Source organism: Myxocyprinus asiaticus, chromosome 2 (assembly GCF_019703515.2).
Source record: "Myxocyprinus asiaticus isolate MX2 ecotype Aquarium Trade chromosome 2, UBuf_Myxa_2, whole genome shotgun sequence".
Lineage (NCBI taxonomy): Eukaryota > Metazoa > Chordata > Actinopteri > Cypriniformes > Catostomidae > Myxocyprinus > Myxocyprinus asiaticus.
In genome coordinates, this window is record NC_059345.1 from 38,819,825 (window position 1) to 38,891,913 (window position 72,089).

A 72,089-nucleotide genomic window follows, 5' to 3' on the forward strand; every position below is an offset into this window, starting at 1 on the left:
TCCTCTTTGAAAAGTTTGTGTAAAGTTTCTAAATTTAGTGAAATGCCACCACGCATGATCATTATCAATCATGTTTTCATGACTGATCATTGCTGTCATTGCTGAGTACCCTAACAATTACTGTTATAACTGTTATAATGTATATTCTGCATAGTATTTTCATTTTTTATAAAGTGTATTTCATCCTCATCATTATTAAATCTTCTTTTTGTGTTTTTAGTTTACAGTTTTACTGTGTGCAGTGCATAGACCTATTATTGTAGTATTACAGTGTCATCCATTGAACTCGTATCAGCCATATCAAGAATTTCATCTCTTCAATTTGGGATATACAGTATGTAGTTCAATACAAACATTAATGTGTTGTGGATAAAAGACTTGAATAATCACACGCACACACACACACACACACACACACACACACACACACATATATATATTTATATATATATATAAAGAGTGTTGTTAATCTTCCTCAAAGCAAGTAATATCTTGGTTATAAATGAGCATGAGCACATTCTTACACTGATTATGCTTAATAAGCCGACAATGTGAGTGGAATGTAAATGCATTAAATGGCTTTCCTTTTATTGATGTAAGATCATAAATGGCTTAACCAATTGACACGGGTAGATTTTTGCCCATTACTCCGATTTCATGTTGCACGTAAACATCTTTATCGCCGTTCTTACCAGCTTATCCAATGTCCGCAAGAGCTGTGCTCTTCACAGTTTGACGTCAAAAGCAGAGAATAACTCGATTATTTCAAATCTCATGTAAACATGACACGTCATGACTTCAGCTCTGCAGGTAAGTAAACACAGGCAAAGTCCAGGTAACCTCAAAACAGGAGATTCATCTGCACAGAAGAGCAGTTCCGAAACACAACTGACATAAAAGGTCCCTCTGCGAGTTATTTACATTTTATGTTTCAACCACAGATGTCGCTAGATAGCCCAAAGTTTCGTAGTGCAGCTTTAAATTCAAGCTACAAAGGGAATTTATATATATATATATATATATATATATATATATATATATATATATATATATATATATATATATAAATCACCTAGTTCATACACAAACCTCAGAAACATTTCAAGTTACAAGACTCACAAGTCTTTACCTGTAAAAACATTTACACAAATTCAAACATGCATCATCATCAAGCATGAAGATAAATTAATTATATAACACATAATTAAACAGCATTTCACATTCTAGATTATACAAATCAGAGCTGTAGAATTGACATCACTCTCAGTAATGTGAGTTAACTGATGTGCTTAAGATGGTAAATTAGAGGCACTTCTAGGCCAGAATCCTTTTGAAGTTTTATGAGAGTGAATGTCAAGCCAGAGGATGACAGCCTGCAGCAATGATGAGTTTAAACGATCAAATATCTGAGGGAAAGAAGTTTACACACAAACATGACCAAGCATGAGGTAGCAGAACACTCCCAACACACAGCAATACAATATCACACATGTGAACAATCTCACTGATACAAACACACACATACTGTAAAACGGGACTGCCTAACAAAACCCTCTAATTTTTCATGTTCATAATCAATACATAGAAACACACCCCTCCAACTTCACCTCCAAGAGATTTTGCATGTGTTTGGTTACGTTACATTTTAGTACAAAATAGATATCACAACACATTAACATTTTCTGCCGAGTTACATGTCATACAGCACTTTGCAATTTGAAGAATTCAACTGATTACAAGAAATGTCTTGCAGAAAAAAACATTTTTTCTTGGAAATCCAACCCATCATGTTTCTAAATGGCCATACAATATGTTGCCAAAATCACTACTCAGCATGACTAAATACTTATAGTAAATCAGGGTACTTAAATTATACACACATCTCTCTTTTTCTCCTTCTCTTTGTCTACTCACACTCTCACATCACCCACCCATCCCACACTATTCTTTTTGTCTATCTCTGTTTATCTATTTATCTCTCTCTAATCTGTCCTGTCATATCCACCATGCTTCAAACTCATTATAAGACATGTGCCTCATTTGACTATTCAAAATTTGACCTTTGCTCTTGTGCTAGTGAAGTGACCTCTGTGAAAGGCCAAGACTCATATTTTCCATTTTTTTTTTCTCTCAGTCAACAGGGTTAGTCAGTTTGGTAAATCATTAGTATAGGAGATTAGAGCAAAGCCACTATTCAACCAACCTGAACACTGAGCTAATGCTCACATTTTTATGAAAAGCTTAAAAGTATTCTTCACCTAGGCAATTTATTACTATGTTAATATGTCATTTATGTTCTGCTCTGCCATCAGTCTGAATGAAGGAACAGCTGAAAAGAGAAAGCTCTCCAAGAGATTAACTAAGCATTAGGTTAAGCCTTGCCTGCTACTCAGGGTTGGGGAGTAACGGAATACATGTAACGGGATTACGTATTTAAAATACAAAATATTAGTAACTGTATTCCACTACAGTTACAATTTAAATCATTGGTAATTAGAATACAGTTACATTCAAAAAGTATTTTGATTACTGAAGAGATTACTTTGCATTTTATTGTCATTTGTTTCATTTAATATTTAATCCTTTCAGATGGAAAACATTTATACATATAAATGATGCGATCCAAAGTGCATTTGAACAGCGGTGAAACACTTTCTTATGATGTGTTACATTCATACGAGCAGACAGAGAAGTAAGTTTGAAGTAAGTTTGGAGCAGAAGAAATAGAAATAAACCTTGTGTAAATTGTCAGCTTTATGCTAAGCTAAAATGCTATTTCTAGCCATTTTACATGCACGTTACCAGGCACGATCGTATTTTTTTTTATAAAGAAAATTCACGTTGGATCATAATTTATTTGATATTAGGGCAAAAATCTTAGTCTTGATGCTAATTTTTGTATTGTTTTCCTGTAAAAATATCTAAAAATCTTTAAAACAAGATCAATTTGATTTATCTTGTTTCAGAAACAACACTGCATAAGATATTTAGGTTTTTCAGAGAATGTATTTTTAACATGTGTATTTTGTCTTACTGTACTGGCAGAGTTTTTATAGTCAAAACAAGTGAAAAAATCTACCAGTGCTGAAGAAGTAATCCAAAGTATTTAGAATACGTTACTGACCTTGAGTAATCTAACGGAATATGTTACAAATGACATTTTACAGCATGTATTCTGTAATCTGTAGTGGAATACATTTCAAAAGTAACCCTCCCAACCCTGCTGCTACTTCACCAACACACAATAGGAACCTCAACTCACATTGTCTTAACAGACAGCAATCATACCAGAGAATAATAATACACCTTAATTACCAACATTTTCTTAATTAGCTAACAGTAAAAACATAATTTAGCAGGGTGTGAGACACCAGTAAACCTCAACTTCTCTTATGGTTTAAATGTAATTATATAAGTTAGAAAATATATATTTTTGAGGAGTTTACTGATTATTGACATCACATATGCTACAAAAACTCTAGGCTTGTAAATACAACTGCAATAAAGATAGAATATTAGTAAATACCAAAAAGCTAAATGCAAAAGCGATAAAGCATTACACTACAAGCGAACACAACAAGAGAGTAATTTATTACTTTATTAATAAAATAAAATTAACTCCAAGCATTGGTCAATATGCTCTTGTATTAAAATTCAATTATCAAAAATTGTATAATTGGGTTGCTGTAAAGTTAAAAATGATTTCTTTTTTTGGAGAAATGTACCAGTAAATGTTTATGAAAGAAACATTTATTACTGACACGAAAGCTGAACCTTTGTATTGCACTAAACTACAGGGTCTCAATTTTGTTTAATATCTAAGTACTTTTTATATATGAAAGCATACAGATCCACATTCAGAACTAATTTCACCACATGGAGTTTGAGGGTATTATTGTAGATGAACAGAACACTGGCATGAATACTTGAGAATAATACTTGAGCACTATATACACCTTATTTTGCAATGCGGAAGTAAGCAAGTGGTTGCATTTCCGGCTGGTGTAAGAAAGTTCTGTTGTCATTAGCTGCAATTGTAACAGCCACCCTCAGCACTAAAAGAGTTCAGCTTTAGGTAAGTATAAGGTAAGTAGAACTGAGGGTGTTTAGGACCAGAGCAGTAGTATAACAGACAAATAATGGTAAGTTGAATTTGCTGTTATTATTTCAGTAAATTTATGTTTGGTAATTAACAGCGTTTTTTCAAAGGCAGGAAAATAAACAAATACAATGCAAATGTATACAATTATACTGAACAATAAACAAAATAAAGAAAATAAAGAATTAAGAAAACCAGGTCTCTTTGTCTCTTTTGTCTTATTGGTTTAAACATTTATAACCATTTTTAAGAGTATTTATTTTCACTCGCTCTAACTGAGTTTAAGTTTAGTTTATCTATTTTACAGCTTTAATGTGTTATTGGTTTAGTGTTGTATTTTTAGTTCCAATTTAGTCTTTAAAGTAGGTTAACGTGGTTGTTCAAGCAGCTCAAAAATTACATTTGTAAATGATAATTTACATTCAATAAATCAACTTTCCAACCTTTTCAATTAGAATATCTCTTCAACACTCAGCAATAGTTTCAACAAAACAAAGACATTGTACACAATTCACATATCAATGGCTTTTTGTTTCTTGTTTTTTTACTTTCTTTTTATTACCTAAATTGTCTGAGTCCAGATGCAAAATGAAACCCTTCTAGATTCAACAGTTCAGTCCTACTGTTGGCTGTATGTAAAATGTACACCGTGGCTGTGTGAACTCGTGGATTGCCTCTGATGTAGGGAAAATGTTGGTGAAAGTTGAGGGGGAATTAATGTCTGTCTGATCCACCTTATGATGAACACAGTAATTCTTCTTTCCAGGCAAAGAAACAGTTCAAGGAATCCTCATCAAATATTGTCCTGTGGGTGGCTCGCCATCTTTTATCAAGAGCAATGGTAGTAGACTAGGTTATAATACCACTTTTACAACTTTTACAGCGAAACGCAACAACACACAATAACTCAAACAAAACAAAATAACCATCAACTCACCTTCAAGATCAAATAACAACCTTTTCTTCAGACTTGTTGGCTGTTTTTATCTTAGATCTCACTTTTTTTAATTTATATTTTATCAGTAATTTTCTCTGTGTCTCTTTTCTTCTCTTCACTTCCCAATTACAGACAACCTGTTCTGTCTCTTGATTGGTCAATACTAGATCTCTCTCTGCACAATTCTTAAATGGGCAGCGGTAAATTTTTCCAATTCACTGAATTACATGCTTTTAATGTATTTCTCTTTTAGCAACTCTATAGCATGTGTAATTTTAGAGTTTTATATTATTTTATTTTTTTAAATTCTTAATTATGCTTTTATAATAAATTACTTAACTGTATTTCCCGTGCTTTTTCCTTTGTTAGGATTCTGTTTAAAACCAGTATCTACACTGGGTTACACCCTCCCCTCTTTACTCTTTGCACATCCCTGTGCATCCAAATAACAAGCTCCTTTGTTATTGGCTTGGGCTGGTCTGTGAAACTATTCTCAACAATGGAATCAGTTCTGGAAGAAGGACTGTACTATGGAGACTTATGGGTTCCCCAACTTAGGGTAAGTTAATGTTCTTGGTTTTTCTCTTAGTCTTGTAGATCTTCTCAATGTATTACTTTCATTTCCGCTCTGTTTCCTCTTGATTTCTCTTTCGCAGGTTTCTTCTGCAGTTATCACAAGAGTACTTTTATACATTAATTCCTTGACTGTGATTTCAGGTAAGTTCTCTTCAGTGACAGGTTCTGCAACTATGGGATCTTCAGCAAGTAAGTAGTCTTGATTGGGTTCATTTTCAGTTTCAGGAAACCCTGACTCAGGTAAGCATTCTGACTGAGAATTTTCTGGAGCCTGATCAGGTACAGTATCAGCTGGGGTGTGCTCCACAGGATTCTCTAGTACAGAGCAGTGTGGAGTAGTATGACCTTGAGGGTCCCATAGTTTCATATACTCTTGTGAATCTGGTAGTATGCAAAGTTGAAGGGTCTTGGTACAGCAGCACTGTGTAATAATCATCATCAGAATCGACAGTTGGCTCCTCTTGTTCTTTATTATCAGGGGTTTTACAAGTTGGTGGACGTTTTCGGGAATTGGGCAGGTCAGTTACCTCATCTCTTAATGGTAAGAACCTACATGGTAGTAAAAGGTCTCTGTGTAATGTTCTCAAGGGGCCATCTTTATTCTCTGGCTTTACAGTGTACACAGGTAGATCACCTGCTCTGCTTACAACATGTACAAGTGATTCCCATTTGTCAGCCAATTTGTGCTTACCCCTCAAGCACACATTTCTGACTAGTACTCAAGCTCCTATGTTTAAGGTAGATTCTGTGACACGTTTGTCAAAGCAAGTCTTGTTCCTTTCTCCAGCTTTGACAGCATTCTTAGTAGCCAAATCATAACACTCTTGCAACCGGGCCTTTAATTTGTCAACATACTGTTAATGTGACTTAAGTTTCTCTCTGTTATAGGAGCATTGAACACTAGATCAATAGGCAATCTCGGTGGTCTCCCAAATATGAATTCATATAGAGTAAATCCAGTAGAGTCGTGTCTCATGCAATTGTAAGCATGGACAAGAGGCTTCACAAATTCATGCCTATGGGTCTTGTCACGTTCTTTCAGAGTGTCAAGCATACTGAGAAGTGTGTAATTGAATTGTTCGACTGGATTTCCTCTGGGATGATAGGGGGTTGTTCTGATCTTATGGATTCCCGGAGTTTCTTAATTGTCTTTGATTCAAAATCCGGCCCCTGGTCACTATGCAATTTCTCAGGAATACCATAGTGAACTACAACATTTTCCCAGAGGGCTTTGACTATAGTACGGGCCTTCTGGTTGGGAGTTGGAATAGCAACAGCATACTTGAAGAAATAAATGATGACTAGATTTGGGAGGCTCTTGCAGGTAAGTTCTTATGGCATACACATCGAGGACATGTCTTGATTTTCTTCTCTATATCTGCAGCCATTCTAGGCCAATAGAACCTCGATCTCACAAGGTCAAGTGTGTGCTCTATGCCTAGATGACCCATTGAATCATGCAATTTCTCCATGACCATGCTCCTCAAAGATTCTGGAAGAACTAATTGGTACTGGGTAAGTTATCTTTCTTGCCTTCTTCGATAGAGTATTCCATTCAGTAACTAATTTTTTCCATTCTCGCGTTAACAAGGAGAATTCAGGAAGTTGATTCCTTGCATCTAACTTAGCTGAGGTCAGTATGTAAGCTAAGGGATTACTATCAGTAAAGAAAAGGAAGTGATTCCCATACAGGCAATCGCTGATCTTTTCAGTTACTGCCCAAAGGGCTAAAAACTCCAATTTGTGAGCTGGGTAGTGAGCCTCACAACTAGAAAAACCTCTACTGGCGTAAGTGATAACTTTCAAATGCCCTTCTTGCTCTTGATATAGGGCAGCTCCTAGATCTGCAGTGCTCACATCAGTATTTAACATATACTATGGTTGTGGTGAGTTTTTCAATAATCATTTCAAATGCATGCTGACAGCTTAAAGACCAGCAGCTTCCAAAAGGCTCTTTGGGGTTGTGGTAATCTTTTTTCATTTTCAGTGTGCAGTTTTTGTGTGGTGGGGGATACCCAGCAATCAAATCGTTCAAGGGCTTTGCAATTTTTGCATAGTCTTGAATAAACCTTCAATAGTACCCTGAAAATCCTAAGAAGGATCGCAGTCCTTTAAAGTTTTTTTGGAACCAGACTGGTTTTCAGTGCTTCTGTTTTCTCAGGGTCTGTTTCAACACCGTTTCTGTATACAATGTTTCTGAGATACTTGTAACGAGATACAGTGTAACATGGTTCGAGTAGGAAGGAGACGGGAGCCAGTTTCACAGTCCATGTGAGTCAACTTTTAATGCAATTGATTTCAGCTTCACAACAAAGTATTGGCTTTTCAGAGTAACAACAAAGTATGGTACAGAATGCACTTTGCTTCTCTGGTCTCTCTCCGTCTGTCTGTCACTCTGGCGGCCTTTTAAAGTGCATCTCTATCATCACTGAAACGAGACACAGCTACCCCCCCCCATTCCTGGAGAGGAAATCAGCCACAACCATCTGTGGCCCCGGCCTGCGGACCACCTTAAATTTGAAGGGCTGAAGTGCCAGGTACCAAAGAGTGATCCACGCATTGGTATCCTTCATGCGGTGGAGCCACTGAAGCGGGGCGTGATCCGAGCAGAGGATGAAGGCCCGCCCCAGCAGTTAATAGCGGAGGGTTAGGATCACCCACTTTATGGTAAGGCATTCTTTTTCAATCGTGCTGTACTTAGTCTCCCTCAAAGAGAGCTTACGACTAATGTACAGTACGGGGCGCTCCACCCCCTCCACATCCTGCGAAAGCATGGCACCCAACCCCCTCTCTGATGCATCTGTCTGTAAAAAAGGGGAGAGAGAAGTTAGGAGCATGTAGAAGTGGCCTGCCACAGAGTGCAGATTTCACCCTTGTAAAAGCCTGGCAAGCCTCCGTCCACTGGACCGGATCTGGCACCCCCTTTTTAGTGAGATCAGTCAAGGGGCTGGTGAAATCAGAAAAATTAGGCACAAACCTTGTGTAATAGCCAGCCAGCCCCATGAACTGCCTCACCTCCTTTTTGGACTAGGGATATGGGCAGGCCGCTATCGCTTCGGTCTTATCAATTTGGGGCCGTACCTGCCCATGACCCAAGTGGAAGCCCAGATACCATACTTCCACCCATCCAATTACGCACTTTTTTGGGTTTGCCGTGAGTCCTGCCCGTCTCAGTGACCTCAGAACGGCTCTTAGATGCTGTATATGCCTCTGACAGTCATTACTATATATAATAATATCGTCCAAGTAGGCAGCGGCATATGCAGCGTGTGGCCGGAGGATCTTATTCATCAGGCGCTGGAACATGGTGGGATCCCCGAACAAACTGAATGGAAGAGTGATGAATTGGTGTGATCCAAATGGTGTGGAAAAGACAGTTTTAATAATGGAGTTAAGGGAATCTGCCAATATCCCTTTTTAAATCCAGTGTCGAAAAAAATTGAGCCGCACCCAACCAATCGAGCAGTTCGTCAATTCGGGGTATTGGGTATGCATCATATTTATACACCACATTGACTTTCCGGTAATCTACACAGAACTGGACTGACCTGTCACTCTTGGGTACAAGAACAACCGGACTGGCCCAATCGCTGTGTGATTTTTCTATTACTCCCATCTCGAGCATTGCCTCTAAATTGTCCCGAATCACTTTTTTCTTTTGTTTGGGCAAGTGGTATGGCCGACTACGCACTACCACTCCTGGTGGGGTCTTGATATGGTGTTGTATGAGTTTAGTACGACCGGGAAGAGGAGGGAACATGTCTGCAAATTCGTTTTGCAACTTGGCCACCTCTGTGAGCTGGGACGGTGAGAGGTGGTCTCCACAAGGGACCGGGGTGAATGGATCGGATTTGAACTTCACCTCCGGACCGAGCTCCGCCCTCTCCGGAACTACTGTCGCCATGGACATGGGGACTGCCTCTCTCCATAATTTAAGGAGGTTGAGGTGGTAAATTTGACGTGCTCCGCCTCTATCCGTTCATTTAACCTCATAATCTAGATCCCAGACTCGCCATGTAACCTCAAAGGGTCCTTGCCACTTGGTGAGTAATTGTGAGCTCGATGTAGGGAGTAATACAAGTACTTTGTCTCCTGGTGCAAATTCCCATAGCTGGGTATTCCTATTATAGAGCCGGCTTTGTATCTCTTGAGCTTGGAGAAAATTTTGTTATGACAACTGTGTGTGTAGCTTTGCTCGAAGATCAAGGACATATTGAATTACATTTTGCTAAGGGAAGGTCCTTACTCCAACACCTCACGTATGACATCAAGCACCCCACAGGGCCCACATCCATACAGGAGCTCGAAGGGGGAAAACCCCGTGGAGGCTTGCGGGACCTCCCTGACTGCGAAAAATAGGGGCTCCAGCCATTTGTCCTAATTTCTAGCGTCCTCGTGCACGTACTTGCAAATCATATTTTTCACGGTTTGATTAAATCGTTCCACCAGCCTGTCAGTTTGCGGGTGATAAACGCTGGTGCGAATCGATTTAATCCCCAGCAATTCATAAAGTTTGCATAGTGTACGTGACATACATGTTGTGCCTTGGTCAGTGAGGATTTCTTTCGGAATCCCCACCCGGGAGATAATTTTGAAGAGTGCCTCCGCTACATTGCGTGCTGAGATGTTGCAAAGAGGCACTGCTTCCGGATATCGCATTGCATAATCCACCAGGACCAGTAAAAACCGATATCCGTGTGCTGACCATTCTAATGGCCTGACGAGGTCCATACCATTTCTTTCAAAAGGGGCCTTGATCAATGGTAATGAGCGCAATGGCGCTTTTGGGGTGGCCGGTGGATTCACCAACTGACATTCACGGCATTCTGCACACCATCTGCGCACATCCCCGTGAATGCCCGACCAATAAAAATGGGCCATTAAACGGTGCTGTGTTGTTTCTTGTCCTAAGTGACCTGCCATAGGATTATGAAAAGTGTTTCCTGACTGCTCCTCGGGACTAATAATTGGGTTGTATTTTCATGGGTCTGAGTGTCCTGCATCATTCAATACAACCGGTCCCTAATAATCAAACAATTTTCGATATGTGAGGGCGACGTCAGGCTGGAGCTGCTGGCCATCGATTACTCACACTTGGTCAAAGGCGTGCCTAAGGGTTTCATCACCTGCTCAGTCGGGGGCAGTCCGTGGCGTGTCGGGGTCCTGAATCCACGTCTCCACCCTCATTATTGGATGCTGGTCTTGGACGCATCTCAGCCCCACGCCACTCTGACAGACTGGCCCAGGCTGCCCAGCAGCACCCATGGCAGTGGAGACATCAACCTGGGAAGGACGACAGAGAGGGGTAGGGGAGGGGGCTGGCGCATAGTGCAGCCCGCAAAGGCGGGGAGCCGGTTTGGGTGGAACCACTCCTCGTTGCCGGGGAGCGGGTATAGGGCGAGAGGGAGGACAGGGAGGGACAAGAGGAGGAGTAGAAGCAAGAGAGAGAGAGAGAGAGAGAGAGAGAGAGAGAGAGAGAGAGAGAGAGAGAGAGAGAGAGTGAGTTGGACTGCTGCTCGCTGGCTTCCGGGTAGGCCGCCATGTGGGCTTCGGCCAGCTGGACGGCGTCATCCACTGACATGGGGCAATGGCACTGGACCCATTCTGCAGTTCCTTGGGGCAGATGAACGGTTAGTTGCTCCAGCACCATCAGGTCGATAACTTCCTCCATGCTGCGCCCTTCCTCGGCCAGCACCCATCTTCGGCAGGCGTCACGGAGCTGCTGGGCAAATGCGAATGGGTGGCTGGTGTTGCTCAGGGTGAGGGAGTGGAATCACTGGTAATGTTGTTCAGGGCTACGGCCAACCCGTTGCAGGACAGCGATCTTCAGCTTGACGTAGTCCAGGTAGTCCTCAGTTGCCAGTTGCTGCGCTGCAACTGCAAACACATCTGGATCGTCTTGGAGGCCCATCTTAGTGAGTAGGAGGTACGGATTCTTTGCTGCCTCCGGGGTTGAGGTGGAGGATCTGCCTGGAGCTAATCAGCTCCATAAGGCCTGCCGATCCTCGGCCTGGGCTTGGAGGAGCTCCTGGAAATTTTGCTTCTGGGCACGGAGGGATTGATGATACGTCTCCTGGGTGCTGGCCAGGGTACGGATGACTTCGTCCAGTGGTGAGGTGTCCATGGCGGTCAGTCTTCTTCACCCGAGTTTCGGCACCAGCGTAACAAGGTTCGAGTAGGAAGGAGATGGAAGCCGGTTTCACAGTCCACGTGAGTTAACTTTTAATGCAATTGATTTCAGCTTCACAACAAAGTATTGGCTTTTCAGCATCACAACAAAGTATTGGCTTTTCAGCATCACAACAAAGTATGGTACAGAATACACTTTGTGTCTCTGGTCTCTCTGTATAATAATTTTATAATTATATATCACACATTTGCACATATACAGTGAAATTCTTTTTTTTTCCACATATCCCAGCTAAGCTGGGGTCAGAGTGCAGGGTCAGCCCTGATATGGCACCACTGGAGCAGATATTGTCAAGGGCCTTGCTCAATGGCCCAACAGTGGTATCTTGGCAGTGCTGGGGCTTGAACCCCCAACTTTCTAATCAGTAACCCAGAGCCTTAACTGCTGAGCCACCACTGCCACCACCACTGCTTTAATCCAAAATCAGCACTCATATTCTTCCAGTGTGTCTGAGAATCCTATTAGGTCATAAAAAAAACAATGACTTCCTTCAGATTGATGTCACTCATGCACTTCTCCATCTAGCTGGAAGGTACTGGGAGCATTGGCGACCCCTTGTGACATCCTATTGAACTCCCAGAACCCCAGCGGGCAGACAAAATCAGTCTTGTCTTTGTCTGATTCCTCCACTTCAATCTGGTAATAACCAGACTTAAGGTCTAATACGGAAAACCTCTTAGAACCTGTGAGGGCGGAGGTTTCCTCCAGATTGGGCAATGCGTATGCATCTTTTATGTTTGAATGTTGAGTTTTCAATAATCAATGCATTGGCGAATATCTCCATTTTTTTTTTTGATGACGACAATAGGTGAGGAGAAAGACAACTCTTACTCCCGGATTACACCTGCATCGAGTAGCTCCTGTAAGTGCTTATGAACAGCATCGAAATCCTGTGGGTGTATTGGACAAGCTCTATGCTTAAAGGGGGTCTCATCTTGTAGCTAAATGCGGTGTTTCACTTTATCTGTTCTGCCAAAGTCAAGATCACGCTGGGCTATTACATCATGCATGGAATGTAACTTTTTGGAAATTAATTATTTCCATTCAGCAGGTATTGGTGAATCACCAAAATCAAACTTGAGTGTTTCGGAAGGCTCAAACTGTTTGCTTTTGGTAGCAGCAAGTTAATTAGAAATCACACTCTGTAAAGAATGCAGCTCTGCAATTATGCTTTTTGCAGCAATGACAGTGTCATGGTCTTTCTCATTTTTTTTAGGATTACAGGAACTTTCTGTAAAGCCCTGGCAGGAAGTGTGACTAGACAGACAGTGCACAGGATACCACCAGGCAAGGACGACATGGAGGGGGGGCTCTATTAAAACACATTTATCTGTATGTCATATACATATGTCATATTCGTATGTCAGACTTTGACCAGGAGGAACCACTTCAGGCTTTTTGCCGGGCAGCTGCACAAATCCAATGATACTGTTAACCTTTTTGCTTGGATTGATGTTGAAGAATTTTCAAGACAGTTTTGAAGCCATATGGTAAGATCTGGTGAACATCAGTGGACTGGGTTTTAGAGTATTTTTCATAGCCCAAATCAATAGTATTTGTGCCTATTAGCACTGGAGACTGAGAACTGCCACAGTTATCTGAGGTAACTAAGGAAAGTGTGGAAATGTAAAGAAGGCTTTTGGACATGTAATGTTGACTTCAATGTAGCCAAGATAAGGAAAAAGTTGACCATTTGCTAACTTCAAACAGATTATCAAGAGGACTGATTTTCAAGTGTGAAAGGTTCTGCTTGTAGTATCAGGGAACGGAGGTTATGAAAGTAACCAGGACATTTTTATATTAGATCTCACTTTTTGCTTGATATTTTATCAGTCATTTTCTCTGCGTCTCTTTTCTTCTCTTCTCTTCCCAATTACAGACTACATGCTGTACTGTATATATACTGAATAAATTCTGTGCTTCAAAGTCTTATGTGTTGTTTAATGAATAATGTTTTAGCGCAAGATCTTGCTGACGAGTCGGTTGTCATCACCATTGAAAAAGAGATCCTTATGGATTTTAAAACCTGATATGTTCTGCATGACCGTGCAATTGAACAGGAAAGGAGGGTGTAACAGCTCACAAACAGAAGGGAAGGAGAACACAGGGAAGCAGGTTTTTCCAGGCTCAGGTAGGGCTTTTAATCGGCCACTTCAATGCTTTACAACTTCACAAACTCGTCAGCTTCACAGGCATGTAGACTTAAACTCATTAGCTTCACAGGCACTAGTAACTTAAACACATCAGCTTCACAAACATAACAGATTAAACGTAGCAGCTTCAGGAGCACCGTGGCCTTCCTTGTGCCAGACTCTCTCACTCTCTGCTGGTGGTGTGGCTGCTTATATGCCGCTCTCCCCATGCTCACTGGAATTAGAGACAGGTGTTACACATAATCTAGCTCAGGTGCAAGTGCCCTTACCTCTCTCTCTCCGGACGGACGCTCGACCACGCCCCCGCTGCCACATATCCCCACCGCCTGACTCAGGCCGGGGAGACATCCGGCCTGTCTACCACTCCCCGCCATTTCTGGAAAGGAAGTTGGTGACAGCTATCTGCGCTCCCGGTCTGTGGACCACCTTGAACTTAAATGGCTGAAGAGCCAGATACCAACGGGTGATCCACGCACTGGTATCCTTCATGTGGTGGAGCCATTGGAGTGGGGTGTGATCCGAGCAGAGGGTGAAGGCCCACCCCAATAGGTAGTACCAGAGAGTGAGGACTGCCCACTTGATGGCGAGACACTCCTTCTCTACAGTGCTATACTTAGTCTCCCTCAGTGAGAGCTTACGGCTAATGTACAGCACCGGGCGCTCCTCCCCCTCCACCACCTGCGAGAGTACGGCCCCCAGCCCTCTGTCTGAAGCGTCCGTCTGCAAGACAAGAGATAAGGAAGAGATAAATCGGGTGAATGTAAAAGCGGCCCCCCGCAAAGTGCGGCTTTAACCTGCATGAACGCCTGTTGACACTGCTCCGTCCACTGGACCGGGTCTGGAGCTCCCTTTTTAGTGAGATCAGTCAGTGGGCTGGTGACATCCGAATAATTAGGCATGAATCTCCTATAATAGCCAGCCAGCCCCAGGAACTGTCTCACCTCCTTTTTGGTCTTGGGCCTCAGGCAGGTCGCAATCACCGCAGTCTTGCCAATTTGGGGATGCACTTGCCCGTGGCCCAAGTGGAACCCCAGATACAGTACCTCCACCCACCCAATCGTGCACTTCTTGAGGTTTGCTGTGAGTCCCGCTTGTGTCAGCGATCTCAGAACCACCCTCAGATGCTGCATGTGCCTCTGCCAATCACTGCTGTAAATGATGATATCATCTAAGTAGGCAGCGGTGTAAGCCGAATGCGGTCTGAGGATTCGGTCCATAAGACACTGAAATGTAGCCGGGGCTCCAAACAAACCGAACGGAAGCGTCACAAATTGGTGTAATCCAAACGGCATGGAGAAAGCTGTTTTTTCATGAGAAATTGGTGTCAAGGGGATCTGCCAATAACCCTTTGTCAAATCCAGTGTCGAATAAAATTGAGCAGTGCCCAACCGATCGAGCAACTCATCAACGCGAGGCATTGGGTATGCGTCAAATTTAGACACCGCATTGACTTTTCTATAGTCCACACAGAACTGTACAGACCCGTCGCTCTTAGGAACTAGAACAACTGGGCTGGACCAATCGCTGTGGGATTCCTCTTTTATCCCCATATCGAGCATTGCATCCAATTCTTCCCGGACAATTTTCTTTTTGTGCTCGGCCAACCAGTAGGGACAGCTATGTACCACCAGCCCTGGCTCGGTCTCGATGTGGTGCTGTATGAGGTTCGTACGACCCGGTAGAGGGGAAAACACGTCTGCAAACTCTTTTTGCAACTTGGCAACCTCTGCGAGTTGAGACAGTGAGAGGTGGTCTCTGCAAGTGACTGGGGTGAAATGATTGTGTTTTGTATTCACCTCTAGCCTGAGCTCCGCCCTCTCTGGGACTACCATAGCCAATGTCACAGGGACCTCCTCCCTCCACAATTTCAGGAGGTTGAGGTGAGATATTTGACGTGCGCCCCCTCAATCGAGATCCCCCACTCATCGTGTGACCTCAAAGGGTCCTTGCCACCTGGCGAGTAATTTGGAGCTCGATGTGGGAAGTAATACGAGTACCTTATCTCCTGGTGCAAATTCCTGCAGCCGAGTTCCCCTGTCGTACATTTGGCTCTGTTGTTCTTGAGCTTGGAGTGAATTCTCCTGTGTTAGTTGCCCCAAAGTGTGGAGTTTTGCTCTAAGATCAAGAACGTATTGAATTTCATTCTGACTGTCCCTCCTCCCAAGCTTCGCGCATAACATCAAGCACGCTGCGTGGGCGCTGCCCATATAGTAGCTCGAATGGGGAAAATCCCGTGGAGGCTTGCAGGACCTCTCGTACTGCGAATAACAGGGGATTGAGCCATTTGTCCCAATTTCTAACATCCTTGTGCACGAACTGACGAATCATATTTTTAAGGGTTTATTAAATCCCTCCACCAGGCCATCTGTTTGTGCATGGTAAACGCTGGTGCGGATTGATTTAATGCCCAATAATTCATAAAGCTCGCGTAGTGTTCATGATAAAAAGGTAGTGCCTTGATCGATAAGGATTTCTTTTGGAATCCCCACCTGGGAGATTATTTTGAAGAGTGCCTCCGCAACACTGCATGCTGAGATGTTGCGCAGAGGCTCTGCTTCCGGATATCACGTTGCATAGTCCACTAGGACCAATACAAAGCAATGTCCGTGTACTGACTGTTCTTATGGCCCAACAAGGTCCAGTCCAATTCTCTCGAAGGGGACCTCAATCAGTGGAAGAGGGTGCAATGGCGCTTTTGGGGTGGCTGGTGGATTCACCAACTGGTATCGCGGCATGCCGCACACCACCTGCGGACATCGTCGCCAATGCCTGGCCAATAAAAACGGGCTATTAGGTGGTTCAGTGTTTTTATTTCCCCTAGATGACCCGCCATGGGATTATAATGAGCCGCCTGGAACACCATTTTCCGACGGCTCTGCGGTATTAAGAGCTGGGTTGTATCTTCCTTTGTTTGAACGTCCTGTGTCACTCTATACAACCGCTCGTTTATAATTGCAAAATAAGGACATGAAAGGGCGACACCCGGCTAGAGTTTTTGACCATCGATCACTCTCACTTGGTCAAAGGCATGCTTGAGGGTTTCGTCTAGCGATTGCTCCAAAGGGAAATCCCCTTCGGGAAATCCCCCGAGGACGGGAGGGGCTGCAGCCTCTCCCCCCTCACGTCATCCTGCCGTGGAGCAGATGAAGATTGCTCTGGCAGGGGAGGCAGAGCCAGGGCTTCGCACATCTCACATCTCAATGCTTTAGTGCAGGATCCATCTGCGCATATTCCCTTTAATATATTTCTGAATTCAGGCCAATTAGTCCCCAAAATCAGCGGATGGGTGAGGCGGGAACTAACCGTGGCCTCCACTCTATGTTTTGTTCCCCAAAATTTAATAACAAGGGTCAGCACAGGGTAGTTGTGAATATTCCCATGCACACACTTCATCCTCACCGTTTTAGCTGTGCCCAAAGCCTCGCGTTGAACCAAGCGTTGGTGGCTAGTGGTTTGATTAAAACTCATGTCCACCAATGCTTGGCGAGTACCCCCCTTGACACTTACCGGTATCTGGTACGCTCCAGCCCGATTGGGGGCAGCATGCGGAGTGTCGGGGATCCGGACCACCGTTCCCAGTTTCATTACAGGGCATTGATCCCAGAAGTGTCCCGGATCCCCGCAACTCCAGCAGACCGGCCCAGGTGCCATACCTGCACTTGCGTCGGCAGACACTTCCACCTGAGGGGGAGAGCGGTGGGGCACTGTCGCTGCTGTGGACGATGCAACACCCCGCGCACGGGGAACTGGCTTCGGTGGCGGGACTCCTCACCTCCGCGGGACAGGAACGGGCTCTGGGGAGAAAGCAGAGTGAGAGAGATGAGGAGAGAGGGAAGAGAACGGGGAAAACACAGGGGGAGGGGAGAGAGAGTGGTAGGGCTCTTCCGCCCTCTGGTACGACACCATATGGTCCTCCGCCAATTGAACAACCTCCTCCAGTGATGCCGGGCGGTGGCACTGGACCCATTCCGCCATTCCTCGCAGTAGCAAATGGACGAGCTGCTCCAATACCACCTGGTCAATTATTCCCTCAATGTCATGATCCCCTGCCAGCAGCCATCTCCGGCAGGTGTCTCGGAGCCATTGGGTGAAGGCAAACGGGTGGCCGGTCGTCTCCAACTTCAACGACCAGAAGAGCTGGCGATGCTGCTCCGGATTGCGGCCAACCCGCTGCAGGATGGTCTTCTTCAGGTCCTTATAAGCCAGAAGGTTCGCCACTGGCAGTTGTTGTGCTGCGAGCTGGGCTTCCCTGGCCAGCTCCATATCTCAGCGGTCCCCTCGAATAAGTCGAGGAAGGCTTCCGGGTTGTCATCGGCCCCCATCTTCAGAAGTGTGGGCTGGGGCATGGGGCTGTGGTTGTCCGGGTAGGCGGCCAGGGCTCTCTCCTGGCTGAGAAGGCTCCAGATCGCATGCCGGTCCTCTGTTTGAGCCCAAAGGATCTCAAAGAACCAGCGATCTTGATCTTGCCGGAGCTCAAGCAGGGATTGTTGGTGGGACTGGTGTAAGCCAGCGAGGGATTTGAGGATCTCTGCCAACTGGGAGGACTCCATGGGGCGTACTTTAAGATCCTGGGTTTCGGCACCAGTGTAACAGCTCATAAACAGAAGGGAAGGAGAACACAGGGAAGCAGGTTTTTCCAGGCTCAGGTAGAACTTTTAATCAGCCACTTCAGTGCTTTACAACTTCACAAACTCGTCAGCTTCACAGGCACATAGACTTAAACTCATTAGCTTCACAGGCACAAGTAACTTAAACACATCAGCTTCACAAACATAACAGATTAAACGTAGCAGCTTCAGGAGCACTGTGGCCTTCCTTGTGCCAGACTCTCTCTCTCTCTCTGCTGGTGGTGTGGCTGCTTATATGCCGCTCTCCCCATGCTCACTGGAATTAGAGACAGGTGTTACACATAATCTAGCTCAGGTGCAAGCACCCTTACCACTTTCTCTCTCTCCGGACGGATGCTTGACCACTCCCCCGCTGCCACAGAGGGCTGATTTTCACTTCAAGCAAAGTGCATTTTGCATTGTTATAGCAAAATCAGGAGTTTTCTAAGTGTAAATTAGGCTGCTTAAACATTTCGTGTCTGATCAAATTTTGAAAAGTAACCGTGTACCCTGATGAAACAATTTATTGCAAGCAAAATTTAAATCGCAAATATTATTAGAGAGCTTTTTCTTGGTATTAGACCTCCTTAGTTCTGGCTTTCGTGCGTGGACGTGCTTTTAAAAATGTCAATTGGTATTATTAGTTGACTGCCACATAATGTACGATTCATTGTGAAACTGCGTTTTCTTAATGGCATGAATCGCACTGAAGGCCTAGACTTAAAATGCACATGCCGTGTATAGCCTACAATTAAATATATACTGTATAGTGACATAGTGCTTTCTATACAATATGTTACAATCGTCACACATCTTACACAGCCGTGGTATTATAAATTTAAATGTTTAATCGCTGATCTCCAGCTTCATCACTGGTTGAATTTGTGATTTTGGTTCTGGTATGTAAACAGCAGTATCACTTTAAGCTTTAGAAATAGAAACAAAAAATTTACTGACTTTTGTTGCATCCCACAGTGCAGCACACAGAAGGTATGTGGAGTTTGGTTGTATACTGTACTGTATATGGCAGCAAGGTCATATAATGATATCACATGAAACAGGTAAATAGAACTGACCTCTTGGCTCAATTCAAAGGTGGTATATTTCAAAGCTGGATGTTTTTATTGTTGCTGGAAAATGAGTAGGTGGTATATTTGAACATTTTGAATGTAATATTTATGATGTATTGATTATTAAAACTACAAGCCATTGAGCATAACATCATATCCTCATTTGTAGAGAAGTCTGAAATAATTTTGTTTGCTCAAAGTCATGTAAACACCCCTTCAAATGGTGAGGGAATGCTGAATAATTGTACATGTGGCGGCGGGGGCGTGGTCGAGCTTTCATTCAGCGGTAAGGGTGCACACATCTGAGTGCTATAATGTCTAACACCTGTTTCTGATTGCAGTAAGCACTGGGGAAAGCGATAAAAAGGGACCCCACCAGAGATGAGGGAGACAGAGCTACCCATCTGAAAGGGACTATCTTGAGTTTAAGCTAAAGAGTGTTTTGCTGAAAAGCCCCTTTGAGCTGTTTATTAAAAGTTATACCTTTGAGTTGAAGCCCAAGTTCCCTGTGTCCTCCTTTCCCTCTCTTCCTTGAACTTTACACTAGTGCCAAAACCAGGAAGAATTGGAGGAAATACTTCGGCATGGAGTCCTCGCAGTTGGCGGAAGTAATTAAGTCCTTCGCCAGTATGCACCATGCACAACATCAGGCCCTGCTTGAGTTATGCCGGACCAGGATCACCGATTCCAGGAAGTGCTCCAAGCTCAAGCAGAGGACCGGCACTACTACACCAGGAGAAAGCCCCAGCCATGACCCCTGACCCAGCAGTCTCCTGGTGTATGATGATCTGAGGAAGACCATCCTGCAGCGGGTTGGTCGCAGCCCAGAGAAATACCGACAACTCTTCCGGTCGATGAATATGGATGGGTGTGGCCGCCTGTTTGCCTTCACTCAACAGTTCCAGGACGCCTGCCGGAAGTGGCTGCTGGCTGAGAACTGCGACGCCGAGGGAGTCATCGATCTCGTGGTGCTGGAGCACCTTATCTGTCATCTACCGAAAGGAATGGCGGAGTGGGTCCACTGCCACTGCCCGACGTCACTGGAGGAGGCCGTCGAATTGGCGGAGGGCCATATGTCGGCATATCAGAGGGCAGAAGAGCCCTCCCATTCTCTCTCACTCCCCTGTGTCCCCCCCACCCACTCTGTCCCTTCACTGCAGCCTATCCCAGTACCCTGGAGGTGTGGAAACCTGCCACTGAAGCCAGCTCCTCATTCGTGGGGGTTTGTCCCACCACAGGTGGCCTCAATGTCTTGTCGCTCTCCCCCTCAGGTGGATGTATATACCCGCCGACACAGGTGCGGGCGTAATGCCTGGGCTGGCCTGCTGGAGTTGTGGGGATCCAGGACACTTCTGGGACCATTGCCAGTGATGGAGCTGGGAACTGTGGTCCAGGTCCCCGACGCTCCACGTGCTTCCCCTGATCGAGCCGGAGTGTACAGAATACCGGTGAGTGTCAAGGGGAGTACACATCAAGCCTTGGCGGATAAGGGCTGTAACCAAACCACTATACACCAATGTTTGGTTCAAGATGAGGCTTTGGGCACAAGTAAAAGGGTGAGGGTGAGGTGTGTGCATGGGGATATTCACAATTATCCTGTAGTGAAATTTCAGGGACAAAAGCATAGAGTGGAGGCGGTGGTTAGTTCCCGCCTCACCCATCCACTAATTTTGGGATCTAATTGGCTGGAATTTAAAAATGTATTAAAGGGAATGCATGTGGATGGGTTCTGCGAAAAAGTTGTTAGATGTGAAATGTGTGATGCCTTGGCAGGGGAGGCAGAGCCGGGCGGTCCTCGTCAGGATGACGTAAGGGAGGGGAGGCTTCGGCCCCTCCCGTCCTAAGAGGATTTTCCGAAAGGGATTTCCCTCTAGAGCAGTCGAGAGACAAAACCCGTAGGCATGCCCTTGACCAAGTGAAAGTTATTGATGGTCAGTGACTCCAACCAAACATCACACTTTCATATCCATATTTTGCTATTATAAAAGAGCAGTTTTGAGTGACGCAGGATGATACAACCCAGCTGTTAATACCGTGGAGCCGTTGGGAAACGTTATTCCAGACAGCTCATTATAATCTAATGGCAGGTCACTTAGGGCAGGAAAAGACACTGAACCGACTAATGGCCCATTTCTATTGACCGGGCATTCACAGGGATGTTCACAGGTGGTGTGTGGCATGCCGTGAATGTCAGCTGGTGAATCCGCCGGCTACCCCAAGAGTGCCATTGCACACCTTTCCTTTAATCGAGGTCCCCTTCGAAAGAATTGGCATGGACCTCGTCTGGCCATTAGAACAGACAGCATGCGGACAACGCTTTGTATTGGATCCGGTGGACTATGCAACACGATATCCGGAAGCAGTGCTTCTGCGCAACATCTCAGCACATAGTGTTGCGGAGGCACTCTTCAGTATAATCTCCCGAGTGGGGATTCCGAAAGAAATCCTCACTGATCAAGGCACTTCATTTATGTCATGAACACTATGCGAACTGTATGAATTATTGGGTATTAAATCAATTTGCACTAGTGTTTACCATCCACAAACAGACGGGTTGGTGGAATGATTTAATAAAACCCTGAAAAATATGATTCGTAAGTTTATGCATGAGGATGCTAGAAATTGGGATAAATGGCTTGAACCCCTGTTATTTACAGTGCGAGAAGTCCCTCAAGCCTCCACAGGGTTTTCCCCATTCATTCTGTATGGGCGGCGGCCACGTGGCCTGCTCGACATCATATGGGAAACTTGGGAGGAGGGACCTTCAAACAGTAAAAATTAAATTCATTTTGTTCTTGATCTTAGAGCAAAACTCCACACTTTGGGTCAACTAATACAGGATAATTTGCTCCAAGCTCAGGAACGTCAAAGCCGACTGTATAACAGGGGTACTCAGCTACGGGAATTTGCACCGGGAGATAAAGTGCTCGTATTACTCCCCACATCGAGCTCTAAATTACTCACCAAGTAACAAGAGCCCTTTGAGGTCACACGACAAGTCAGAGATCTCGATTATGAGGTAAAATGAACAGATAGAGGTGACCATCTCAAATATACCATTTCAACCTTATGAAATTGAGGGAGGCAGTCCCTGTGACATTGGCAATTGTAGTTCCGGAGAGGGCGGAGCTCAGACCAGAGGTGAACGTAAAAGCCAATCATGTCGCCCCGGTCACTTGTGGAGACCACCTCTCAACGTATCAAGTCACAGAGTTTGCCAAGTTGCAGAATTTGCAGATGTGTTTTCTCCTCTGCCGGGTTGTACAAACCTCATCCAGCACCACATCGAGACGGTGCCTGGGGTAGTGGTACATAGCCGTCCCTCCTGACTGCCCGAGCACAAAAAGAAAATAGTTTGGGAAGAATTAGAGGGAATGCTTGATATGGGAGTAATAGAGGAATCCCACAGCGATTGGTCCAGCCCGGTTGTTCTAGTTCCTAAGAGTGATGGGTCTGTACGGTTCTGTGTGGATTATAGGAAAGTCAATGCGGTGTCTAAATTTGATGCATACCCAATGCCTCGTATTGATGAGTTGCTCGATCAGTTGGGCACAACTCGCTTTTATTCAACACTGGATTTGACAAAGGGTTATTGGCAGATCCAATGTAGTATACATTTTTAATGTTGACATTTATAGTTAAAAGTAGTAAAATCTGCTTCTTACTTTACCAAGAGCTTGACAATGCATTATTTTCATGTCTCCATGTACCTCCATTCATATGTTCCTGCATAACCTCCGATGATGCCTTTATTTATTTATTTCCGAGGCCGATATTTCCAAAGTCATGCTGAATGCAGATTTGCATGTAGTTTTACTATACACCGCTAAGAAGATTTGGTGCAATGAAAGTGCACGCTGAGCTCTCTTCTGGTGGTGTAAATTTTGTGGTAGTTGGGTTGCTTTGGTTTGAGACATGGCAGAGTGATTTCAGACTGGAAGCAGTTTTACTGACAATAACTTGACCACTTGATGAGTTCACCTTGTGCCCAGGATATGTTGGGATTATGTACAGTTAACCATGGGTGGCCCAGGATGATTTGGTTCTTTGGGGAGGATATTACATATAATGAAATCCTTTCAGTGTGGAATAGACCAATTCGTATAGTCAGAGGTATGGTTTGTTGTGTGATGCCTGTTCCTATGGGTTCATTGTCGACGGCTGTTATGTTGATGGATGGTGTGCCTGGTAAGGTAGGTATATTGAGTTCAGTGATGAGTTCATGATGGATCAGATTTACAGCTGCCCCGGAATCCACTAATGCTGAAACATAGTTAGGATTTCCATTAAAATCTATTGTTAGTGGTAGTTTGAAGCTTTGTCTAAAAGGAAATGGAGAAATTCCCCTACTCACTTCTTTGCTGGAGGTCTTGGTTTTATTGGGGCATGCAGCACATTGGTGACCTGAATATCCACAGTAAAAACACAGCCTTTCACACCGATGTCGGTGGCGTTCTTCTGATGACAACCTGGTATATCCTATTTGCATGAATTCTGGTGGTTCTGGAATTGAATGATTGACTGATGTGATCGGTGGTGAAGAGGCTTGAGACAAGTACTCTTCACAAGTACTTTAATTCGGGGGTTATTTCGAATTAAATTATCCATCTTGACAGCCATGTTGATATATTGAGATAGGGTATTAGTTTCATCTCTGCATGCCAGTTTCACTTGTGAACTGTGATAAAGCCCCTCACAGAAGACTGATTTCAAAGCAATATCATTCCATCCGCTTAGAGCGGCTAGTGTGCGGAATTGAACAGCGTATTCAGTAGCTGATTGTTCTCCCTGGCTTAAGTGTAACAGTTGTACAGAAACATCCTGTCCCCCCACAGAATATTCAAACACTTCTTTAATTTGTTTCGAAAATAATCAAATGAGGTCTGTACCTGATTGTCCGTGTCCCAGACAGCCAATGCCCAATCCAGTGCTTCTCCAGTAAGTAGAGTCATAGTAAACGAACACTTAGTCCTTTCCAGATGAAAAACCTCAGGCTGATTGGAGAAATATATCTGACATTGGCCCAAAAACGCCTTGCATTTATCAGCTGAACCATCAAATTTGTCTGATAGGGCAACTCTTACCGATTCAGTTCTGGTAGGTGGAAGAGATTGAATATGAGTCAGATGTTCATTAGTGGCACGCAGACTGGCAAGTTGAGTTTGGAATCCTTGTAAGACTTCACTCTGGTAGTTAAAGGCTGCTTGAATCTGTGACACTTCTGCTGGATTCAGATCAGGCGAAGTATTCTGTAACAAACTCAGACTGGTTAGAATCCATTATGCAGAGGAGTTTAATAAACAAAACCAAATCAGGGGTCTCAAACGTGGTCAGTATAACAGGCAGTGGTTGATAACAGGCAAACAATCCAATCAGGCAAACAAGACAGAAAGGGTAATCCAGGAACATAAATCCAATAAACAGGCAGTAAGATCATAACATGAGGCAAAACGAGAATACACAGGTTAAACGCTAAGTAAGACAGGTGAACAGGCAATACTTCGCAATGTGTGTATGGAAGCACATGGCTTTTAAACCTACAAACAGGATGTAACTGGAGAAGGAACGAAGTGGAGTCAATGTTCGGGAGAGGGCTCCCTCTGGTGGTTGGATGAGTGAGTCTCTGGTTGTGGCCTTACATCTACCTATGCAAAAATGTGATGAAACGATGGTAAAAACTACACGGCTCTGAACCAATGTGTTCATGAAAATTATAATTATTGATAATAATATGATGACAAATATAGCAAGTCTGCAATATAAAGCAGAATAAATTAGCATTTATGTATCCCTTAAATAGCTGTAGATGTCTCATAGTGGAAGCGGTCCACATTCAAGTTTGTGAATGGCTGTGCCCTAGTATGTTAAAAATTAAGGTGGATAAAGCTAGTTCTACGATTCTCTGTCACTAGTGAAAGCAATTTCACAATTAAATACTCAAGATATCTCATAAGTGTCACAGCCGGAAATCAAACTTGGGTCTCTGGCGCAAGAATCTTAATTTCTACCACTGAGCCACAGAAGGGAGTTGAACCCAATACTCAGACGCGCTCTTAAAAGAACTCAGAGTTCATTAACAAAAATAGCAAAAAGTACAAAAGCAATTTCTTACTGACAATCACAAAAAAACAGAAAAATCTTTAGTCCAGAAAAGGATCCGAAAGGAGGAAAAAATAATCTCCAAAAAACTAAGGGAAAAGACATCAAAAAACAGCAAAAAATAAACACGGGGAAAGAACAAACCAAAAGGCTTACAAAGTTTAGTACTTGGAACTAGAGCAGACTTACGGCAGTAACTGGCTAGGAACATCAATAACCAAGCAAAGAAACAAAGGAAGTGATCAACTTAAATACACAGTCCAGAACGAGGCACAGGTGAAAACAATAACACATGATAAAATGGCGGGAAACTGAAATGAAACACAATGAGGGCCTCTAGAGGCCAAAATAAAACATTAAAGCAAAAAACTCTGACAATAAGCTAGAATATTTTAACAAATGAACATGCACACTCACTCACACACAATGTATGCATAAGAAGGGTTGGGAGGGTTACTTTTGAAATTTATTCCACTACAGATTACAGAATACATGCTGTCAAATGTAATTTGTAATGTATTCCGTTAGATTACTCAAGGTCAGTAACGTATTCTAAATACTTTGGATTACTTCTTCAGCACTGGTAGATTTTTTAACTTGTTTTGACTATTAAAACTCTGTCAGTACAGTAAGACAAAATACACATGTTAAAAATACATTCTCTGAAAAACCTAAATATCATATGCAGTGTTGTTTCTAAAACAAGATAAATCAAACTGATCTTGTTTTAAGGATTTTTAGATATTTTTACAGGAAAACAATACCAAAATTATTATCAAGAATACTATTTTTGACCTACTATCAAAGGTCTTACTAGAAAAAAAGAAATTATGATCCAATGTGAATTTTCTTGATAAAAAAATATGATCGTGCCTGGTAACGTGCATGTAAAATAGCATTTTAGCTTAGCATAAAGCTGACAATTTACACAAGGTTTATTACTATTTCTTCCGCTCCAAACTTACTTGAAACTTACTACTTTGTCTGCTTGTATGAATGTAACACATCATAAGAAAATGTTTCACCGCTGTTCAAATGCACTTTGAATCGCATCATTTATATGTATAAATGTTTTCCATCTGAAAGGACTAAATATTAAATGAAACAAATTACAATAAAATGCAAAGTAATCTCTTCAGTAATAAAAATATTTTTTGAATGTAACTGTATTCTAATTACCAATGATTTAAATTGTAACTGTAGTGGAACACAGTTACTTATATTTTGTATTTTAAATACGTAATCCCTTTACATGTATTCTGTTACTCCCCAACCCTGAGCATAAGTTAAGTGCACACAAAAGAGTCTTCTGAGTGCTTCACACTAAAACAAGGACATCACCAGAACTGGTTAATAATTGTTATGGAATTTTCCAAATCATAAAGTGACACACACCCTGCCCTGCTCGCAAAGGGCAAAGTTCAAATATAGGAGGGATGCAAGGAGGGTGCATTTTCCTGATGTTTACACAAGGTGCCTCTGAAGGTCAAAAGTCATGAAAAAATAGGTACTGAAATGTTGATCTGTCATCACATTTTCATGTTTTATTTGTGATTCTGTACCTGTTCTTTCTACATCAGGTACTCAAATGGCTGGTTTCTGTGTGTACTACTTGTGTATAAACACAACAGAATATGTTTCTAAAGTACTTGTAGTGATACAACCTTAAAGACATTTTGCAGAGAATTTAGAGAGTCAACATAGAGAGTTTCAGATAGACATAATGCCCAAAAGTATACTTCGGTAAGACGTGAACACTAGGCATCTGTGTACAGGACGTGTGAAGTAAATTTCATCATCAGCAGAGTGCTCGAGCAGTAAATGCATATGGCCCGATTTTCCTAACCACGTGTACTCTGTATGCGCAGTGTGCGCATGCGCCTGGAATTATTTGCACTAATTAGTGGGTCCACAAGGTAGCCTCACTCACAATTGAGCCATTACTTTCATGAAGAAGTGCATGAAGAAGATGTAATAGGCGGTAAACAATAGGAGATGAAGGTGGAAAAAACAACGGTGGATGTGCAAGTCAAGAGCAAGTGTGTGAGGAGGTCAGAAGATACCTGTATTTGTATAACTCAAACTTTATGGGTCTTAGGTTCTTAGATTTTTTACTCACATCTAACTCCAGTGTTGGGTAAGTTACTTTCAAAAAAGTAATCCACTACTGATTACTAATTACTTTTGGAAAATTGTAATTAGACTAATTGACTAATTACTTCATCTGGAAAGTAATTAGATTACTAATTACTTTACTTTGAAGTTATTTTCTAAAACCAATCAAACCTGTGAAAAAAAAAACTAATGTGACACTATTAGCTCTTTTAGTCCTTTAATATTGACTGAAATATTAACCAAATTACAGCAATATGACAAAGACAGCAACTTGGCTAAAGAGATTACTTTGTAACACGTTACACCTAACACTGTCTAACACACATCGCATATTGGTGCACACATGTAAACATAAAAATCCGCACAAGATCTGATTTTTTCGCATCCAATCTGAGCCACTTCCAAATGTGGTTTTAAATCAGATACATATCCGATATCTGGACATCTGACCTAAGTCTAAACACGTATATCTGATTCCCCTTGGCTTTTCTTAAAATAAATTAAAATAAAATTCTCTCATTATTCACTTACCCTGATGCCATCCCAGATGTGTATGACTGTCTTTCTACAGCAGAACTCAAATGAAGATTTTTAGAAGAAGATAGAGCTCTGTCAGGTACTTGGTAAGTACACGGGTGCCAGCACTTTGACGGTCCAAAAGTCACATTTAGGCAGCATAAAAGTAATCCACATGACTCCAGGTGATCAATGAATACCTTCCGAATCGATAGGTTTATGTAAGAAACAAGGTGATAATTAAAACGTTTTTAACATTAAATCGTCACTTCCATCCAGGTCTCTGATGCTGTTTGAAATGGCCGAACTCTCACGTGATGTTCGTTCTTCTGTTGTAAATAAGAGCCACTTCCAAATTCTCACATGAAGTTGCTGACGCGCTTCACGCTTCGCTTCAGCTGCTGGCAGGTGCTTTTTAAAAGTTAATAATGTTTTAATTATCGATTTCTTTTTTACATAAAGGCATCGATTTGCTTCAGAAGACATTCATTGATATTCTGAAGCGCTCGCACAAAAACTCAAAGCTTCTCTTGTTGAGGCGGAAATTTTGTACCCACTTCCTGTAGTCAAACGTGTGGACTTGGTCTCACCACTCCTGACTTATAGCCCTATTCGGACGGGATTAGATATGTGGGGATGTAGGGTTATGTAATAATTACAAGAGCTTCTCAGTTATTTTTATCCCGTGCAAATTTTCCCGGACTTTTTCTGGACTGCGCGTTCCCACGCTGTAAAAAATGACAGCATGTTTACCTACTATAAAATGGCCTGTAAAAAATAACCCCTGATAATATTAATACAGTGCGAATTGACATGTTAACAAAAAGCCTGTAAATCTGCACTTTCCAGCAATTGAACCCTTTCAATATTAAATATTTACCCATGTATAAGAGAAATGAGCAGTTTTTGATTGTGATTTAAGCAGAGTGGGTGTGGGAAATTGTGATGAGCTACGCGTTTCGGAACATAAAATTACATAGCATGAAGGGATTGTCCAAATTTTTAATTCAAGAGTGTAATATAAGATTACAGTCACAAGTTCTGTTGTATTTAGCCAGATATTCCAATCAATTTCTTCTAATAATCACAGATTCAGTATATGCTCATGTTTAGTATTTCCTGCATAATTAATCAGCACAGTATAGGCCTACATTCTAATAAGTCAGTTACGCGCAGGGTTGGGGAGTAACGGAATACATGTAACGGGATTACGTGTTTAAAATACATAATATGAGTAACTGTATTCCACTACAGTTACAATTTAAATCACTGGTAATCAAAATACAGTTACTTTCTAAATATATTTTGGTAACTGAAGAGATTACTTTGCATTGTATTATCATTTGTTTTATTTAATATTTAGTCTATTCAGTTGGAAAACATTAATGATTTTAAATGAAATGATCTGAGGAGCGTTTGAACAGCGGGTAAAGTGGAATGTGTTAACTAATGTGTTACATACATACTAGCATACAGGGGGCACTCTCATATTGTTATGAGTGAAAAAGTGGATTTGACACCATTGAGGATCTATAGCAACAACAACAACAAAAAAAAAGAGTTAGAAATGCTCTGACAGATGAAATATAAATCCAATAAATAAATGATTACAAGGCTGTAGACCATTTCAAGAATGTAAACAAAAACAATTGAATCAACAACAACAAATTGCGGCAAGTCATGGCATACGCTCATGTTATTTATTCCCACATTGCATACAACATGTTTACTATAGCTTCTTCCGTCAGCAGTGAGGGATTCACATGTGATAAATTTAAGGAAGTAGTCAGGCTGACGGAGAAGATTAATGAGTTAGAGACATGCATTCGAACGCAAGTGGACGTCAGTGAGAAAGAGAAGCCGGTAGATACTGTTTCGAATGCGGGTAGTACAGAGGACAACACACACACTTTGGTTCTGGCTGAAGAGCCCCTGCAGCAGGGCGTTTGGGTGACATCTCGGCTGCATACTCGCTCAGTAAAGCGGCACCACTCTCCTGTTCCTGTTAGGGTTTCCAATCGATTCTCCCCACTCAGTGATGCACCCACTGAGAATCATGTTGAAAGAGCCTTAATAATTGGTGATTCTATTGTAAGGAACGTGGAAATAGAGACTCTAGCCACCATTGTTAAATGCATTTCTTGGGCTTGAGTGTCTGACATCAGATCAAATTTACAAGTGCTGGCTAATGCTAAACATAGATTTTTAAAAAAATTGTTATTCATGTCGGCATTAAAGATGTCCTGCTTCGCCAGTCAGAGATCACTAAAGATAATGTTAAAGAGGTGTGTGATCTTGCAAAAACGATGTCAGACACTGTAATATGCTCTGGCCCCCTCTCTGCTCATCGTGGTGATGAGGTTTATAGTAGATTAGTGTCACTGAACGGCTAGATGTCTGAGTGGTGTCCAGAGAATAGCATGGGATTTACAGACAATTGGAAGAGTTTTTGGGGCAGACCTGACCCTGCTAAAGAGAGACGGACTCCGTCCCTCCAGGGAAGGTGCCGCTCTCCTCTCTAGTAATTTGGCTCATAGTCTTAATAGTGATAGTATTTGACTAACTGGGGCCCAGGTCAGGAAGCAGACAAACTGGTTAATCCAAACGACTTCTAGCTGCCTTGAGACGTCACACAGGTCACATAAATGACAACACATAGAGACTGTGTCTGTTCCCTGAACTACCAAACACAAAACTCTCACTAAATCATTTAGAAAAAATGTGATTAAGGTCAAACTTGAAAAATAAAATAATTTTTTTTTTTTATAAGATAAACATCATATAAAGGTATGGCCAATAAATGTTAGATCTCTTTCAACAAAAGCACTAATTGTAAATGAAATTATTACAGATCATTGTTTGGTTGTGATCTGTTTGACTGAAACCTGGCTTAAATGAATATATTAGTTTAAATTAATCTACTCCCTCAGATTAATGTTTAAATGTGTGCCTCATCTGAAGGGTCGAGGAGGAGGTGTTGCTACAATTTACAGTGAAGTTTTTGGTGTTTCTCAGAGGACAGGATATAAGTTTAAGTCTTTTGAACTAATAATGCTTAATGTGACACTTTCAGATATAAATAAAAAATCTCTGTTGTCTTTTGCCCTTGCTACAGTATATAGATCACCTGGGCCGTGCTCAGATTTCCTTGGTGAATTTGCACATTTTCTATCAGATCTAGTAGTTAATGTAGATAGAGCTTTAATTGTTGGTGACTTCAACATTCACATAGATAATGAAAATGACACATTGGGATTAGCATGTACTGATATTCTTAACTCTCTTAGAGTCAGACAAAACGTGACAGGACCAACTCATCACCATAATAATACACTAGATTTAATTCTGTCATATGGAGTTGATGTTGATACTATAGAAATTGTACCACAGAGCAGTGACATCTCAGATCATTACCTTGTATCTTGTTTGCTGTGATCTGCTAATGTCACACAATCTACACCATACTATCATTCAGGTAGAACTATTCTTTCGACCACTAAAGATAGCTTCACTATTAATCTTCCAGAATTGTGTCACATACTCAGTAAGTCAAAAAGTCTAGAAGAACTTGATGTAATAACAGAAAATATAAAAACATTCTTCTCTAGCACTCTTTGATAGTGTCTTCCACCTTCGATAAAGAAAATTAAAGAAAAAGCCCCGCACCATGGTACAATGATCACGCTCATGCTCTCAAGAGAGCAGCTTGGAAAATGGAGCGCAATTGGAAGAATACAAAATTAGAGGTATTTCGCGGTGCATAGAAGGATAGTGTCTGTAACTACAGACAGGCACTAAAAGCTGCCAGGTGAGCATATTTTAGCAAACTCATAGAAAATAGCCACAACAATCCTAGGTATTTATTCAGTACTGTGGCTAAATTGGTTAGGAATAAAGCATCGACTGAACCAGATATTCTGCCGCAGCACAATAATAATGACTTCATGAATTTCTTTACTGATACAATTTAAATAACCAGAAATAAAATTGGAACTATGCAATCAACTGTCATAGCACCTCAGAAAACAGTGTCTCATAATTTTCCTCATGAGCAACTTCAATCTTTCCCTGTCATAGTTCATGAAGAGCTAACAAAACTAAAACAACATGTATGTTAGATGCAATACCAACTAAGTTCTTAAAAGAGGTATTCTCTATAACCTCAGAACATCTTCTTAATATTATTAACTCTTTACTATCCTTAGGACATGTCCCAAGAAACTTTAAAATGGCAGTTATCAAATCGCTTATTAAGAAGCCACAGCTTGATCCTGGAGAATTGGCTAATTACAGGCCGATTTCAAATCTACCATTTATGTTGAAAATATTAGAAGGTAGTGTCCTCCCAACTATGTTCATTTCTACAGAGAAATGGTATATATGAACAATTTCAGTCAGGATTTAGGCCCCATCACAGTACAGAGACTGCACTTATCAGAGTTACAAACGACTTGCTCTTATCATCTGATCGTGGCTGCATTTCTCTTCTAGTACTTTTAGATCTTAGTGCTGCCCTCGACACGATAAATCACAACATTCTCTTGAATAGGCTGGAGAATTAAAGTATGTTGGCATTAGTGGACTTACATTAGTATGGTTTAGGTCCTATTTATAAGACCACTACCACTTTGTATGTGTAAACGAGGAATTGTCAAATCAAACAAAAGTTAAGTATGAAGTGCCACAGGGATCAGTTTTAGGGCCTCTGCTTTTCTCCTTATACATGCTTCCCCTGGAGATATTATCAGGAATCATGGAATAAATTTCCAGTGTTATGCCGATGGTAACCAACTTTATATTTCTACTAAACCCAACGAAAATTCACAATTCTTCAAATTAGCAGAGTGTATCAATGAAATCAAAGATTGGATGACCAGAAATTTCCTTCTACTCAATTCTGACAAAACAGAGGTACTAATTATTGGGCCAAAAACCTCTAAAAATAAGCCGCTAAAATATAATTTGACTCTCGATGGATGTACTTTTACGTTGTCTTCTACAGTGAAGAACTTGGGTGTTATATCTTATACCAATCTGTCCTTTGAAAATCAAGTTTCCAATGTTTGTAGAACAGCATTCTTCCACCTCAGAAATATTGCTAAGTTATGACACATGCTCTCTGTTGCTGATGCCGAAAAACTAATTAATGCATTCATGACCTCAAGACTAGATTATTGTAATGCATTACTGGGAGGATGTCCAGCAAATTCAATAAATAAACTTCAATTGGTTTAAAATGCAGCTGCCAGAGTGCTGACTAGAACCAAGAAATATGTTCATATTAGCCCCATTTTATCATCGTTACACTGGCTAATTGTTACATTTTGTATTAATTTTAAAATTTTGTTAACTACATACAAAGCTTTGAATGGTCTATCTCCAAAGTACTTAAGTGACCTTCTGAAATGCTATATTCCATCACGTTCATTACGATCTCAAAATTCCGGCTAGTTAATAGTTCCTAAAATATCAAACTCCACAAAAGGAAGTAGATCCTTTTCCTATTTGGCTCCTAAACTATGGAATAGTCTCCCTAACACTGTTTGGGATGCAGACACACTCACTCAGTTTAAGTCTAGACTAAATACTCATCTACTTAGCCAAGCATATAGATAATTTATCCATCAACTCACAATTAGGCTGCTTTAGTTAGGTCTGCCGTAACCATAAACATCTATCATGATCTATAACTCTGCATAAAATTGGATGGCATCTATGCTAATATTATTCTGTTTGTTTTTTATTCATATCCCGAGGTTACCAGAGCCGGCCAGATCCAGCTCCGTTCCTGCTTGGACTCCATTGCTATTCGTCTCTGTGTGATGATGACTAAATTCAGCTGGTGCAGACATAACTTCAGTCTTTTACGATGGACTTCAGAGGATGAACTGATACCAACTCAAACTGTAAGACATTGGATACTTCATATGCCACTGCCTGAACCCTGGACTTAGGATGGACCCCACCGAACCTCACCAAAATGACCTGCCGGTTGAACTGCGATGCACCTCATTGACCTGCATCACCTTTGTCTATTGATGGACTACAATCTTAAAATGAAATACATAGAAAACAAAAGCCTTCAGCCAACTAACAAAGGACAATGCATCAATGTGAACCTCTGCAGTTAATCCAGGACGGACTTCAAAGACATTAGTCATTAATCTTACAGTTCATAATATATATATATATATATATACTACCGGTCAAAAGTTTTGAAACACTTGACCGAAATGATTCTCATGATCTTTTGATCTGAAGGCGTATGCTTAAATGTTTGAAATTAGTTTTGTAGACAAAAATATAATTGTGCCACCATTTTAATTTATTTCATTATAAATCTAATATTTAATAAAAAATAAAAAAAAGTGTTTGAAATTGATGACTTGGACCAAATAATAAAGAAAAGCAGCCAATAAGTGCCCAGCATATAGATGGGAACTCCTTCAATACTGTTTAAAAAGCATCCCAGGGTGATACCTCAAGAAGTTGGTTGAGAAAATGTCAAGAGTACATGTCTGAAAATTCTAGGCAAAGGGTGACTACTTTGAAGATGCTAAAATATAACACAGTTTTTATTTATTTTGGATTTTGTTTAGTCACAACATAATTCCCATAGTTCCATTTATGTTATTCCATAGTTTTAATGACTTTACTATTATTCTAAAATGTGAAAAAAAAATTATAATAAAGAATGAGTAAGTGTTTCAAAACTTTTGACCGGTTGTGTGTGTGTGTGTGTATATATATATATATATATATATATATATATATATATATATATATATATATATATATATATATATATATTTATTTATATATATAATTGTTTTAATCACTTGACCTTAACACTTACTTTTACCGCATAATTAACATGATCTGCACTGCACATAAATAACTAATATTGGCATTATATTCATACTGATTAGCCAGAGGGAAACTGGTCCCCACAGTGAGCCTGGTTTCTCCCAAGGTTATTTTTCTCCATTAACCAACATCTTATGGAGTTTTGTGTTCCTTGCCACAGTAGCCTTCAGCTTGCTCACAGGGGTTCTAAATACAATGAGTATTTAATTATTTAATTATTTATTTTTTATACACAATGTACAATCATATTTATTCAAACTACACAGTGATCACTCTAAGACTTTATAGATATTACAGCCTCATTTTCTGTTAATGCATGATTTTCTGTAAAGCTGCTTTGAAACTATGTGTGTTGTGAAAAGCGCTATACAAATAAAAATGACTTGACTTGACCTTGTTGCATATTTTTAGAATGTAGGCTAAATTAAATCATATTATAAAACCCAGGAGCAGGGTTTGGCACCCCAGCCATATAATATGTGCTAATTTTGTAGGTTGTTCCCACAGTCTGTACTGGGAAACTCTAAAGCAGTTATAGGCTCTAGGCTTTCCATATTGCATAAGTGTAAATTTCTAGTTTTATCAATTAAAATGTCTAGAACATAAATTCGATTCTATTTTTTCTATTCTATTTTCTTATATTCCACTGGATAATGAGGATAATACAGTATATTAATCAAGATAATACAGGAGACAATGCTGACAAGCATTTCTTATGTTTTATCCACAAGGCTGATTAAAAAAAAGAGAAGCTTTAGAACTCTTCCCACTTTTTTATATTCAAAGCTAGCACATTGAATATGTAGATTCAGACAAATTCAATTTCAATTTCAATTTGACTCCCTCAATCCCATCGCTCTCTTGTAATTCCAACAGAGATTTATGTATATTTTCTGTGTATATTATCTGTTCTTGTCCCATTCCTTCTTTTCATTTTTTCTATTATTTACTAATCTCTGGTCAATACATCTGCTCATGTTTTAGTTGGACTATTCTTTTCATCTATACCTGTAACAAGACAACATTAGAATCCAGTTAGCAACACACACCAAATCTATCACAGATTCGATGGAGATTCATTTAAATGGTTTTAAAATGTAAATGGTATTGAAATGGAAAAATTGCATATGCATTCCACAAGCTTGCAGAGAACTGTTTGTCAGTGATCTTTGATTCAGCTGAGGGTTAGAATTGTGAGACATTTTCAGATATTTCACTTCACAGAGATTTTTAGAGATTCCGTTCAGTTGATTCCTCAGGCTACTGTAACACTAACAGAAAGCAAAAGTAATATCATATGAACACAGACGATGTTTGAGTTTCTAAACAACACTGCTTACGAAATACTAAAAGAAAGTTTTGACATGACTTCATCATCACTAAGAATACCAAAACAATCTGTAAAATCGCCTTTGAGTCCAGTGAGTACTTTAGGCCAACCTCTATTCAACATGTGCAAGACATTTTGAGAGACAAATACACATGTTATCCTTGCAAACACACAAAATACACAAACTCCCACAGGGAGAAAAGCCTTATATATCAGATATATTTTTGAATGTGGTAATCAGTATGAGCTGAACTGAAGGAAAAGTTTTCTTTCAATATATAGTATGTGTATATATATATATATATATATAAGCAATATCACACAAGCAAGAGTGCAATATGGCCCTACATCAGCACTGCTGTTATTCGGCCGCAGGCCGTGGAAACTGCGGTAAGAGGTAAGCGCCTTGAGTTTGTGTAATTAATCAGTCTGTTGTGTCTCTCAGCTGTGATGAGCCTTAATGCTGAAGTTGTTAGTTTAAAGCTGTTTAAAGCTATTTCCTAGCTTTAGTAGTGTAGTAGTAATCTGAGCGATCACGTAGTGCTGATGAATGAAAACGTATATATATATATATATATATAATATTACAGTACATGTCAGACAAGATGCCCATTCTGAGGTTCAATAATAGAAGCACGTTGCTCATAAGGGAAACTGGTTGAGCTAAAAATTCAAAAATGAAAAATAAATAAATATTATCAAACGTGACTATATGAACTCTGCACAAATTTCAGATAAGCAAATTATGACAACAGTTTCAGCTGTATCATGACAGCAGGATCTGCTAGGGTACTTATAAAAACAGAATTCTTCGAGAACTTCTTGAGGTTATAGCACCTAATCCTAAATGGTACATTAATTGATATTTTAAAATGTATACATTTAAAACAGGTACTGTATTGGTATTGGTATCCCGCAATTTGCAGCAGTTAGGACTGCGAACCTTTTAAGAATAATTCAGATAAAATTAACATTTATATTAATTTTTTTTCTAATGACTTTCATCACCAGAAGAATTAAATATACCAAAACAAAATATACAAACAGATGCATAAACATAAAAAGAAGTGCAGACAAAGAGCATAACAAAGATGCATTTTGTGAACGAGAACCGCAAAATGCTGTGATTGCAGATCTTTCCTTAAAGATCTTACAAAGAGAGAGAAACAGAAGAGAAAGATTAGTGAATATAAAACTCATTTTGAAATACAGTAGCTTTCTTTTTCTTTGCACATCACATTTGTGGAGAAAAGTTTGCAATTTCAGCATTATAGTGTTAAAGCACTTATTTTTATATATAAGTTTTTATCTCTAACCAGAGAGAAACTGCATCACTTGCAGTTCAACTCCACCACAAAGTGACTGCATGAGGAAGTCATAACATGTTTTCTAACAACTTTTCTCTTTCTTAAATATGCTGAGCTAAATGGACAGTAAATATCTTATATATGTACATATGTGTGCACAGAAAAACACACACGCACACTGACAGAAAAGCAGAAGTTGGTCATGGTGGCATTACTGGGGTGTTAGGGTCATGTGATATGTGTGTATAGATGGAGAGCCTGGAGAAGAGGAGAGAAGAAATGGAGTTCTCTCTCTTGTCCCTAAATTAAACCTAACAGGAAGACTGAAAAGAAGCCCGCAGTAGCCGTCAGCCCTTTTCGCTTCCCTTTTCTGCCTGATGGGAGAGGCAGTGCAGGTCTCCAAATGGCAGGCGCAGCTATAAATCTGCTCTGACTCATCACAGATAGACAACTGACCACCTCCTCTTTACTCTAAATTTTTATTGTTCCTCTATTTTAAATGTTATAGTGCTGAACTTGCACTGTCATCCATCTGAAGTTAGAACACCATTCTAAATCATGTAGATCTGAAGTGAAATTAAAAGCAGCCCTTTACTGTAAAAAGTCCTAACCTTCATTTGTTACCTAACAGAATTATTTTTACTTGATTTAACCCATAAAATTAATTTGTTGGTGTAATCTAATGTATTCAGATTGATTCAGTGATGTTAAATAATATTTTTGACTTGAATAAAACCACTTAATTTAGATAACACATGAAGCAATTTTTTTTTGTTTTGTTTTGTTTTGCGTTGTGACATTCTAAACTCCATTAAAGGAATATTCCGGGTTCAAAACAAGTTAAGCACAATCGACAGCATTTGGGCATAATACTGATTACCACAAAAAAACAAAAAACAAAACAAAAACAAAAACAAACAAAAAAAAAAAATGACTTGCTCCTTATCTTTAAAAAACAATAGATTGCAAATGTAAAATAACATCTGGGTTGCAGTGAGGCACTTACAATGGAGGTGAATGGGGCCAATATGTAAACGTTAAAATACTCACTGTTTCAAACGTAAAGCCACATGACGTAAACAATGCATGTTAAAATGTGTGATAAAATCACTTACTAACGTTTTCTGTGTAAAGTTAGAGCCAATTTTACAATTTAGTTTCCATGACAATGTAATGTCAACAAACCCTAAAACCCTAAAAGGACTGTAAAAATGACAATATAAACAACTTTACAGCTCAAAGTTTTTTCTGTTAAGTTTTAACAGAAGATATATTAATATAAGTGCTTTTTATAAAATAATAAGCTTCACATTTCTGCCTTTAAACCCTCCAAATATTGAGCCCATTCACTTCCATTGTGACTCACTGTAACCTTATTTTTGCTTTTTAAAGAAAAGGACGGATGAGTCGAAATTATTTAATTTTTTTTGTGGTAATTAATATTATGCCACAAATGCTGTCATTTGAGCATAACTTATATTGAACCCAGAATATTCCTTAAAATCTATTTTAACCTTGTGCGACCCTGTGTACAAATGCATGGACGTTGTATTTTGGCTTCCCTATATGCAATGCATAATTTAAATTAATTTAAACCAACTGATCTCAGTTCAAGAGACTCTGTGCTGGGGTTAAACTTTCATGTGACAAAACAACATGGCGCAGATCACAGCGGAGTATGTCTTTGGGAGAAATGCCAACAAAACTACATCTGGTAAGAAACCTAATTACATTTTTTTTACATTGAACCCTGTTTGAGTCAAAAGATTAGTCTCATCCGATATGCCATTTTTAAAATTTGAGTGATTTATCGTGAAACAGCAAGCTGCTAAACACAATGTACACGAATGTTTACTTCAGCGCATTTTTTCCTTAGAAATCCTATATTTACTGTGCATTATCACATTGAGAATTCATCAAATTTCATCAAAATGAAAATTTGCTTTTAGAGGCTTTATATGGAGTTTGGATGAAAATATGGTGCATTTTGAACTGTTCTGAGACCAGTGCAGACAGACAGCACACTGGAGTTTAAGTCACTTAGTGAATAGGGAGCAAGGGAGAATCCCATAGCTCTCTGTGCAGCTAAGTGCATTCACTCTGACCAAAATCTGACCAAAAGTTCAGTTTCAGGCTGCAGATTGGACCACTCAACATGGTTGGAAGACATGGGACAATGGTAATCAGTGCTTAGATTCAGAATTTACAGTATAATATATCATTTTATTTTAACATGGTTGGCAGAGATTGGATGATGCTGGTCATTATTAATTAATTATGCTAATTTCTGATGTAATGTAATGTCTCAAAAACATGAATAACCAACACACCAGGAAACATAATAAATAATTTGATTAAAAAAAAAAAAAAAAAAAAAAAAAAAATCTGACTTCCTATAGCTTGGTATTATTTAAAATGTCACAACTTAGTCCCGCTGTCCACATTTGTTGCCATCAATTTTTAGGTAAATTATTTGCTCTAGAATTGATTATTATTATTATTATTATTATTATTATTATTATTATTGCATGCTTATTAGGTACTACTAGTTACAAATCAAAAAGGGAAATGAAAAATGCACACAGCAGACACGCTCATGAGGTTTAACAGCAAGACTCAAATTATTTTAAAGTTATTATGCATTTACATTATTACAACTTCTCATAAATTTATTACATGGAATATTTATGCTTTTAAAAATGTATTTGTCACACTTCAGGACCATTTAAAATTTGATAAAAAATTTAAAAGTTAATTTTGTGTCAACCTTAGAAGAAATGGTGACCAGTGACATCAGCTAAAATATACACTTTCCCTTGAACATTTATATAAATATTAATCTAACATATTGATGATGATAAAAAAAAATATATATATATATATATATATATATATATATATAAAAATATCCATGGACATGTTATGCATTAACTACTGTACTAACTTATTTTCACAAATATTGAATATTGATATTTTTACACATTAAAAAACACTAGTAGAGTGTGCATGTGGTAATATTCCAAGTGCAGTTATTAGATTGCAGACTCTGGATATGACCATTACAGCTCGGCACCCCACACTAGCTCACTGAGGGGGCCTTCCTCATTTCACACAAAGTTTTACAGATTTTGAAAGGCATACGTGAAATTCTGTTTTCCCCAGAACAAACAGTACAAACAGATCTCCGTTCAGTGATGTCAGAGCCGTGTGTGTGTGCGTCTGCCAAATGCAAATGCATAAATGTACATGATTGATAAAGCATTTTAGAAACATGCTGTCCTTCCGCTCTGCAGATGGACATTGCTATACAAAGTAATTGATGAGGGGAGAAAGAGGAAACTTACCAGAAGATGGGAAGCGTAAGGGGGAAACTGTCGGGAAGCTGAGTATTTTGTGTGTGTGTATGTGTGTGTGCCTGTGTGATGACAGGATGACAGAGACCACAGAACCCCAGTGGTAGATGGTATCTGGGGTAGTCTGAATACCTCAACAGATATACAAAAACACACATACCGCTGACTTTCTTTAAGACTCAGTGAAGAGCTTTGCCCTGAACTGAGTGTGCCAGACAGCGACACATACTCATACACAGGCTCTCTCATGTACAAGTATGCACACACACATGCACCTGTCACAGATCGGCACAACAGTATTATAGAGATATGAATCATTGAGCCACTCAGAGCTTCAGTGATGCACATGTAAATTCCAAAGAAGACACATAAAATCTTCAGTCGCACTATAATACCAGCTGCTGTTGCTTTGTTTCTGCAAGATCATACATGCATATGTGACATTTATGTGATCATATAACAAGTATACCAACTCTTCAGGAAATTACAGAAACATTTTGTCCGTTAATAGGGAACTTCCCACAGCTTTCGCCAGGGCTGATGAGAAACACTAGAAGACACTAGAAGAGCCACCTGCACCCACACCCAACAGGACACAAGGTCAAACTACTGTCCACTTCTCATCCACTTACTGAAAAACCGTAAATACTCTGATTACGCAATCTCCTAAATCCAACCACAATACCGGATCTAGATGGTTTTAAAAGCTGCTATGTATTCTAGAAATTTAGCAGATCTGTCACTCTACTGTTACATCACTGATTAGTTCTTTATTTTACGTTACTTTCATGAGAAAGCACTCTGCAGGACATGGTGCAATGTGCACGTTCGCCAATATGAATACCCCAAACTGAGCAATATATCCTCACTGCATGGCATGTACAGAAATGATCAAATTACACAATGTACTTTGAAGTTCAGACATTTCTGCCCTAAACCAAATGTTAATTATTTGTGCAACATTTAGTGTTTCCCAATGTTCTATATGCAGGTCATAAATTGCAGACCTCGATACTTCTGGAAAGCAGGGTATGTAGCAAGCACAGTTTGCCATGGAATTAAAGATTTTTTGCCAAATATAGTGCATCTGCAAACAAAAATAGAGCCAATTTTAGGTGTTCAAATAGCCCTCTGTAAGCATGTTCTCATTTTAAACACTGTATATAATTATTATTATTATTTTTTTTTTAATAAGACAGGGTTGGCAACGTGTAACAAATGTTAATAACATGTGTATATGCTTTTGATCGACATCAGCAAATGTTGTGTTGTGATTGACAGTATTAGATGAACATGCTCCTCCTGAACTTTTGTTTAGACCTCGATTACTAATAATCTTAAAACACTGGTTGAATTGGGAGCTTGAAAGCCCAGATATACTTCCTACAAAATTGAAGAACGAACGAGTGTGATGTAATTTAGAACAAAATCTTGCGAAAAAGACTGAACGCAAAAAGAGTGTTTTGCATTCGTTTCGGTGGTAAACTGCATGCCTTTTTAGGAAAAATTCTTACCGGCTGCTAAACACCTTCTTACTGCCATTGGTCCATGTCATCGGTAGGTGTGACCTAGAGCTCCACCTACCTTGAGGCCTGATTTTGTTTATGTTGTTTAGTCATTCAAAATCAGTCAATGTGAACACAGCGGGGTGTAGAGTTATTAGCGAACTGGTGAAAATGTACCTACATCTGTACTATCAATCACTTAGAGACATTTTCCAAGACTATGTCATGCGACATTGTTTTATTAGGCTACAAAAGGAATCAAATCTACTCAAATACTCTCAAGCGTCCATTCACTTACATGCCAGTTTTAGTGAAAGTCATTCACACATCTGCCCAAAGTAAGATATGTCTCTCTTATCATCATTCTTTGGTCTTTATTCTGAACATTAACACTTTTATACACTCATCTTTGCAATAGTATCAGTGTAATCTTAAATTACAATAACAGAGTATAAATGGCACATATTATGGCCTGCGTATAGCATGTTAGCACATTAGTGTCATGAATTAATAATGTAAACAAGACAAAGTACATTTTTTTTACTGCATATATATTACTTTAAATCATCATCGATTGTTTAAAACAACTTCTTTTACCGACCTCATGTGAATTCTGCTCATTGAATGAGGCATGAAGTCATTAGTAACACATTTTTAAGGTTTTACTGAGTGTTCTCATATTTACATGTACTTTTTATCGCCTCCCACAGTGGTGTGGCGGGTGTCAGAATGTTCGGAAATAGTATACCGTTGCTCGTCTGTTTAGAATTTCCTTTTACCCCTGAAAGAAGAATGAATAAGAATGTCTACGGAAGTATTTTGGGGCCTTAAAGTGTTTGCTCTATACAGTATCTGTGAAGTTAAAGCTTTTCCTTTTAGTGCAGAAATTTGGAAATGTGTTTTTTTCAAGGAACTTCTCAACTGAAATTTTTACTTATATATACAGTACCGTGCAAAAGTTTTAGGCATTTAAGATGTTTCACAAAAGCATTTGTCTTAAGATGGTTATTTATATCTTCAGCTTTAGAATGTCAATACGAAAAATACATTTTAGACTCCCAAAATTAATTTTGCAAATAGAAAAGATTAGAATAGAAGAACAGGTTGCTCTGCAAGAGATGTCTTTGCCCCCACAAAGACCCCCACTGAACATCGGGTCAGTCTGAGATACCATGAAGAGACAGAAGCAACTGAGACAGCCAAAATAGATAGAAGAACTGTGGTGAATTCTCCAAGAAACTTGGAACATCCTATCTGCCAACAACCAAGAAAAACTGTGTCCAGGTGTACCTAGGAGAATTGGTGCTGTTTTAAAGGCAAAGGTGGTAACATCAAATATTGATTTAGCTTTTTTATGTTTACTGGACTTGTATGACATTAAGTGATAAATGAAAACTATTTATGTCATTATTTTTGAAGACATCCTCAATTTGCAAAATTTTTCACAAGTGCCTAAAACTTTTGCATAGTACTGTATACATATATATATATATATATATATATATATATATATCTTTTTTTTATTTTTTTATTTCATAACAAAATTCCATCCAATTGATTTGAGTAGTATTAAACAAATTAAAATAAAAACTTGATATTTTAAGTTTTATTAATTAAATTTGATTAAAAATGACAATTAAATTTGATGGAATTTTGTTATGAAAAAAATAATAATATTTGAGTGCTTAAACATGCTGAATGTGAGAGATGGGCCACATGCATCAAGCTATGTGAGTTTTGAGTACACAGAGTAACCTAACGACATGCCTTGGTGTGCTATGCTGCAAACATTTACCAGAGAAACATCCCTCCAGTTCTACTGGTTCAGGGTATACCTTTTATGGTTCTTTTTATAGCTGTAAGAAACACATATGTCATTGTGTAGGCCATTGAGACATACTGCCACAAATAAACATGCAAACCAATTGCCTTTTGAAAACATACAGTACTTATTAAAGTGGACTAGGAATTTCACTTGGAACTGTAATTTGATTAAAACTACTAAGAATAGCAAAATAAATAAATAAAAAATAAATAAATAATAAGCTAAAGTTAAGTCAACAAATTAGTTTAATTCAAGTAACTGTTTGTATTTACAGTGACATAGAGAGAGGAAAAGAAACCAAGGGCATTGAAAACAGCTGTATCAAGTCTCTTCTGTCTCATCAAGGGACATTTCATATTGTGCCCTCAAATAAACACAACAGATTACACTGCCCCCACCTTCATAGTCCAGAAGTACAGTAGTTTCAGTGTCTCTCTCTCTCCCTGTCTCTTTTTCTCACGCACACACACACACACACACACACACACACACACATGCATGCACGCACACACACACACACATTGTTAAATGAAAACATAACTCAATCATGAGTCTATGTAAACTTAATTTGGAAAACACCATCACTCTCACTTGTGTTGTAAAAGAAATACTTCCTCTGTGTTCCGTTATTTCTTTCAAACATAAAAGTTATGTCCATATGCAAGACAGAAAAAATGACAAAGCCACTAAGTGTAGGTAAATGTAGAATGAACAGAGGGTAACTGAACATTAATTGGGGATGAACCGAAATTTCGGCCACCGAAAGCATTTCCCTCAAAAGAGTAAAAAAAGGTAAAAAAATCTTGGACAAAAATGTGGACAGAAACAGAAAACACTCACATGGAGAAAAAGCATTGCTTATGTTGTAAGCTTGTGCATTACATTCAAAGTCTCTTGAAGCCATACAATAGTTTTGTGAATCACAAAGGATGCATTTATTAAGTAAATATACAGTCTGCATGTAAAGCTGTGCTGCTCTGTTTCTAAAACAGCCACATAGCACGTACAGTGTTCTGCCAATGTAAAAGCCAGAGGGTTTTAAAGTTAAGTATTTATGACTGAACTTTTATTATTGTCGAAAATAACCATCTATGATGAGGAGGAGGGCACGGCCGGCCCCCAATAGGGCTAATCGGCTGAGGAGAGGGATAAGGCCGAGCCCAATGCGGCTGTTCGAACTGCCGCATCAGGCTCAGCCTTATCCCTCTCCTTGGCCGATTAGCCCTATTGGGGGCCAGCTGTGCGGACTCACGGCCCGACCCCGCCCTCCTCCTCATCAAACTATATTATTATTATTATTATTAATACTACTACTACTACTAATAATAATAATAATATATTACAAATTACAATCATCTTTAAATTGACTGAGTAATGTGATATTCTATCACAACTAAAGTGAACACAAAAGAGATCCATTTAAGAATCCGTTCCACATTCCAGGTCCACATACAACATAAATAAATAAATGTGCCAATAGAACTGGCCTCATGTTCACTGAAGATTTTCACTGGAAATACTGTTAATTTTAAAATTGTTAACAATAAAGGCTTTCATAATAGGCTACACATGTTTTATGTAATTCATTTCTGTCCACCCTATTTGTAATGAAATGTGTAGTTGTAGAAACAGTGGTTTTTGTGCATCCCTTAACATTTAAAATGTAATTATTCCACATAATGAATTTAAAATACATGGTTTTCAGTTATGGTCATTTCGGTGCATCACTTACATAAACCTTGAAAATATTTGTGACACACAGAGATGTCACCTAGTGTAACTCCATAACCTTAGCCTTGAATGAATCTGAACAAAGGAGAAACATTCCACACAATATAGATCATCTATTTAGGAATGATTCTCTTTGCATTTTGTACAAGTATACACAACCAGGGTGTGTATCCCAACATGTCTATCTGCTATTATAAGTTAACATGCCTTTAAGCGAACTGAACTCTGCTCCACTGTGTTTTGCTTTTATAGTTAGATGCTCCCTCTGTTTGTGTGTGTGCATGAATATACAAAACTGTGCTGCAGAAGTCACTGTATTTGTAAATACTGAATGTTGAAATCCACATATACCGATAAATTCTTCTCAACATCACATTCTTAAGTAATCAGTTTGCCTATTGTCATGAGTGTTAAAGGGTTATTAAAGATATGATAGTGATGTGGTAGTCAGCTCTGATTTGGAGGCAATGCTAAAGGGGGAACATATTTACAGGAAGAACCCTTGACAAGAGGCTAGAAGAGATAAGTAGGCTGTATTTTCAGGGATTCTTCCTTTTTTCTAGAGCTGTCTGGCCTGATTTGTTGAAGACTGTCAAAAGCTTGATATTATAGTACAAGAAGACATGAGGTGCTCATCTGGTCACACTTTCAGGGTGTATTTTAAAGTTGCACAAGCTACATTTGCATGTAGAACGAAGACATTATCTTACTATGAACGCAATTCCGTCTCTAGTAAAGGAAGTCACAGGTTAGAGGAGTGTGTGCTTGTGTGCATATGCATGCATTTTAACAGTTGTGATAATAACTGACCTTCTGTCACATTTACATTCTTTTGTCTGAAACACAGTACAATAAACCCAAAAGCTTCCACAATACATTTCAACACACACACATGATCAAACATATTCATACACACTTTGTGGGTTGGCCAGATAATGTGTAGAACGTTTGCACTATTCCTGCAACTCCTAAGAAAACCTTTTCTCTTTAGAAAAAGAACAAAAACCAGTATACCCATCTCACTCAAGTAAATATGACCTGACTCTTACCCAGCCTCTCTTTATAGAGAAGTAATGAGTGCCATAGCACTGTGTGTGTTATGGGAGTTTGGAAGTGTCAGTAAATAGAATAGGTAGCTGTAGTGCCATTTGAAAGTTGGTTGCAAACAGTTTTCATGTGTTAAAGGGAATAGAAATTTTAGCTTTCTTGCTTTTTACTTTATTATATTGTTGAGGTGCTGGAAATCAGTAAGTGAACTGTGGAATTGTGTGTGTGTTTTTTTTTTAAATATACTGTATATATTGCATTGTTTGGCTGTTTTTTTATGATTATTAGTGACAACACAGGTCATTGTGTCACTTTAATCTTTTGGTAAAACTTCGGCTGCCACAAAAACGTAAAGATCATGATTTGTTTTACTTATGTTTTTATTTTGGGGGAATATTCTAGATATGCATAACCAAATAGATGCGTTTAGGCATCCTAAATAAACTTTTACCCCAGTAAACTGAGGTAAATGCTGTTAGAAGACATGAGTCGCAACAATTGTTCCCTATCTGTCACTCACTCGACGTTGTGTCGATGTAGTGACACTAGAGGTCACTCTTGGGAGCCCGAGACACCTCTGGTCTTTGATTAAAGGCCAATGAAAATTGGCGAGTGGTATTTGCATACCACTCCCTCGGACATACGGGTATAAAAGGAGTTGGTATGCAAACACTCATTCAGATTTTCTTTTCAGAGCTGAACGGTCGATGTTTACTGAGCTGACTGTTCATTCACCTCTGATGGATCTGACTGCGCATTTCAGCGGCTTCTCCCTCCTCTGCAATGGTGCACTGCAGAGAACGCCCCTGTGCGCTTCGGCAGAAATAAGAGAGTATATTTTTCTAAAAGAGTATATTTCTCTAAAAGAGCGGCACACACAGAACGTCTTTTTAAAGACGCGTCTTTTTAAAGATGTCTTTCTGTTTGTGTGTTATTCCTGGTTGCGGTCGTTATCTCTCAATTTCTGACGGTCACGATCGCTGTCTTTCGTGTCTGGGCACGACCCACACGGAGACAACGTTCGTGAATGGATCATGTACTCATTGCGAGAATATGACCATGGCAATGTTGCGGTTGCGGCTTGCTTTCGTAAGAAAGCAAGCCACCCCAGCGGCTCCCCGCCTCGGTCCTTCTACCTACGGGTAAGAGGCCAGCGCGGCTAGCACTGGGGGCGATTTGGGGACCCCAATGGGACCACCTCCGCCGGGTATCCCCCCACGAACCTCCCATTCCCCAGCATGCTTGTCTGCCCCAATCGGGCTTCCGGATGAGTCCGCCGGCTCATCTCAAGGCGAGTTCGACCTCTTGTTCGGAGCCCACGTAGCTGATGAGCTCTCGAGCGCAGCATCGGAGAGCGGGCTCGTCCAGTCGGACGCAGAAGCCTCAGCTGGGCTCCCCCCTCAGGTACGGTCGCCCAGTCACAGGCTGACGTGGAAATGACGGACATGATTTCCCAGGCAGCCGCGAGCGTTGGGCAAGAGTGGATCCCTCCTCTCTCCCCTGAACCCTCGTGACTCAATGATTGGTTCCTGGGCTCACGGCACCGCTCACAGCCATGCCCCGCTCCAGTTCCTTTCTTCCCGGAAGTGCACGAGGAGCTGACAAGGTCGTGGGAGGCACCTTTTACTGCCTGGTCCCGATCTTTCAGCTCCCCCGCCCTCACTACCCTTAATGGTGGGGCGGCCAGGGGCTATTCGGCGATTCCCCCGGTGGATAAGGCGCTCGTGGTGCACCTATGCCCGCAGAGCGCCGCCACCTGGTGTGGGCACCCAAAGCTCCCATCCAAGGCCTGTAGGTTTACGTCGTCCCTGACGGCCAAAGCCTACAGTGCCGCTGGACAAGCCACCTCTGCCCTGCACGCCATGGCTCTCCTGCAAGACCACCAAGCCAAGGCGCTAAAGGAACTGCACGGGGGTAGTTCCACCCCAGATTTGATGCAGGAGCTGTGCTCGGCGACCGACCTCGCTCTCCGGGAGATGAAGGTCACGGTGTGGTCTCTCGGGTGGGCGATGTCCATATTAGTGGTCCAGGAGCGCCACCTTTGGCTCAACCTAGTCGAGATGGGAGAGGCCGACAAGGCACGGTTCCTTGCTGCCCCCATTTCCCAGGTTGGCTTATTCGGCGACACCGTCGAGGACTTTGCCCAGCAGTTCTCGACGGTGAAGCAGCAGACAGAGGCTATCTGGTACATCCTGCCCCGGCGCAGCTCAAGATCCCGTACTTGCTCGTCGCCAAGGGCAGCTCCGCCACAGCCCGCCCCTTCGGCCCGGCCCCAGCGTGGAGCCCACCGCAGGAAGCAGATGCCACCCATCTCACAGCCAGCCGCCAAGAACCCACAAAAGGCTTTGAAGTGCCCCTGAGACGGCGACCCAGGGACGATGAAACCCACTGCCTTGGAGCTGGTGAGCAGACCACTCCATCCCCTGGTGGAGGGCCAGAAGGAGAATCTTTTGTCGACTTTTCATTTAATTTTGCCACATGCCCAAGTGGCTACGGTACCCAACAGTTCAGCAAAAGAGCGGTTTCCTCGTTCCCTGGGTCACATACACAGTGTGCACGGCCATCATCACGACCACTGTCCACCATTCCATTTTGGCAGGTTTGGCGCTCCAGCGGCGGTCTCCCCGCCCCTGCGCGCCCAGCTGTGGCACAAATCCACCCCCGATGTGACAGTCTCCACGGGTCACGAGGACAGGCCTCTTCCTTCCCTCTTCCTTCCCTCTTCCGGGGGTGGTCACAAGGAGCCAGGTAAGTGCTTTGATGTCGGGACACATTGCGTTGCCATCATGCCGATCTGTCACTGCTTCTTCAGCCCTTGGACCGACCTCACGTTTCTACGGGCAGGTGTTCCCCTAGGGTAGGAGACCTGCAAGCGTTCTCTGTCAGCGAAACGTGCCTGGAGTTCAGTCTGGGCTACTCTCAAGTGATCCTGAGACCCCAACCGGGCTATGTGCCCAAGGTTCCCACGACCCCTTTTAGGGATCAGGTGGTGAACCTGCAAGCGCTGCCCCAGGAGGAGGCAGACCCAGCCTTGACGTTGCTGTGTCCGGTGCATGCTTTAAGCATCTATTTGGATCACATGCAGAGCTTTAGAGTCTCTGAGCAGCTCTTTGTCTGCTTTGGAGGACAGCGGAAAGGAAGAGGATCGTCCACTGGCTCATTGACGCCATAACAATGGCATATCACGCCCAGGATGTGCCGCCTCCGGTAGGGCTATGAGCCCATTCTACCAGGGGTGTAGCGGCCTCCTGGGCCTTGACCAGTAGCGCCTCTCTAACAGACATTTGCAGAGCAGTGGGCTGGGCAACACCCAACACTTTTGCGAGGTTCTACAATCTCCGGGTGGAACCGGTTTCGTCCGGTATAGTGGCACGCACAAGCAGGTAAGTCCGGGACAGATGGCTGGGTGTATCGCTTGCGCATAGCGCCTTTCACCTCCCCTGAGCTTAAGACATACGCTGTTGACTCTCAGTAGTGTTCACAAACTGTTTTCCCTGGATGATTTCCTCCGAGCCCTGTGGCAGACGAGTTTGCGGAGAAACTCGCTGCCGGCTCAGTACAAGTGCTACCTAAGCCCTGTACTGGGGTATGTGCTCCGTATGTGGTGGTTCCCCATAGGTAACCCCATGCGACGTATATCTTCCGCTAATTCGTTTCTCTGTTGGCAAACTGCGTCTTCCTTGGGCAGAGTCCCCTCTGCACCAGTCATCATGCTTGTAGAAACTCCTCCCCTGCAGGGTATGACCTATCATGGGAATTCTCCACATGACATACTTCCGGCAAAGCTCGGCAAGACCATGTGACGTATTTCCACTCAAAATACCCCCCCCCCCGGGGTGTGGTCTCCGCGGTGTCTTCCCCTTGGGAGTGACACCCCCCCGACTAGACCTGGTGGCCCCAGTCGGTTAATTCCTTTTTTTGGGGGGGGGAGGAAAAAAATGAGGATAAGAGGCCACGACTGGTCTAGCCTGTCTCTATCTTTTGGGCAGTCGACTTGTCCCCAAAGGGCAGTTAGACACTCATAACAGTGTTGGGGAGGTTACGTGTCAGCCTGGTGCACTGGCTACAAGGTGCACAGTGGTCTGCCCGTCACACATTGCCAGTTCACGTAACACAGTTCAGCCAGTTGCGGTGTTTCATATAGGGACCCCTAGTGTCACTACATCGACACAATGTTGAGTGAGTGACAGATAGGGAACGTCCTGGTTACTTGCTTAGCCTCTGTTACCTGATGGAGAGAACTAGACTTGTGTCCCTCCTGCCACAACGCTGAACTACTCGCTGAAATGGCCAGGACCTTGTCTCGGCTCCTCAGCACAAAACCTGAATGAGTGGTTGCATACCAGCTCCTTTTATACCCGTATGTCCGGGGGAGTGGTATGTAAATACCACTTGCCAATTTTCATTGGCCTTTTATCAAAGACCAGAGGTGTCTCAGGCTCCCAAGAGTGACCCCTAGTGTCACTACATCGACACAACATCTCGTTCCCTCCATCAGGGAACGGAGGTTATGCAAGTAACCAGGACATTTTCTTTAATGGACAATTTGAATTGTATGTCTTTGATTTAAATTGCTTAAGTCTCTTATATTAACAAGGACCAGACTGTCAGTTAGTGTGTTTTCATGCACACCAATATGCTGATAACCACCAAATGTCTGCTTATTCAAAAAATCCGACAATGCAAGAAAACCATTTACATGAGATTTGAAATCACCGGGTTATTCTCTGCTTTTGACATCAAAACGTAAACAGGCATACGCACAACGCACATTGGATAAGCTGTTATAAGAACGGCAGTAAAGGTGTTTACATGCAGAGTGAAATCGGGGTAATGGGCAAAAATCTACGTGTGCTGATCGGCTTTTGTTTAAATAGTGCATGGCCTTACCTGAATAAAATAACAACATTTAAGATGTTTACACAATCTTACAAGTTTTTGGATTACTAAGAATAACTGATAAAAGAGTAAGGATGTAAATGCACTTACTCTTACAGTTCATCTTAAACCATGTATTATGTTGCAGTTCCAAATAAAGTACAGGCACAGGCAAGCATCAGTTTTGGACTCTGGCTGCAAATCAACTAATAAATTATACACGAGACACATTCAAGCTGTGGTGATGTCCACAAACCTTCTAGCAGTGACTGTAGATGTGAAGAAAGATTGAGAAGCAACACCTGCAAAGCACACTCCTGTAAGAAATGAATTGGAATAATTTGCACACAGCAGGAAATTAATGTTTCAACAAGGTGTGTGTTTGTGCTGTGTATCTGAGGTTTGTGTTTTTGCATGAGCCGAGCGTTTATTGGTCTCATGCCATATGTAAGAGGCACAGTGACTGGAAATATCTGTTAGTGAGAACATGGTGTGTCCATAGACTTATTCAAAGGAAAAATTATGAACCAGAAGAAATAATTCCAGGCTACTTATTTTTGGTTGCCTCTCTAAGAAAATAAATATTCTTACAATTTGAACAGTGAGAGCTATGGAAGATAAAGAGTGTGTGTGAGATCAGCTACTACACATATTCTCTGATTTCATCAGGTGAGAAAATGAGCAGTGTTTTTCTATTTTTCTGTTTGTCCCAGCCAGAGTGTGCAGTTGTTGTGACGCTGTAAGTGTGCTTGTGTATGTACATGTATGCGTGTGTGTGTACTTGTATGTTAGTACCTGCGGTGGTAGTGTGCATGATTGTGTGTGTGGGTTATGTAAGACTGTACTCTGAGGAAGTTGCTGGTTAAGAAGATGTGGGGCAGAAAGAGGAAGCGCTGTGTGTTTATCAGTCTCCACACTTCCTGTGGCCGAGGGGGCAGGGCCTGGCCCCGGGGCTGTGGTTATCGAGTACCTATCTCCCTCAGCAACAGAGTGACCAAGCGTCTGTTACCAAGCGCTGCAGTCTTATCGGAGTCCAGATCTCACACAAACCAGAGGTTAAATAACAGGAGCATAACAGCGGAAATACACACACCTGGCTTCACAATTTTATACACACATACATCCCCCATTATTCTCTCAGTGACAGACAAACAGTGAAATGGGCACATGCACCAACACACACACATAGGCCTAAAATGTTCAGTTTTTTTCATGTCCTCTTATACTTCCAAGCAGCCTACATTATATTCATATCACAATTAAAATACTTGCCGACATTCAGGCATTAATACAAGTCAAAACACTCATGACACTAAATTCTCGCATTAACTCCAAACCCTTAATTCTCACTCAGACAACTCTACCACAGTACCAATTACACCACTTACAATATATTGTTTTCTTCTAATCTTATTACCAATACTGACACATTGAAGAAAATACAACTGGGAAAATGAACTTTTAAAATATGCATTCTGTAGATATGTTCTGTAACAAGTTTACTGACAATGCTAGTTTGACTGTTGGTAGTTGGGAAAGAAGTCTGTGTCCATGTTGCAGCATCTTCCGTTGGGACAGGGAAGAGAGAAAAAAAAGAAAGTGAGTGAGAGGGTTATTAGGATCCTGTTTATCCACATCATGCAGTCACAAACAAATGTATGTGTTCTGTGATATTCAATGTTTTGGGCCAACAAAGATTTTAAAGTGTGTTTGATCTCATGATCGGTAAGATTCCAACAACAAAATTCCTGATAAGTTTGTCCCTTCAAAAATGTGATGATGTGATGACTATACCATCACAATAAAAACATCAAAAGATACATGAAACATCTCTGCAGTTACAAATAACACAAACAGAATTACATGACAAGTTTTACAGACCAACAAAACAAATGACGACAGCAGACTGACAAGTTCACTGGTGTATACTTTCTTCTATCAACAAAGTGCTATAAGTTGAATTCAAGAATGACTATTAATTCTTTCCTTAAACAAGAATGATCACATGTGATTACTAAGTTTAATAAATAATTAAATCTACTAATAAAATAAAAAAATACTAAATACAATATACAAAATGAAATGCTGATTAATTAATCAAATTAATTGCAATTAATAGCATACACTGTATCATTATTTTCTGAGAAAGCCCCTTAAATAACAATAATTCAATATATAATGATTAAATAATTATAAATAGTTACATTTAAATAATAAAAAATATATATATGGTAACACAATAAGGTTCAATTTGTTAACATTAGTTAACAACATTAGTTAACATGAACAAAACTTTTACAGCATTTATTAATCTTGGCAAATGTTAATTTCAACAGTAATACATTTTTTTAATCAACATTTGTATATGTTAACATTAGTCAATGCACTATGAACTAAACTGAACTAACAATGAACACTTGTATTTGTATTAACTAACATTAACAAAGATTAGTAAATGCTGTATATATAATATATTGTTCATTGTTAGGTCATGATTCCTAACGCATTAACTAATGTTAACAAATGGAACCTTTTTGTAAAGTGTAACCATTTAGAGGCCTATTGTAAAAATAATAATAATTAGAGTTGGGGTACTCGAGTTTGGACTGGGACTCGAGTCCAGTTACAGTTACTAAAAACAGCATATCGAAATAAAAATACATATAAATACTGTAGTATTAATATTGGATATTATGTCTTTTTAGGCATAATGTATCTACACATGTAGACTTCTGTAGTCTCTTGTGGTCCACGCAGTGATGTCAGCTTGAACTGGTCCATAACAGCTTGATGAATTAACTGTGTAACTTTTTAAATAGTCGGAGGAATAAAAGCATTATTGCTTAAGCAGACAGCAACTCTAAACTGATAAACAGCACCTATTTATTATTGATTGACTATATTCAAAGCATTGACGAGCTGCTTAAAATACATTCTTTTACGGCATTTGTCCACCATTCACAACATTCAACCATGCACAATAAAATATTAGGATATTTTGGGCAGTAAAATGTTTTGTTTATTCTCCATGTTTCTGTGGTTAAAGAAGAGCTCAATGAAATTTTATTTGGTTGGAATTTAAAGATTTCAGACTGATTGCAGACCAACGCGTCTGCCGCTCAAGCAAATATCAATTATTATAATTTTTTTAATCTTCTGCGGCAACAGCTGCAAGACACAGACGGACGCATCAGGAATTTAGGTACATGAGCAGCATGCAGAACTTCCCTACACTGTGCGGTTTCCCGCAAATTAACTAGAAAATCATGTCCGTGACGACATGGCCCTAATATTATCAGTGGGCTTTTCCAGTGTTTTTGGATGAAGCATTTGCGGTCTAATTGTGAGACGTAACTACTCAGCGAGCACTAATAACTACTGTGTTGACTCATTTGTATAGTATGTATTTTACGAAATAAGTCGGCAGATAGAGAAAAAAGATTCAGAAGAAATCTCAGTATAGACTATTATTTCTTTAGATAGGTATAATTTTATATAAAACTAAATTAAATTGAATTGACAAATTATAAATGAAGTAGAAATAAAAACTACATTAAAATTTGAAATAGTAATAACTTTGGTTGTAATGACTAATGCTGCTTTCACTTGGTGTATGTTTGAGTGGAGGGAAAAAAGCAACAAATAATTGAAATGTCAACAGAATGCAATAAGAAGTGTTTTGAAGGACAGTTTTGTCTTCATACACGAAAAGCATATGCTTTCATTCTGATACCACTTTGAAGTCTGTTCAGCAGGATACTAATCATAAAATGTATATATGAAATGCAACAGAGGTGTTTTTGTTGCATTTATATTGACAAACTCTTTTCCTAGTTGTGAAGTTTAAAATAAGCTTAAAATATTAATGTTGCGTTTACCGTTACAATTTTAATTCAGATTCATGAACAGATTCATTCGGACTCGGACTTAACTTGGACTGTTATGGACTCGGTCTTGAGTCCGACTCAACCCCTTTTTGACTTGGACTCAACTCGGACTCGATAGTTTAAAGACTCGGACTCGACTAAGGTGGACTCGAACCCAACACTAATAATAATTCAAATAATTTTAATGCATTACATTATTGTATTGATAAGACAATACAAAATGTGGCTTTAGAAGGCAATGTATTGTTTATTTACACATTACTGATCAATGGCCTACAGCCCACAGCAATCCATTTTGCAATTGAATCTGTCAATCTGTTCAAGATAAATGTATTATAAGAGCTTTTCTAAGGATGCATCAATGTACACTTTGGAGCTTCTCACTTTAGTCATGTCATGTCATAAACACAGCATTTTATTAGGTCGCTGTGTCAAGTTAAACATAGTTTGTAACTTAAAAAAACATGTCTCGAGATCCCTGCATTCAGAACTGCACATGGTCCAGCTGTGTTTGAATGCAAGAATACATTATCACCTTGTGCTGTCGCTAGTGGCTGAGTCTCGTTTCGAAGGCTGGTGCTAGTTAGGTCCCGTCCTTTGTAGGCACCGGTATACGGAGTGTCCTCAACTTCAAATTAGCTTAGTTTAAAAGAGACAGCCTTCATAGGACAAATGGAAACAGAATGTATCATGGTGGCTATAACAGCATGCATCGCTCTCAAACTGCACGAGCACTCTGAGTGTGAAGAAAATATCTGAGGTAAACTTTAAGGGAGTTATAATGACAAATAAAAAAGAAAATGGATTTTGTGGCTGTACTTTTATATTTACTTCATCATACTTTATTTTACATTATATATTATTATAATTTTACATATTATATATTTTACTCCCATCTACTGAGGTACTTCAGCTTGGGAATTAACATTACTTGCATTTGAACATCATAATTTCAGGTAAATCGGCATCATTTTTTCCAAATAAATTATGTAAGTTTCCATTGAAGCAAAGAATTGTGGGTTGTGAGTGCCAACGAAGGATACACCTCTTGCTTCAACCAATTTCCTATGAAAGAAGGTTGCATTTGAAGGCTGCATTCGGAGTGTCCTACTCGCTTTTCTGAAACTCTGTGCCTCTGTGACGCATGCGGCCGTCAAATGCGGCCTCCGGAGCACACAGCCTATGAAACGAGACACAGCTTATGTGTGTGGTTTGTTCTCTGTACAGCTGTGCATTGCCTATACTGCTGGAGGTTTGCTAACTGCCCCCCGCAGAAAAAGTAACATCAAGCTTGATTTGCTCCGATGGTAGGAATATTCCTTATTACGGTCCTGGTAATTATTTGCATTAATTTTTTCAACACATTATTTTTTAAATAATTAATCGCACTGAATTAATGTGTTAGATCAACAGCCCTAATTTTTATCAATTTATTTACATTTGTACATCATTTTAATCTGATTTCCAAATTCTTGGTCCCAGGAGCATCATGCATTTAGTACAAGCAAAAGTTACAGTAGTAGTTCATTCTATTAGACTAGGTTGCATAAGATATAATAGTGTAGTGGTAATGTTTTCTGAGACCCATGTTCAAATGTAACTTGATACATAATCTTTTTTTTTAAAACCAAACAAAATTGAAAATGACCTTGACATTCAGAAATCACTTATGCATTTTTCATTGTTGAAAATGGCAGCTATGAGATTACAAGTATTTTTGTGTTCATCAGAAAAAAAAAAAAAACAAGTCATACAAGCTATATACGATCGAGGGTCGGTAAATTATACCAGAATTTTCAGTTTAAACCAAATCATGTGAGGAAGGCGCAACTCAGTTGGACTGACCAAATGTATACAGTTGTGGCCAAAAATAGTGGCATCCTTGGTAAATATGAGCAAAGAAGGCTGTGAAAAATATGCATTTATTGTTTATCCTTTTGATCTTTCATTCAAAATATTCACAAAATCTATCCTTTAATGGATATCAAACAACTGCAAACACAACAAATTTGATCAAAAAACTAATATTTTTCCCAAATATACTGTATGTGTGGCACAATTATTGGCACCCTTTTATTCAATACTTTGTGCAACCTCCCTTTGCCAAGATAACATCTCTGAGTCTTCTCCTATAATGCCTAATGAGGTTGGTGAAGACATGGCAAGTGATCTGAGAGCTTTCCTTTGTGAAGCTCAACAACCTTTTGCCGAACATCATAACTTTATTATTTGGTCTTACTCATTGTGATGGATGACTAAAGCTGTGTCTTGTTTCGAAGGCTGCGTGCTAGGTAGGACGCGTCCTTTGAAGGCTGCAGTATACTGAGCGTCCTCCTTTAAACAAGCCTCGTTTAAACGAGATGGACTTCATAGGACAAACGGAAATGGAAAATAACATGGTTAATGTGACAGCACACCACTCATTAACAAGCGTGAGCGCTTTGAGTGAGAAGGGAACAAAGTCCCTTTAGACGGGACTGTATGAGGTAATAATGAGTTATAATGATGTAAAGAGAAAAGAAAATAGATTTTACAGGTGTGCTTTTAGTCTAATACTTTATTTTAATTATATATTAATATAATTATATATATTATATACTCTGCACCCATCTACTGAGGTACTTTGACTTGGGAATTAACATTACTTGCGTTTGAACATTATATTTATGGACAAATTGGCGTCATTTTTTTTTTAGACATTTCCGTTGAAGCAAAGAGTCGTGGGTTGTGAGTGCCCATGAAGGATACACCTCATGCATCCTCCGAATTCCCATGAAAGAAGGTCGCATTTGAAGGCTGCATTCGAAGTGTCCTTCTCGCTTTTCTGAAATGAGACAACCTCGATGACGTATGCGGCCGACAAATGCGACCTCTGGAGGACGCAGCCTTAGAAACGAGACAGCCTAAGGGAATTTGGCCTGTGTGTTACCTCATATTTATACCCCTGTGAAACAGGAAGACATGGCTGAACAATTTCATGTTCCTAGTCACCCAGGTGCACTAAAAAATTTCAATTATATATGGGAATATACTTCAGATATATTTTACTCATAAGAATTTCTAGGGGTGCCAACAATTGTGGCAAAAATGTTCTGGAGAAAAATATTTATTTAATTATGAGTTCCCCCCCTCCTTTCAATTAGATTACTTCAATTAAAAGTTAGATTTTTGTGAATATTTTGAATGAAAAACTGAAAGGATGAACAATAAAGACATGTTTTTCACAGCCTTCTTTTCTCATATTTACCAAGGGTGCCAATATTTTTGGCCACAACTGAACATGGGAATGGGTGATTCCTGCAACAATGTTCATGCATGACACTTCTACTTGGTCTTTTGATAAAATCACATCTCTTCTTAAACAAAAAACATTTGGAAGCTCTGTCACATAATAGCAAATAACATTTCCTTTTTTTTTTTTTTTTTTTTCTTCACATTATTATGTTAATTTAGCTACTGTGTGTAATGTGGTGTATAAAGGGTTACACAAAGGTATAATAAATTGAGAGAAACAGAAATATAAAGAGTGTAAGGGGAGAGGACTTGTTTTCTTGTGAGCGAGTAAGACCAGCCAAACTGTGGGCATGCAAATAATGAGAGGTCTAAGGAACAAAATGCATGTCAAAAGTGTGTGCTAAACACTGACCTCTCTAAGGTTTGGTACTCTGCACTCTGCAGAGCAGTAAAGAGTCACACTTCAACACCTCCAAACTAGAAGTATACATGCAGTTACTGATCAGCATTAAAGGGACAGACCTGGGCCTCGTTTCCCGAAAACGATTGATCTTAGCTGTTAAGAGCGTTTTCTACGAGTGATTTTACAAAAGTTTGTTATTTTTTACATGCGTTTCCCAAAACTGCACTTAATGAAGGAGGCGCTTTAAGTGCTACTTAAAAGAGATGCTGTCCATAAATGTGAAGTGCTGAAATGTGACCGTATAGTGCTGCTCGTCATTGCAGCTTCATTATATTTGTTATGTAACTTTAAAAACTTTTGCAATTTACCTCACTGGAAATATTTAAAAATATTTCATTCACCAATGAAACTTTATTCACCACATAATTGCATTTTGTTTTGCAATCGTTTTGTGCAGAATGTTACATTCCTTTTACACAATCACTGCTTCGTTCATCAGATGTGCATTTAATATTTCGTTTTCAAAATTTGCTCTGTGGGTCGAGATTAAATCTTCCAGGATCAGTGAAGACAGCGGAGGCCATGTGTGTGGTCCTGCTAATGACAACAAGCATTAATTGAATATAACGAGGAGAAATAAAAATAAGGAGACGCGTGGAAGCTGCGCTTTAAGGACATTCACCAATCAAAGTGATAACGGTAACAGCAATGCTACACAACATGTGCGGTGCTACACAACGCATGGTGCGGGCGAGAGCGCCCTTAGGACTCAAAGCTCATCTGGGTTGCCAGAATGTTGACATGCAAATTAACCAACTCAACATCTGTTTTAAAGGATTTCAGGGCTTTAAGCTGTCTCCATCTTCCAAAGGCATCTCCAATATTTATCCTTGTTTTACTACGCCACTAGTCATGGTGGTTTTTAGATGGATGGCGAGACTTTTTAGGTCGGTGGAATCTGTTATCACTGATCCAGTTTGTTTGCTGGTCTCCATGGCTGCAGCATGCAGTGTTGTTTGCCTGCAAACTTGTTCAAATCTGGCAACCCGGCGGTGTCGAAATACTATTGGTGATTGGGCAGTGGTTCATTTAACTGTTGAAATGGCAAAACAGACTCCATCCAGAACTTGAAAAACTGATGGAAACAGTCGAAGTCACTTCCAACACAGCTCCACCTTCAGTAGGAAAGCTCTAAAGATCATCTATATTTCCTAGTTAATTAGCCGATGAGGATGACATTTTAAGATACCACTCATCAACGCCTTTACAAACACTAGACATGATCTGATCAAAATCTAACCTTAGTAGCTGTTGAATACAGAATATATTAGATCAGCCTTCATAGAAAAAACAATCCACAGTGTTTAAAAATGTAATCCACTTATGTCAGGAAATGTAAACCGATCCTTTGACAATATTTAACCAGGTTTAAATAACTAATATAACACTTTATCATGTGAAGCAGTATATATCGCTTAAATAGGAAATGGCCACACTCCAACGACAGAAAGCATATCCCTCCCAACATCACAGTATTATAATCTCAAGCTGGCATGTATAATAGATCTTTGCAGGTAAAGTACACAAATGTTGTTTCATTTAGGTTAATTCTGTAGTCTAGACACTTAATCCAGTCTCTCTCTCTCTCTTCACAGTGGGAAGACAGATACAGAAAACTGAGAATCAGGGAGTGTTCGTTTTGGCACACTGCATTGTTGTGGTCCTGTCACGTTGGCTATGATCAACTAGCAGGTTTTTTTTATACATTTTGCTTCACTAACTGTCGAGAAGCCATGTTGATGCTTGTTTGATACTCACAAATGCTTTGTCAGGAATGTGTGCATTTGACAGAGAGTTAGAGAGCCGCACAGCAAAAACTAAAACTAAAACTAAAACTGAAATGTTTGTGTGTGTGCTCTGGTATTTACAAGTTTACAGGTAATTAAGGGTACCTGTGCCAAATTAGGGCCCATCCCTGTCTGATGACATCATTCAGTGGTGCATTATGGATGCTCTGACCTTTGACCCAGATACAAAGCACACTAATACCGCAGAAAGCACACACACACACACACACTCATACAATACAGAACATGTCTATTTAATATGGTCTCTGAGAAAAGATTCTTGGCATTTGAATAAAAAAAAATTAAAAAAATGTTTAAAAAAAAAAAATACAGATATTTACTAACCAGTCATTCTAAACCTGAATGTTGTTTTTTATTCTTCATAATTTTTTCATGGAACAGAAGCTCTTGTAGTGACAATGGAGTGTCAAACTCCAAAAAGAACTAAAAAACACAACAAAGGAACCTCTAAAGTAGCCCATATGACTCATAGACTATATTCCAAGTCTTCTGAAGCCATACAATAGTTTGTGAGGAACATACCAAAATTGAAGTCGTTATTCACTTAAAATCTTCCCCTCTTCTGCACCTTTCATGAAGAGAAATAATGGCACTTCAGTATCAAGTATCAAAGACGTCAAAACTTTGTACAGCACATAAAGGCACCATTTTTTTTTATCTAGATGTAAATGTGAATGAGATTTAAGAGCTTCAGTAGAGGCAAAGATAATAAAGATAACTTAATTTTCATTCAGTTCGTATAGACATCTTTTGTAGTGCCTTTTTTATTTTTTTGTCCCTATTTGACAGCCATGGTCACTGTGAACTGTCCTTGTATGTTTTTTAAAACTTACAGATTAACACAAAGGTTTGGAACAACATGAGGGTGAGTAAATAATGTCAGAATCATAATATTCTTGTAAAAAGCACGGGAGAAGCATTATTTAAGAATGGAACGTATTATTACTATCATTATCGCAGAGGTTTTAGAAGTTGTAAAGTAAGCTCATGTATAAGAAGGTCAGATAGTACCCCAGATAGAATTGGGGGTTTCCCCCTATTTTCACCCCCATTGTTGCGGCTAATGAGTGATAATCTCCATGTCAAGGAGGTACATTTGAACAGTTATTCAGCAATCATCTCCTAATCTTTGTCTGATGGTGGATGGTTTTTTCATGGATGGCACACCTCCAAAAGACTAACTTGTTTGCCACTCTGTGGTTCTGCAGAACATATTTCATTATACAGGTTCAGCCGCCAACAATGCAGAGCTATTATATGGGCTTACAGAGTACACATAACATTGTGTGTGTGTGGGGGGGGGGGAGGGGGGGGGCTTTTTTTAGGTTACAAACTGGTAATTAAGGGTATTATGCTATAAATGTGGTTTATGAAGACATTTCTAGTGTCCCCATAATTCAAATTGCTTAAAAAACATACTAAACAATGTTTTATTGAAAATGTAAAAATGCAGAAAGTTTTTTGTGAGGGTTAGGTTTAGGGTAAGGGGATAGAATCTATAGTTTGTACAGTGTAAAAACCATTATGTCTATGGAGAATCCTCATAATGATAGCTGCACCAACATGTGTGTGTGTGTGTGTGTGTGTGTGTGTGTGTGAGTGAGTGTGTAGGTTGGCAGCCAAGCCATATTCTCAAACCGCTAGCATTCAAAGTACCATCACAGCTGCAGGTTAACGCAATAACAACAAACACTCAACCCTCAGATCCACCACCATCACACAATCTATGTCTCTTCCAGATAACACAACACAAGCTACAGTTCTCAGCTGAAACTTATGAAATCTGTCAGATTCTAGTATGAACCACTTTCTGTGCACTCTGAATGTAACACTATGTATGTGTTCAGCATAACAATAAAAAAGCAACAAAATAAAAATAGTACCATGTGAAAAGTGAGATTTTAACTGAGTTGTGCACAGCCCCTGCAGACGTTAGTCCCAGAGTTTAGGTGCCATAACACAGAATGATCTACCACCTATCAGAAACTGAGAACCTGAGTAAATGCAGAGGTGTATAAATGGTTAGTTCAGAGAGATGATGTGAAACAAGACTGTAAAGAGCTGTTATCCAAGTCCTAAATGGAACCTGGAAGAGCATCTTTGAAAAAAAGGCAGGGACTTGCAGATATTGGCCCAGATCTCATATTTTTGTTTCATAGTTCTGTATCAAACCTACCAGTGTGTTTCCATAAATCTAATCAGGTGTAAAAACATATATCCCTCTCTTTCTCTCCACTGCTATCATGTTACTTGCAATAAACACAGGTTGTTGTGTGTCTTCTACACTGCAGTATGGGGTCTGGAGGGTTTTGGAATGTGTAGTCGATTCATATTACTATTATCTAACTCTTTGTTATTAGATATATACTGTAGACAGAGTTGGGGGAGAGTGTCTATAATGTATCTGAAGAGGACAATAATAGCATTACACACATCACACATACCTGGCATTGTTCCTAACACAGAGGACAAAGAAACATTATACTCAGCTGTTGTCTTGTAATTAGAAGTACATCTTTCTGTATTGCTCTTTCTAAGAGATGTGTTCCATGGCCAATCTGGGTCCATAAATCAGACACAAGTATTCAAGTGTGCGCGCACACACACACACACACACACACACACACACACGCACACACACACTCACACACACATGTGTTCTGTGTGAGACTTCTATTGTTTAACAATAATTTAAATATTTATTTGTAAATATATGATTTTTTTTTTTTTATTTATATAACATTTATATTTAGTACACAGTCATTACAATTTTGAATTTGAAAATGCAACAGTAAAAAACTTTTGAGTCCTCACAATTTAGGTTATTTCAGTTTTTTTCTAAAAAACAAAATTGCATAATTTTAATGGTAAAAGATTGTAAAAATGCTACAGTAAAAAAAAAGTTAATTGGTTAACGTGTAGTTACCTTAAAAAATACAGTAAAAAATGCTAATACATTTAACAAGATGTTACGTCCCGTGTTATTTTGTGCATGCTTTTTCTCTTTTTCTGTGTGTGTGGGTGTGTCTCGTTTGTGTTGTGAGTGTCTGTCTGTTCCAGGTGCCGCCGATTCGCAAATTAGCTGCTTCAGTTTGCGACAGTACAATTAATGGTAAAAATATATATTGTGTTTTACAAGAGAATGCATATACTTTTTACAGTAAATTATTGTTAAAATTACGGTAAAAACAATAATAGGGCATTTCCAGGTTTCCCTGCGTGACCCAGTTCATTTCATTATATATTGTGGGAATAGTTATGTTTCTTATTTTTAATATCAGTTATGTACTTTGGGGTGTTCCGTGTTATATTTTATGTAGTTTAGTTAATGTTTATTGCATTATTTTAATTTCACATGTGTTACCCTGATGGTGTTTAGTGTTTGTGTGAGTGACACTGAGCACTGTCTCTACATGTTTATTGATCATTGCTTCAGGAAGGGCCACTATAGATGAACTTTATCTCATCATGTACCTTTCTGCAATTACTACAGTGATTAACGATACATTATAAAGTGAAAAGCAGATTTTTACAGTTCCAGAATGTTAGTGTATCAAATTATATCATTTAATAATATAAATGGTAATGAACCGTAAAGTATATACAGGCATCAAAATGACATCCCGTAAAGCCTGAAACATGGTCACTGTATTTTTTACAGTAAATGTTTGGCAACCACAGCTGCCAATAGTTTATCGTAAATTTTACCGTATTTGTTAACAGTGTAAATTTTGTTCCTCGCAATGTACAGTAGGTGAAATAGAAACACACACTCTTAAGAAAAATGGTTCTAAATAGCACCAAATAAGGGTTCTTCAGCTTGTAACAATTACAGAACCCTTTTTGGTGCTAAATAGAATCCTTTTTTAATTTCCTTTTGAAAGTGCTGTTTAGAACCTCAACAGTGCTATAAAGAACCTTTTTGATGCAAGGAGGGTTTTTTTTCTACGCCTCTAAAATATTATAGCCTAAATTATGGTTTTACATTAAATATAACCAACCAAACAAACAAATATATAAAAGCAAGGCATGTGTGTCAATTAAGAACTTTTATTTTCTATTTAAATGAAAAATTGTAGAAAAAATAACAATGGTTTTACAGCAATCATTAGTTGAATACATTAATAAATTACTGTGATTAATTCAAAATGCATAAATCACTCACATTAATAAATACATCAACAAATACATAAAGTGAAAGAGTCATTAAATGCATATGCACATGAAATAGCAGACCCCTACATTTCTCCACACATTAAGGCTGGGATACAAACTTGTACATTCTTTTATCTTTTATATAGAGTGTATTTTTCTTTCATACTGGCAACCAGTCCATCAAGGAAGAACAACACCCCATGTAAACACAAAATAGATGCAATGAAGGCTAAATTCCACTAAAATATCTGCACAATCCTCTATGATGTCTTCACCATCCATCACTGTGTATTTTGGGGAATTTGAGTGGCAGCGCCCCTCTGCAGGTAAAGAGGTTTTGGGGTCCAACAGCATATGCCTGAATAGAAATACACAATTAGGTTCAGAGTTAGTGTTTCAGTATATGTAAACAAAGTAAGTGAGCCCTTCACAATATGAAAAAGAAAAAGTGATATATGGTGTGATAGTTTTTTTTTTTTTTTTTTTTTGTGACTGGGAAAAATGTTTATGCATAAACCCAAGTAAATAATTAAAACATTCCGAAATTCTATATAGATCACAAATTCAGTCTTTATCACTCATGTGCTTAGTGGAGAAGCGGAGAGAAGTATCCTCACAGAACACAGCTGGAAGACATTATGTACCTGCTTTTTAACTGTAAACCTATGACACAAAGAAATTACATTGTATTAATTAATTACAATGTATAAATTAAAGGAATAGTTCACCCAAAAATGAAAATTCTCTCATCACTTACCCTGATGCCATCCCAGATGTGTATGACTGCCTTTCTTCAGCAGAACACAAATGAAGATTTTTAGAAGAAGATAGAGCTCTTTCAGGCCCATATAATGGAAGTACATGGGTGCCAGCACTTTGATGGTCCAAAAGTCACATTTAGGCAGCATGAAAGTAATTCATGCAAGTCCAGTCAATGAATGAATGTCTTCTGAAACGAATCGATACATTTGTGTAAAAAATAAATTGATAAGTAAAACGTTATTAGAATAATCTGATAGCTTTAGGCAGGCATATGCTTTTATCAGGGCAGACCCAGACCCCGGGTGAGATGGATACCTGAAATCACAATAAAAATCAAAAATTACCCCCCTTTTTAAGAATATTATGTCAGTATTTTAAAGGTACAGTATGTAACAATTTTCATGTAATATTTGCCTTTTTTTTTTTGCCAATGTGTGAACAGTTTGTGATGCAACTTACAAAATGAGCCCTTCCTGGACTTCCTAGGTTGCCTATTAAAGCCTGTAGACTGATTTTCATGCGAAGGGAGCGGGTTGGTTTTGCCGGGAAAATCCAAAGGATGTGATGTTTATGCGCGCTCCTGAGAGCCTTATACTGCATCCCGTCTGGCTAAGCGGGAACGTGATCGTGGTCGAGCGAAAAATAGAGTGAACATCGGCAGGGCATTTGATTCCTGGAGGGACCTTCGTTTGGTTTTGGGGATCAAAACCAACCCTGAATTGCCGTTTTTCTTATTGGACAGGTAAGCTTACATAACTGCAAGGCATGTGAAATATAGTGCCATAAGGATTGATCTGTGTAATTTTAGCTAACTTGATCTTGCCTGCTAACGCTGACGAATTGCAAGCTACCTTGCTTCGTAACTTTCAAATAATTTCAACGATCTTCTCTTTATACTAAAAGTCAGGTATACAGGATAAATTTAAGCAAATATGCTGGTTTCTTGATCGTAGTACAACATATGACATACAAAACATACAATAGTGCAACATAACAGTGCAGTGCAACAGTAAACTGTCTGGTATAGTTCAGTAGTATGTAGCTGTATGTGTGTATCAGTATGCTATGTTAGCTGATAAGTAGTTTTAGTTTAGTCTCAAAGTTTGTAGTAAATCAGTCATAACTGTGTAATTTTAATTACGCTACCTCATCTGTCAGCATGATGCCACTGGATCACGTTCAGTCTCTTTGTACATTACGTCATTGTTTTGGTCGATGCTCGCTCACGTCTCTATGGAGTGTGTGCACGAGCAAAAGCAACAGGTAGCTGGCTGCAGTTCACTTAACGGCCACAGGTGTCATTAATAACAAGGGTTTCTGAATCTTACATACTGCACCTTTAAAGAAAACGACAAAATGACAGCTCACCTCTTAAGTGGGTCACTTGCATTTTCCGGTAGAGATATATAAAATAAAAAAAGACAATCTTATGGCTAGGAAACCACCAGTTACAGGTTAAAATTTAAAGCGCTTAATATGGACTTGCTCAGCATTTGACAAAAACTTACCCATGCGCTGTGCTGCTTTTATCAAGCAGTGACAAAATCATCTGTTGTCTGATAACAGGCATAGTTTCATTCGTTCTGTGATTACTAATTAGAGGTTATAAGCACCTTAGTTGGTCCATCAGTCTCATGCCAGGCAGGGAGAGAAAAACAGAAGTCATGAGTTCTAGGTTGTATGATTATGAATTCCCTTCAAGGTTATTAAATATATTTGCAAAAAATAACTGGATGCAGGTTTTTATTTGGACTATTTAGGGCTACATTTCTAAATCTAAAGGTTAAAAAGCTCTGAGTAAAATAACTTGGAATTCTTGAATGCGTAGAGGACAATGTTGCAACGAGAAAAATTATTTTGTGCAATTAGTCATGCAAATACTTTAAATGCTTGTGGAAAGTTCCGCCACACAGATTTTTAAGACGTGAATGAGCTGAGAAAATGCGATCTCCCCAACATGAACAGTTATAACCATAGCGGTAACAAAAGTGGTATAAATCATGACTTCAAATTTGGCCAACCTCTTAAAAAAATGTTTGCTCCCAAACAACACATTTACAATAAACTGTAAACTTTAAATTCACCACAGTTCTGTCACAGTCTGTCTCCCTCATGTTCTTCAAGGACTCTTATTTTGAAGTTTTCCTCCAGACTACATCTCCCAGAATCCACTGCCCTCATCACTTCCATCTGTTTCCAATCCTCCTCCATCCCATCATCAGTCATTGTTTGTTTGTATATATACCCACGTTGTGGTGTTATTTTGTGATGTTTAGCTTTATAGTTTGTTCCACTCCTGCATTTACTATTAAAAGACTGAAAAGTATCCACGCCTGCATCTCCTCTCTTCCTCTTCCACTCCAAGAACCCTACGGTACAGGTTCATTTTCAAAAAAAATATTTTTTTTCATCCCTGAAAACTTTCCTGCCAAAACTACTAATGGTTCAAATGTTTAAGCAGCATATTTAAAAAATATATATCAAGTTTACCTGTGGTGACACAGTCTGTGTAGCTGTCAGTTGAGCTGCCCGGACTCCATTGCTGTGAGTCAACCAGTGACGCGGTGGCTTTGAAAGAATTTATTGACAGTTATATTCAAAAACCAAAAGGATGGGAACAAAGAACCCCTAATGCCCAATGCAAAGAACCATTTCAGCACAAAAGGGTTCTTCAGGAAGATATGGTTCTAAACAGAACTATTAAGGTCAGTAAAGAACCTTTGAAGAACCATCTTTTTTAGAGTGAGCACACAAACACACACTCTCTTGTGTGTTTGCAAAAGCAGAAATGTTTGACATGTAAGTCTTTGAAAGCATATAGCACATACTGTATCTACAGGGGCTTGTGTATATGTGTCTGTGTTTTCGCACCTGGTTTGTGTGCGTGTACGTCTTCTGTCTATGCATATATGTGCACTCAACAGAGTGACAGCAGGCAAATGCACACTCACACACTGATGAGGAGATAAACACACAATGACGGGTACAACAGCCACATACTCCAGATAAGAAAGCGGTGAAGTCATACTTCAGCTTTGGAAGGGTGTTGACTGAGTGCAGTTATGAATATGCATCTTTGCTGAGTAGATCTACAAAAAATTATGCGGTTATCTGGTTTGTGAGTGTTCTAAGAAGACCGTGCAGCCTTCAACAGAAATACAGATGCTCTTGGGATGTAACCTAAAGTCATAACCCCTCATCTTGGATGACTCCTTGTCAGACTGGTGGACATAGACGAGTAGGAGGCAGCAGTAACATGCCAAATCATCACTGTTTGGTTTTTATTTCCATCTCTCCCAGAGTGACTAAAGTGATGGTAGTGTTAAGTGAAAACCAGAGGTTTGTTACGTGCTAATACTTAAAGTTCATGACACACATACGTGATCCACAATCACATTGCCCCTGGTCATAGAAAACCTTTTGATAATTCCATTATAGTTCTATTTAGTAATGTCAATTTAAAGCTGATTGTCATTATATACATTATATCTTAGAGTTTCATAAAAATGGCCACATTTTGTAAGCAAAAGCAATTTCTTAATAGCTTTTGCTAACCTGGCCTCATAGAAACACGTTACTATCCCTACATTTGTGCAAAATGATTTTTATGTGGCTCATTGTACATATCGCGGCAGTTTCCTGGTTAAATGAACAGTAGAGATGTTACAACAATGACTTTTATTCCCTTTCACACAAATCACAACTAAAATAGCAGAATTATAGTTCATAAACACTTTTCTCTGTGTTCCTCACAATGTTATCTTAAGACATCTAAACACTTTTACTATAGCACATGGCAATACAATTTAAAGGGGTCATGACATGAGGAATCAAATTTTCCTTGATCTTTTGACATATAAGAGGTCATTGCATTATAAAAACATACTGTAAGTTTAAGAACTCAAAATGTCCTCCTCACTGCAAAAAGAGCATTTATTCAAACCAAGCTGCCAAAACAACTCGTTCTCTACTTCCTCCACATTGTGATGTCACACTGTGGTAAACATTTGCATCTGACCACCTCCACAACAACACATTAACTCCTACTTTACCTTATTACTTCTGTAGTTCACCCAGCAATGGTGAGCAGTAAGATGGCAATGAGAGAGCAGTCAGTCAAGATCAGAGAGCCAATCATAACAGTGGCCATTTACTTTCAAGTCTTAAAGGAGAAGCAGCACCAAAGTGTTTCTGACAGAGGGTCAGAATGAGAGTGGAAAATTATCATGTTTTACAAATATATTGTGCAAAAAACGTTACTAATATTATATGTGAACCTCAAGGAACATATAACAGTTATAAAAATTGCGTTTATCATCTCACATGTGCTTTTATAACACTATCGATTTAGTAAGATTTAGGTTTTAGGTTTAGGTTAGGAAGGTTGGTTCCCTATCTGTCATTCACTCGACGTTGTGTCGATGTAGTGACACTAGGGGTCAGTCTTGGGAGCCCGAGACACCTCTGGTCTTTGATAAAAGGCCAGTGAAAATTGGCGAGTGGTATTTGCATGCCACTCCTCCGGACATACGTGTATAAAAGGAGCTGGTATGCAACCACTCATTCAGATTTTCTCTTCGGAGCCGAACGGTCATGCTCACTGAGCTGAATTCCCACGACTGTTCATTCACCTCTACTGGATCTGACGGCGCATTTCAATGGCTTCTCCCTCCTCTGCAGTGGTGCACTGCAGAGAATGCCCCTGGGAGCTTCGGCAGAAATAAGAGTATATTTCTCTAAAAGAGTATATTTCTCTAAAAGAGCGGCACACATGGAACGTCTTTTTAAAGACGCGTCTTTTTAAAGATGCCTTTCCTTTGTGTGTTATTCCTGGTTGCGCTCGTTATCTCTCACCTTCTGACCGTCATGATCACTGTCTTCTGTGTCTGGGCACTGCTCATGCGGAGACAGCGTTCGTGGATGGGTCATGTACTCATTGCAAGAACATGTCCATGGCAACGATGCGGTCGCAGCTTACCTTCGTAAGAAAGCAAGCCACCCCAGAGGCTCCCCGCCTTGGTCATACTACCCACGGGTATGAGGCCAGCGCGGCTAGCACTGGGGGCGATTTGGGGACCCCAATGGGACCGCCTCCACCGGGAATCCCCCCGTGGACCTCCCATTCCCCAGCACGCTTGTCTGCCCCGATCGGGCTTCAGGATGAGTCCGCCGGCTTGTCTCACGGCGAGTTCGACCTCTTATTCGGAGCCCGCGAAAGTGATGAGCTCTCCAGCGCAGCATCGGAGAGCGGGCTCGTCCAGTCAGACGCGGAAGCCTCAGCTGGGCTCCTCCTTTCGGGTGTGGTCGCCCAGCCACAGGCTGATGTGGAGATGACGACATGCTTTCCCAGGCAGCCACGAGCATCGGGTTAGAGTGGAACCCTCCGCTCTCCCCTGAACCCTCGTGGCTCGATGATTGGTTCCTGGGCTCGTGGCACTGCTCAAAGCCACGTCCCACCCCCGTTCCTTTCTTCCCGAAGTGCATGAAGAGCTGACAAGGTTGTGGGAGGCACTTTTTACTACCCAGTCCCAATCTTTCAGCTTCCCCGCCCTCACTACCCTCGATGGTGGGCTTG

At 40.0% G+C, this 72,089-nt stretch overlaps 2 long non-coding RNA genes across 3 annotated transcripts; one reads left to right on the forward strand and one right to left on the reverse strand.

Annotated features, from left to right (window-relative positions):
• The first annotated feature begins 3,768 nt into the window (after positions 1–3,768).
• Positions 3,769–15,240, forward strand: LOC127453661 (uncharacterized). Its single transcript, XR_007899436.1, has 3 exons — positions 3,769–5,236; positions 5,406–5,595; positions 13,019–15,240. It is a non-coding gene; the product is annotated as an uncharacterized LOC127453661 (long non-coding RNA).
• A 7,934-nt stretch (positions 15,241–23,174) lies between these two features.
• LOC127453667 (uncharacterized) lies at positions 23,175–41,260 on the reverse strand. Of its 2 annotated transcripts, none has more exons than XR_007899437.1 (3): positions 41,211–41,260; positions 24,522–24,881; positions 23,175–24,135 (listed from the first exon to the last, which is right to left on the reverse strand). It is a non-coding gene; the product is annotated as an uncharacterized LOC127453667 (long non-coding RNA). The 2 variants fall into 2 exon arrangements; XR_007899438.1 differs by lacking the exon at positions 41,211–41,260 and having other exon boundaries at positions 23,175–23,895; positions 23,987–24,135; positions 24,522–26,786.
• Positions 41,261–72,089: the final 30,829 nt, after the last annotated feature.